Below are 72,089 nucleotides of genomic sequence, written 5' to 3'. Positions count from 1 at the left end.
GTATAATGTACAGCAGAGCATACGTTTCATAAGCATTTAAACTCGACATTCCCAGATCAAGAAACAGGGATCCAAGCACTCCAGACACCACCATCCTGCTCCCTGCCTCCACTACCGAAGTCGGCGTCTGTTTGTCGTCAGACAGCACGGGTTCAGTTTGGTCTGTTTTTGAACATCAGTGGAAACACCGTCACGTCTATGAGATTCGTATGTATTGTCACACGTATAACCGGGGGCTGTTCATTCTCTGGTTGTCTGCAGTGTCCATATGCTACACTTCTTTATCCATTCTAATGTTTCGGGCATTTGGATGGTCTCCAATCTCTGGCCATTACAAATAGCGCTGTCTTTGGGCAGACGTGGGTAAGCATTTCCACAGGGCATATTCTTAGAGGTGTCATTGCCCTGTCCTACTGGGTAGGCACATGTCCAGCTTTTATAGCTACTGCTGAGGAGTTCACCAAAGTAGTTGCACCAGTTTTCACTCCCACTAGCCCTGTAGGGTAGATAGCTGGTATTTGGTATTTTCTCTTTATAAATTTTGCTACTTATTATTTAAGGGCCTTGCTTTATATGGAATTAGTTTCCTTTTCCCCGAGAGCTAAAAATCCGCTTTAACTTTTAAGGTACATATCACCTATTTGGTTCTCCTCTTGTTAGATATATATTCAGCTACTTTGCCAATCTTTCATATGGGGTTGACTCTCCTATTGATTTGTAAGAGCTCTGTATATATCCTAAGCATGAGTTTTTGTGGAATCTGTATATTGTAAACACATTCTTCCACTCTCCAGGGTGCATTTTATTCACTTTCTTGTGGCCCTTAATGAATAAATATTCTTTATTTTAATATAATTCAGTTTGTCATGTTTTTTTGTTGGTTACACTTTGTGTTCTGTTTCAGAAGCTTTGCCTTTTCCAAAAGTCATATTTCCTCTTTCTTTAATGTTTATTTATATTACAGAAAAAGAGAGAGAGCAGCACTGGGGGTGGGGAGGGGGTAGAGGGAAAGAGAGAGAGAGAGAGAGAGAGAATGAATCTCTAGCAGACTCCATGCATAGCACAAGGACCCAACACAGGGCTTGATCCCATGACCCTGACCCGAAACAAAGAGCCAGATGCTCAAAAGACTGAGTCACCCAGGCACCCCAAAGATCGTATTTCTAAACAAACTATCTTGTAGCGATAACATTCAGTCCTGTTTTTGGCTGATGACTCCGGCACGGATCCCCTTCATCAGGTTGGTCCGAAACTTCACCGATTTCCTGCACAACAATGTATACCCATTTGACTCATCTCAAAAAGAAATCTACCAAAGAATGGTGACAATTTTAGCAAGCGGAGAAAAGACAGAAGGGAGAAAGTGGGCTTCCGTTTTTACTTCTGCACCAGCTTCACTCCAAACCACAGAGTTAAATTTGTAGGCATATATGGAGCCCATTAATCTTCAACTCTCTCACTTCTGAAAGGGGAATAATAATAGCAATGACCCCACTGAGCCATTATAGGAATTAAATGAGAAAATGCATAGCACTCGTCACACCCTCCAGTTCAGGTAAACCCAGTAACTTTGGGGGTGTTATAATCAGCATTAATAATAATGATATATGTAACTTTTAATTTGCAAAGTAAGCTGATTTAATTGGAAACTCAGACCAATCATGTGAAATGGGTAGTTATTTTGTTTAGTCTCTTCTGCACTTTATGGAGTATATTAAACCTGTATTTACTTCTCTTCTAAGAACTGGAGAAGAACAGTTACAGGAGGAAAAAAAAATCACATCTGCAGGCAAATTCAGCAGGTGAAAATGAAGAGGAAGAGTGCTTCAGGCAGAGAAATGGATGTGTGAACATTTAAAATAATGGTGGGTAGCTCGAGATGAAGCAAACTTTGAGAGTTAGGAGTGCTAATTATTAAGCTGTTTTCTCTTTGTTTCAAATTCACCTTCCTATATTCTGCTCTGTGTAGATGGGGTGGACAGTGGGTGTCTCCTTTGTCAGCTGACTTCCTGTTAGGTTTTGATAAGGTGGTACTAGGGGAAGACAGGAGGCAAGAGAAGCAGAGAAGAAAATCCGCACTTCCTATTCTTATCAGGGCTCCCCCAGCAACAACCCTTCACCACGACAGCACCATGTGATTTGAGACCCAGCTCTTTTCTGAACCCCCAGAACCAGACATGCTGTAGGGGCCCCAGCCACAAACAAGGAGCACCATCTTCTCAGAACACTAAATACCAGTTCTGTGGCATCTCCTCTGTTCCCAGGTTATGACAGCCCCATCCTTTTCCCTTTCTTCCCCAGCCCTATGGGTGGTAGTATCATTGTGTGGTTAGTATCCTTCTGCTGTTTTATGATTCCTTTATGTCCTTTAGTCCCTCAATATCTAGGGAACCAATATTAAACTCCATTGAAATATCTAGCATAGCTGTCACTTTCCTGAATGGATCCCGAGCCGTATAAGAGTGTGCCTCAAGCATCTGAAGTATCAGTTCCACCATGAAGGAGAGGCAAAGGGTGACAGTTGAGAAATCTTGAGTAGGAGTGTGTATGATTAAGAAAGGACACATGATGAAATTGGATAGAACTGAATACTCATACTCTCTCTCTCACACACAAATGAATACAAGTAAAATGGAAAATCTGATTAAGATCAGTAGACGGAATCAATGGCAATATTCTGGATGTGGTATTATCCTAAATGTTGTGCAAAAATGTTACCATTAGTGGAAAGTGAATAGAGTACCCGAGATCTCTCCAAATTATTTCTCACAAATGTATGCGATTCTACAATTATCTCATTAACACTTCCAATTAAAAAAAATAATTGTTTAAATAAACCAAAAAATTAAAAAAAAAAAAAAAAGAAAGAACGGAGATGGTGGGACCAGAAGCTCTCCATTTGGGATTTATGACTTGGGTGAAAAGTCAGCTGAATTCAGTTTCATAAGAACAAATACAAACACAGGAAATGGAGAAAAGAGAAGCAAAGTGAAGTGTAGACTAACTTGATCAAGTTGGCATTGTGTGAGAAGGGATGCCTGGTTTCAGGTAGTAGGCATCATCTTTAAGTGGATCTTTGTTTCTCCTGTGATGCTGTGGCTTCCAATATGGTCCCCAGAGGAGGGAACAATGGCCAACAAGAGAAAAGGGAGTCAGTGAAGGGACAGGGATAGAGCACAGAATCACTCAAGGCCAATTTATCATTAGGAGACCATTAAAAGGACAAGTTGGCCAATGCCTATATAGGGCTCTGCTACAAGCCTGGGATAATGAATGGCTGAGGATGACTCCATGGGACTTCTGAAAATTAATTCAGCTGTCAAGGAAGAGGCAGGATGATGTAAGCCATAGGAGTGAGGTAATTTATGAGATTTTGGAGAATTTTTAGCTTGATTTTTCAGTAATATCTGTAAGAAGGTCAAGGACAAAAACTCTATACATGTAATTTTTTAAATTAAATTGTTTCTTAAAAAGGCAGATGGCTATGGTTGTTATAAATCAGCCAAATAGCCTATCGGCGTGATCCAGGCCGTCATTGTTCAGGGCATATAAATACATTTACTGAAATCCATGCTTAAATTCTGACCAGATTCTATGGTGTATGACTATATTATAGTTAAAACACTGCTCAACAAGAAGCCTTTTTAAAATTCTATCATTGACTCCCCCCTCCTTTTATGGAATATCTGCCCATCATCATTGCCCAAGGTATTATGATCAGTTTGTGCACATTGTGTTCTAACAGGGATAGAAGGAAAAAATTGGCCAAGTTGATACATTTTCAAACATTTGATAAAGTAAATGTTATAAACTGCAAAGTCCAAAGGCATATGACAAACCTAGAAAAATATACTCAATCTGAGAAATTGTGAACAATGGTTACATCTTGGAATCAGGGAGTTAAGTGAAGGAAGAGAAAGAGACATCTATTTCAATCCTCTGTATGGTTTTGATTTTCAGCATAAACCTGTCTTACGTTTCTAAGTTAAAATTTTCATAGGTAGTTTGAAAGAAATGGTAGCAAATATATGTAAGAAAATGTATCATGGGATTCCCAAGAAGGCATACTGCCTTTTTGCTTTGAGAGCTAGGAACACTTTTACGGAATAGACAGCATTCAGTCTGTATTTTGCAGAATGGATAAAGCTAGATAGCCAAGTATATAGCAAATAAATGTCTCTTTTAAGTATATGGCAAATAAAAGTGCAGAGAGTGGTAACATCACAATAAGCAAGGTTCATGAGACAGACAGATATATAGCATTTAGAAGAAATGGGTTGTGAGTGGTAGAAATAGCTCCAGTGGGGCCAGAAGAGCCTATTACGGAATCCAGACTGTGCAGGTCCTGACTCCCAGAACATATCAGTTAGGGGGGAATTTTCATTTTCCAGGTGAGGGCTGATGATGGTGTAACTAGGGTATAATAGTGGATAAGTTTCAAAGGATTCAGGATGTATACTTGCTGAGAGAGTGAATATGGGCTATAAAGGAAGAAAGGAGTCAAGAACGACTCCAAATTATTTGGTTCAAAACAACTGGATAAAGGTTGATGTTATTTATTAAAAAGAGGATTGTTGAGTGTGGAGCATAGTACCTGGTGGATAGCAAAGGGTCAATATCGGACATGTTAAATTTGAAGCAACTGTTGGATTGGCAAGTGAAGATGCCCCATAGACATTTGGCTTCCACTGGCATTAAACAAAGTCAAGACTGGAAGAAGAATTTGGAAATTCTCAGTTTTTACATAGTATTAAAGACTTGGAAATGGCTGTGATCATCTAAGGAGAGAGAATTTATGGTCTTTCTGGGGCCATATGAAGAATTGGAACTTATAGACCCATACCGAGGTATAGATGACCTCAGAGAAGAATCAGATTGGAGAAGACTATGTTTGAAAGGAGAAAAATGTCATAAACCAGTAACACTTAAAATTGCCTTGTATTAGATGGGACACTAATGTAAAAGTTGAGTGTCTTAGGGATTCAGTAACTGGACCAAAGTCTGACAACCTGGCCTTAAACCCAGATCGTTCTGATTCCAAATCTTGGGTCCTTTTTACTATAAGCACTACACTGATTGAAACTTTCTTACAGATATAAGCAAACAACCAGAAAAGGGAAGATGAATGGGACCAATGAAGAGACAAATATAAAAGGAAGACTAGGATAGAAATTTGACCCAAACTCATGACTCCAATGGCATAAAGCAAAGGAATCCTCGATGAGTCCTTTATTGAGAGGGCCCTGGGGATTAAAGGGAATGATACTTGTAATACTGTAGATTTGTGTAAGGTAACTTTTAGAAAGCTTCTTTCTAGATTGCTCCAAATAGTAATGCATAGGCCCCATGCGGTCTTTGCTTTCAGCGTTCCAAGTATCTCCTTTGGTTCACCATCTTAAAAGTGAAATCACTCAATTGCCAAGGGATAGGGCAATTTCAAACTCTTTATCTTTCCTTATGACATACAAAAATAAATATGAAAGTACAAGAGTATAAATATAAATAAGAAATCTAAAATTAGTTGGAGAGACAAGAATCGGCCCCAGATGGATTAAACATTCAAACGCCAAAAACAGAGAATTCTAATTTCAGCTTGGACAAGTAGAGAGCTAGAAACAGAAGCACTGATCCTTGCCACAGGAAAAGCTGGTAGAGAGCAAATTACCAACTTTTTGAGTATCCATCTGATCACAAAGTTCACAAGACAAATGGCCATTCCAAAACCTGGAAAGAAACACTTTTATAGAGACAAGCAAGTGCCAGGGATTTCAATAAGAATCCCTTAAAGTGAAGCAAAGGGGAAAAACAAAACAAAACAAAAACAAAAAGCAAAACAGAAAAACACTGAAAAAATCTGAGGGGGAGTATTTTTTTATAAAAAGGGATAATTGAACATTTTTAAAAAGTCTCCCCCAGATAATAGCAAGGGAAAAATCATTACTTTACAGTCTGGGAATCTGATACCATCTTGACTGAGTGATGGATATTATCTATATACAGATTTGATGTGTTGAGAACACATCTCTTATGTAATATTCTAAATTGAAATCCATAACCTAAACCTGACCATGAGAAAGCAACATACAAACCCCAAGTGCAAAATATTCTACTCAACAAAACGCCATTGTTCTATTAGCATAAGGTGAATTAAATTGCAATTTTCAGTAATTTTATTATGTATACTTTTGTCCTTTAGCATAGATAAGATAAAGTTAAATTTAATTCAGTCGCTGCTCATATTAGGGAAAAGAAAGTAGATTCATAAAATCTGAATTCTTAAAATTATACAAAAAATTTCTTGGTACTGTGTAATGTAACAAATCCAACCAACTTAAATATAGTAAAAAGAAACAATTAAATTGCGACCATCTGATTTAGTAGCATCCCTTTATTTCCATCTTGTGAGTGTTGATCCATTAACAATAGCGTCTATGTTTTTTGTCCATTATCTTGTGCTTTGTTTTTTGTTTTTTTGTCTTTTTTTCAAATGCAGCATGGGTACACTTGGGAGAGCTGGGGTTAAAAAAAAAATCACATGGCAATTCCTCATTTCAACTAGCAGAAGGAAAGAAGATAGGCACAGCACAAATCACTATGTACAATTTATGGAAGAGGTAAAGGTAATTTAATATTATTATGAAAAATACCTGTATAATGGAATCATTTGGGCTATTACATCAGGTCTAGAAATATAAAATAATGTGAAGAGAAAGTGATCTATTGTTGCAACCTTACATTACAGAGATATTACTGTGCCCCAGCCAATCATTTTTGGTCCAGCTAAATTTTAATAATGAATCAGAGATAATAGAGTTATTAATCGCAATATAGAAATAACCATAACAAAAATTACCAAAAAACTAAGAAGGGACACCAAAGTGGATTTATTAAAAATGGGACAGCTCTAAGTATTTGCCTGTGTTACTTTGTAACTCAGTGGTGTCTCATATGAATTTCGAACTTTATTCTAAACATGTTTGCTTTATGGTCTGTACCAGCAGAGTTATGCACCTAATGTACAGTTACAAAGAAGCTGATTTCCCTAAATTCTGTTGATATCATTTTTCCCCCTAAACCAATACTCTGGAAAATTTAAGGGACTAATGTTTCCTAAGGACTATACAAGTACTTAAGTATATATGCAAATATTTTCATGCACATATAGACATACAATGTATTTAAGGTATAAACTATTTATCAACACCAGGCTTCAATTTCCCTGAGATGTACATCCATTTTTCAGACTTTGAGAATATTTTACAATAGTTCCTTCTTTCAGTCAGTAGTTGATATATTTAAAAATAGAGTTTTGCCATCTGAAATGCTGCATAATATAGAGTAACCCGGGGGAAGAGCAGAATTGCCCTTGGTGGTGTTGACTGGCACACTTCCAAATATACGTGCCCATCAACAAGGAACCCCAGGCAGGATTGCTGGCATTCTCCTCCCTTCGTCTGAGGCAAAGAAGATTCCAGAGCTCCACAGGAGATCCCCAAGAGGTCTGGCTTCTCATGTTGTTATGGGAACTGTTTCTTACAAAGGAAACCCAGAAGTGACAGTCTCTGAATTCAAAGGAAGGCAGATACGCTGTTTGCCAGCCGGATACAGAAATTTGCTTACTGCCTTCCTTGCAATTGGAGAATGTTAGCAGAGGTGAAAAGTACTTATTTTCCATGAAGAAAAGCAGAAGTACCAGTTGGAAGTCAAAATAGTGCCATTTCTTTCCTACTTACACAGAACTCTGAATGAATTATTGATTGCAATGCAGGGGAGTAATGGGTCATGAATTGCTCAAAGGGTATGATGATCTTGGAGACGTTCAATAGAGATGTACAAGTTTCTCTCACCAACTCAGCTTCAGACTGACTTTCTTGAGACTCTAGAATACCTCTCTTGACCCCCTTCTCCCCCCTGTTTTCCAGGTTTCTCTTTACATGTGGAAAATCTCTCTCAACCCATTCATTGTGTTCATTTTATTTCTTCCTTCACTTCTGTCCTCAAAACCAACTCTTTTTTTCCCCCAGTTTTAATGAGTTATAATTTATATATAGCATTGACTAAGTTTATGGCATATGGCATAATGATTTGACTTAACATATATCATGCAATGATCACCACGATAAGTTTAGTTAACATCCATATCTCTGATAGAAATAATTTTTTTTTGCTTCGTGATGAGAAGTCTTAGGATCTACAACTTCTCTAAATACCATAGAGCAGTGTTAACTATAATAGACATTGTTGTACTTGACATCCCTGGTGCTTATTTATCTTTGAACCAGAATTTGTTTCCTTTTTATCACCTTTATTCACACTCTGTCTCTTGCAACCACAAATCTGATGCCCCTTTCTGTGAGTTGGAAACCCTGTTTTGTTTTGTTTTGTTTTGTTTTTATAGAGCTTTGGACAGCAGAAAGCAAACAAGATTCATTTATTTTTTATTATTTGTTTGTTACTGTTATTGTTGTTGTTATTATTATTATTTTTACCATAGGCCAGCTCAAATGACAACCTGCCCTTCTGTAACTCTCTTCTAATCAACTTCTTTATCTTATTTGGATGAAAATTTTTCTGATGTGACCAATTTTGCATCATGGTTTTGCTTCTTTCCAAGTCTAATGTTTACAGTTTTGAAAAGGATAGATTTACTTTGTCAGGTCCGGCAATAATGTTTAGTTCAGGGAATGTGTAGTGAGAAATTGAATTCATTAATAAGCAATGACTACCTCTGAAACAATAGAAAGTTACAGCAGACTTCAAATAGTAGTAGAGGATCAGCAAGCTGTTCATATTTATTTGATGCCATCCATTCATACTTCTTCCATAATAAAACTGACAATTAGAATTCATACCATAAAATACTAAAATCTGACACTTTTCAACCAAGTCCAGGTGAACGAATGTTCTTCATCTATAACACTTACCGTGTGTACTTCCTCATGCCTTCCCTGCTGTCATTAGTCTAACCCTTCTTTAGAGTCAGAACTATTGAAGGGTTCTATCCATAGGCCTGGCCCCAGTTTACTACTGTGCTAATAGTAATTCCCACACTTATTCATCCCTTTTTTTTTTTTTTTTTTTTTACAGAGAGAGAGTAAGGTGGGAGGAGAAGAGGAGAAGGGACAGAGCGATCAGGGGGCTCGATCTCACAACTCTGAGATCACAACCCAACCCAAAACCAAGAGTTGGACGTTTAACCAACTGAGCCACCCAGGCGCCCCTACTCAAAACTTTTTAAAAATAAGCTTCTACTATATTCCAGACACTGCATTAGTCACTGCAAATACAACAGTAAACAACTCTGTTTCTCTTGGAGTTGCCTTGTGATGGGGAAAACCTAAAAGTCATAAAACAAACAAGGAAAGATATATTTAGGAGTTTCCAGAAATGATCACTGCATGTGCTGTGAAGGAAATAAGACAGCCAAGGTGAGCCAAAGAAAATGCAGTAGCTCCTTGAGATGTGGAAGCCGGGAAAAGTCTCCAAGGATTGCTTTGGCCTCCATGTGGGGGATTATAAATGAGAACATCTAGAAGCAGAACTGGCAGAGCTACAGCAATCATCCAAGTGAGAGATCTTGGTGGCACGATCAGGATAGCAGAGGGGGCAAGAAGAAGTAGTCAGATTCTTGACGAATATCTATCAAAGGGTCAGTAGGATTTTCTCACTAGTTGAATGTTGGGGGAGAAAGAAGTCAAGGAAAAAGGTGAGTTGGTTTTTGTTGTTGTTGTTGTTGTTGTTTTTTCCAGAGAAACTTTAGTATAATGGGGTAGAGACAGTTGTGAGAGAAGGAAGTTGGGAAGTTGGGGGTGCAAATCAAGAGCTCTTAGTTGAGGGTGCCTGGGTGGCTCAGCTTAAGTGCCGGACTCTTGATTTTGCCTCGGGTTGCGATATTAGGGTCATGGGTTCAAGCGTTGCGTGGGGCTCTATGTTCAGTGGAGGTTCTCTCTCTCACCTCCCTCTGCCCCTAACTGACTGCACCCCTCATGTTGACTTCTTAGAACATTTTATACTTTTTTTTGAGCATTTTATACTCTTTTCTTTAAAAGATTTTATTTATTTATTTGAGAGAGAGAATGATGGAGGGGAAGGGCAGAGGGAGAAGCAGACACCCTGCTGATCAGGGAGTCCAATGGGGGGCTCCATCCTCGAACTCCAGGATCATGACCTGAGCTAAAGGCTGTCACTCAACCAATTGACCCACCCAGGTGCCCTGAGCATTTTATACTCTTAATAGCTCCTTCCTCTTCCTTTGATTTTTATGACACAACATTCTTCCAATTCTTCTCCTATTTCTCTTCCTGTACCTTCATGGTGTCTTCTGCAGCCAGTCCAAATAATCTTTTCAAAGGATAAATCTGACTCAATTATATCTGCTGAGCACTATGGAAAGGTTTCCCATTAATCTTAGAGGAAGAATAAAACCATCATGGTAGCACCGCAGGGTCTGGTCACTGGTTGTTTTTCCAGATGAGTCCCACAACTCCCTTCTCTTCATTCTCTTTCCTCCAACCCCACTGGCTCCTTCTGGAGCTCAAATAAGCCACTCTTCTTCCCACCATCAGGATTTTACACACTCTCATTCTTCTTTCTTTAAACTCCGCTCCCATCCTATCTTTCTCTCTTACCCATCTTCTAGATCTTAACAGCTCAAGCTTCATGTGTTTCAGAATGACCTTTCTGAGTTAGTGAGAAATTAGTGATAAAACTAATTTTTGAGAATGAGATGTTAATACCAATTGCTAGAAGCTTACGTGATATCTTTGGGCTTCTCTAATTTGAGAACTGACACCTGCTCTATGAGATCTATAAAGTCAGCTCAAACAGCAGCAAAGTATTCAACAACACCTGACCCAATTACCTCTTTCCTGACCTTCTAGGTCATATCTACTTAGCCTAATTGTCTCTGTAATGGTTCACTTTAGATCTACTCATAATACGTTGGCTACCGCCAGTAAGGCCTTAAAAGGCTACATCCCTGGCCTCAGGGTCTCCACAGGGTGACCCACATGGGCTTCAGGAGTGGGAGGCTAGACAGAAAGATTCTGTTCCCGTCTAACTATCTGAAAAAATATAGTAATGTAGTGCACCAGAATCACAATTACGAAATCTCCTACTTCAGGTCTCGTTCTTCGAAAGGCACTCAATGAACATTTTTTTTTTTAAATCAAGATCTGATGAATCATAGGAAATAGTATGTGGGCACACAAAGAATGAACTGCTTTGTCATATAAAGAACCCATGTAAACCTCCACAGAAGTGGAGTGTGTTATTCACTGAGAACATACCCGCAGCCCTTTTCCTGCATTATTTTGTCCTTGGGAAAGTTTTGTTGAATAAGTCCTTTTATTCCCATTTTTACCTGTGGAAGCCAAGACTAGGGAGGTTAAATACCTCATCCCAGGAGCACACAGAGTTAGCAAGGGGAAACCAAACCCAGTGTTCCTGACCGCCACACCGTTAATGGCACTTGAGAGAAAGGGAATTGAGAGGGTAAGAAGCCAGACTCCTTGTAAGCATGACTTTACTTCCAGAAAAGGCAGAGTAAATAATTGCCACTGAATTTAGAGTTAGAAAAAAAAAATGGGTGTGAGTCTTCACTCTAATCCTCATTAGCTTTGAACTAATCACTTAGGCTTGGAAGGTCACTTTCCTCAAATTTAAAGTGGGGCTAATAGGGTCCTTATTTCAAGATTGTAGGACGGATTATCACAAGACGTAATGACATCACACGACGTCTGTGACATCACCAATCTGGTCTTTGTCACTTTGTGAATCACACAAGCATGGCTTAAGGAGACAATGTTTTTAAATATTATGTAGGGATATATACCCGTATATGCCTATAACATATGCATCCTTAGACTTAGAGAAGAAAATGCTACATTAAATTCCAATATCATTATTCGATATGGCAGTTCTCTCCTTGCCCAAAGAGAAAGCGAATTCCCCAGCCATTTGACCATCTGTGAAATTTTAAAGCTTCCACAACACACTTCACAAGTCCGATCTTTTTGTCCCCAAAGCCCACTCTCTTCGCCTGAAGTGGGCAGGCAGGCTGCACACACAGCTCCACAGAACGAAGGGTTCAGCGTGGCTCTGGGGAAGCAGCCGCAGAAACACTTAGGGAAGAAGTATTCCGTCCGATCTCGAAAATTAATGTTAACTTCAGATCTTCAGATGTGAGTGGGGAAGGCCCTGATCTACTTCAGACAGGATCCAGTTATCTTCCTTAATAACACAGTTGTAAATCTGAATAAAATTAAAAAGAGATCAAACCCTGTAGACAAATGCTTCCACTAAATGCCCTCTCTTGTGATCTGAATACCAACTACTGTGTTGTATAGTCATTTATAAAGGGGCTTGGAGGTAGGCAATAGTGGGGGGAAAGGGTCATTAATTTCAGCCCACCCAGAAAGGTGTTAACTATGCCCCATCCTTCTGGCTAGATGATAATTAAGCCGCCTCTTTTGTGCCTCCCCAGAGGAGGCATAGATACGGTATGACTCTATCACATAGTTAGTGTGATGCGATTGCAGTGAATCAAATCTTGTTTATCATGAGGACGGGGCGGGCTCACCCAGCTAGGGGTTTTATTTTTAATTGGGGCTCACAGCAGAGTGAACACCCTCTTAGCTGAAAATTCTGGATGGCTCTGGGGCACGTTCAGTTAACTCCCTCCCTGCCGACACCCACCACCCCTCTCAGGGATTGCTGAGGAACCTCCCTTAAAACTGTTCCTGCCACGAAAGGTCTAGTATTCTTCTCCTGTGAGGAATTTTCAAGTCTTTCTGAGAACGTTTATGGGGCCCACAGGAGGCTGAGTTGTCCTCGAGTCTTACTTTTATAATTTTGGATCATACGTCATTTGTTAAGAGTCTCCATCTATGTTATGTATTTTCATGTTTGTTTTGCACACTCTGGTCCCGGAGCCTAGAGATGCTTCAGTGACTTGTCCAGGAAAGATGTCAGTTAATTAGGAAGCAAAGTGTAGGCTCCTTCTATGCACGTGGTCAGGAGACCATGAACCCTGCCCTGGTTTTGGGCAGAAAGAGAAAGCGTGACACAGATTTCACTGAATTTTGAATGAAGGCCCTTTGGAAGTTGCCAGGTGATTATAATTTGGAAAGGGTGGGTGCTGTTTACTTTGAGCCCAAGAACGACGATGTGTGGGAGAAGGATCCAAGCAGTTGCGGGTGAGGGAGACCCCTGCTCTGTAGTCATCTCGGATGTGACCTAGGACATTGAGGGTCCTGATGCTCCTCAGTGGGTGGCCCTACGTGACGTGCTGGAGAGGGAAAAGCATGGGCTTTGAGAGCAGATCTGATTCAGTTAACCTTTCTGAAACTCCATTTCATCATATGACACAAGCGAAGGTAAAATATAGAATTTTCTGGCTTACAGCACATTTCCAAATGGATACTTAATGGAAAATGCCAGACACCTAGAAGGCACTTGGTTCATATCATTATTTTCTCATAGTCCTTTTTCCATACACGAATATATGCATCTCACCTGTCAGCAAGTATCTTGAGAGGAGGGGTATAACAGAATCACGTCTGGTAGACCCCCAGAGAGGAACTCAATGAACGGGTTTGTTGAATTGATGGTGGCATGCTAAGTGAGGTCTAACTAGTCTTCCACTGGGATCAAGAAATGGCCGGAATGCATCTGTCTACTTTGAGCAGTGGTCCAACTCCAAGGCAGGGTGGCTACTCATTATCAAATTAGGGTATAACGGATTTGCCTCTGACTTTAAAGGGTTAAGTGAGCAGCTAGGAGAGGAATGTGCATGACTTCTCAGGATGGAAAGGAGCCTGGGGCTGGGAATCTCAGAATTTGGTTGTGGCCAAAACGGATGAGTTGTCCGGAAGAAAAATGTAAAGAAAATTATGGAGGCTTAAGGCCTTCATTGTATTCAAAATGAAGTTCACATGAGCCACGGAGGGAAATGGGCACATTAAGTACATGCAGTATCTCCAAGATAACGTGTTACATCTGCAAGAGAAGATGATGGTGGGGTGCCCAAGAAAGAGTGAATTGACTGGTGAGAGACTCAATTCCTTGACATTTCAGACCAGGTTCCGTGGGGATGTTTTCATAAATGGCCGAGACATATCCCTAGAGAGGGCAGTCAACCAGGCTGAAGTGGATGGGCTCTAAAACCCTCCCCCACCCCCCGACACTGACCTTTTTTCAATCAGCCCAATACATGTCCCATTGTGTCCCCTTCCAAACTGCCACTCGAAATCAATTTGCATGAGGGCGAAAAGAAAGATTTTGTAGAAAACGGAGCTTCGAAATGACTGGAAATGAATAAAGAATGTGCCTGTCTGCTGCAAAGATGATGAGGTTTAAATTCACAGCTTGGCACTTTTAGAAATTAAATTCTTGAACGCACCTCGCAGATTTCAAAATACGTACATTTGAGCAAAACATCCGCAACCACAAAACCTCCTAGGGAAGACGAGTGAGAACACTAATTCAAATCTCTGGGCTGGTGCTTCTTTGGGTAATACGCTACCTGACACTGGGCATTAATATTTCAGACACTGGAGAAGAGCCTGTGTATCCCACAGCGAAACAGCAACTCAACATCTCCCGGCCCTATGCTCAGAGAAAGGGCACACCAGGAGAAGGGAAAGGGAGAGACTGCCCTATGGCAAGATCCCTATTTAATTGACAGAAAACCAAAGGAAAACTACTTGGAGATCAAAGCAGAATTTAAGAGACATTAACAGAGATAAATGTAAAGGCAATGCAGTATTGTTTTTACAAATGATATGCAATCAGCCTGCTTCGCTGACAGAAGATACTTATATGTCTTAACAACAATGTTGTGACTTGTGACTTAAATTTTACATGAGAACAACTTCTTCAGTTGTAATAAACTGAAACAAGAACAAAACAAAAGGACAATGGAAACCCAGAATAACAATTAGAACACATTTGAAGACATTGAAATCTCTCTACTTTATTCTGTGTTACGATCTCTGCAAGTTCTGCCCATATAACTAAATATAATTAAAATTGAGTCTTACACCATCTTTGGATAAGCAGGAAAAAAATAAATAAATGTATTTTATGTGTTCATCCTCTCTAACCTAGACAGTGAATGCCATCTTGTCAACTCAGACACAGCCTGTTTGCTCTATAAGTCTGGGCTAAATGTGGGCCATAAAGGGGGAAAAAAATGCCTTCATTAAAAAAAAATAATAATAATAATCATAAAAATGGTCTTTATGTTCAGTCCCCACATTCTCTGGAACTAGTGCCATATATAAAATATAATATTTTGCACACCATATTTTTAATTATAATATATATATATACCATAAAATCTACCATTTTAATAATAAGTTAAGTGACATTAGGTACATTCATGATATTACACCATCCATCTCCAGAACTCTTTTCATCGAGGAGAACTAAAACTCTGGACCTATGTAAACTTTAGCTTCCCATCCCCCTGCCCCCGGGCCTGCCAGTTGCCATTCTGTTTCCCATCTCTGTGAATCTGACGACTCTAGGACCTCACATCAGTGGAATCATACCGTATCTGCCCTTTTGTGTCTGGCTTATTTCCCTTAGCAGAAAATTCTGGGGATTTGCCCACATTGTATCCTCTGTCTGAATTCTCTTCCTTTTTAAGGTTAAATTATATCCCATTGTATATACACACCACATTTTGATTATCTATTCATTGGTCTGTGGGCATTTGGTTGTCAGACATGTTTTGAATTAATGAAGGAACAGATGGACGTGAGCCTGAAGAAATTAATAAACAAGTGAATGAGTAAAGTGGTAAAAACTTACACCTTGGAGGGAGACAGAGCCAGGTGAGGACCCGTGTTAGCACTCCCGGCTTTGCAAACTTGGGTAACGACACCCGTCTCCATCTCAATTCCTCATCTGTAAGGGAGGGGATTCAGTTAGAAAGCTAGTCAGCATGTAGCCCTCGGAAAATGGAGTCACCCTCCCCGTGCCAGACACTGGGGGGCCAGTGTGGGGTGGTCTTTCTCCCCTCAGCCACTCGCACTAAGAGGAAGGCAGAGCAGGCCATGTGGGTCTCATGCTCCTCCACAGTGATCGAAGCAACCATAAATCTCAGATTATACGATGCCCTCTTTTAAACTTCTTTCACACCACCCAGAGAAGAAAAGTCACCTATGAACCATTTGCATGAAAATAAAATTTCATTCATCAAAACCACGTGCACCAGTCTTCATCTGTTACTTGACAATGTAGTGTTTACGGAAGGATGACCTCAGGTAAACACACCAAAAACTCCTAGACTTATACTTTCAAGGCAACCCTTGCAACCTCCTGTCTCAACACCACAGAAGACAAGGAGATCACTCAAAGCTTATGGATCAAACTTACCTCATGCAGGAAGTTTTTAACACCGCCTGTTCCTTAGGATGTACCTTTGTCCGGCCTTGAGGGAATTATGTATCAGGCAAGATGCTCTTTGTGAAACCTACGTCTGTGCCTGTCTCAATAACCGTATCTGCTTGGCTCTCCCTCTTGGCCCTCAAGGACACCTCTGCAGCTGAGGAGAGGCCAAAGCCGGTGCCATCTTCCTGTGAATCAAGATGGGCCCTCTCTCCCAAGTGGGGTGGACAAGTCAAGTGCTTTGGGTCCGCTTTCTAGTCAGCCTGGGCGCCTCTGGGAAAGGCAAAGGGGCCAGCTACCTCAGTTTCCAAATATGTCAAACAGAGTACCCGCCTTTTGTGCAACAAGTACCCCACTGTACATGGATGAAAGATGCTCTAAGAGCGGCCATATTTCTTTTTATTATTACTTTGTCATCAGTGATTACCAAAGCCCTCAAGTGCTTGATGTGGTTGCCTAGAAGCAGCAGTTCTCAGTCCCTGCTTGAAAGGGGTCGACAGTATGTAAGTAGTTAACCCTTGCCCTGCTGAGCAACCCAATGCGATCACACACGTATCAACATTTTCTCCGAGCCAGCGAGCAAAGAGGAGCAGCTATTTCTGCTCACGGGTGCTGCTCGAGAGGTCAGCTCCACCTAAAAATCAAAGCCTACCAGGTATTATAGGTGAAAACCCTGCAGAGAAAATAAAACAGGAGCTACAAAGCGGATCTTGGTTCACAGACAGTTTTAAACACCAGCCCCCTCTTTTGAAAGGCCCGTTAATGGTGCTTTTTTGCAAATTATCTCTCATTTGGGTAGTGATCAAACCCACCACGCTCCTTGTGACCCCCTTATACTGGGGCAGTACAGTCCTTGAGAGTCAGCCTCATTCATTCTTGCTGCTGCGTGCGGGAGCCCCAGCACTTGGGTTTTCTTTCGTCAAAATGTCCAGCCGTCCTTTAAGGCCAAATAGATCCTAAGCTGAATTTTTTGGTTTATTTACATGTTTAAATCTAGGTAATACCCAAAATACAAAAATCACGAACTACCCCCACTACACACACACCGTACCCGGTTGTTACATTCACTTCCCCTCTGATTAGCTAATGTTGATGAAATTGACCATGAGCTTTATTTTCTCTAGCCATTAACAATTAAAGAAATAAGGAGTATCATAAATTATAAAGAAATAAGGAGTATTATAAAGAGGTTGTGGAAGAATGATCAAACCAGAGAGCAAATTTGCTTTGCTTGAGCCAGATGACAACTAGAGCTTTATAGCTTTGAGGGCAAAAGATATATATAGGTATAAGTATAGATATAGATATAGATATAGATATATGAAATATACACACACACATATACACATGCATATGTACCTTATACACACACACACATATATGCAAACGCATATATATATATATATATATATATATATATATATATATATTTTTTTTTTTTGCATTTGGCAGCCTAATGTTAAAAATGAAATATTCAGCTGTTTGGGGGTGGATGATTCTCAGCAAAAGGGTTTATAATTTAGTAATTGGAGAAATAAAAGATGCCTTTCCAACATGGCATTAAAACTCTCTAATAAAATAGGGAAAATGAAGGTCTAAGATGACAGTCTTTATCAAAGTGTTTATAGAGACATTATATGTTCCCGTAATTGTTCAGGCCAGTGAATTAATGAATCCTCTCTGTAAGTCTCCATTGGAAATGATTTCGATGGTGTCTGCTGCTCGGCTGCTTTGGAAAAGCCTGTTGTCTGCAGCTCGGGAGAAGGGCCTTGAACCCTGCCATTCAAACCCTTTCAGCCCATCAGCTGAGTCTAATTGCCAGAAAGCACACGAGACCCCTGAGCCTGATTGTTCCCCCACCTCCTTTGAGGTTTGGAGGCATGAAAAGCAAAAGGGAAAAAAAGCTCCCTTTTGATCTTCTGTTCCTTTCTCTCTCTCTCTCCCTCTCCCTCTCTCTTCCTTTTTTTGTCTGCCCACTCCTACTCTGAGAATGACACATTTCTTTATAAGGCTGCTTCTCCTTCTTATAAGGACAATAATTAATAAGGCCTTTATAAAATGAGGCTTGAATTGGTGTCACCTCGGGGGTGGTCTGGGGCTCTGAAGTGAAACCTCGGTGGGCCCCGGCCTTGTCTGGCCTCTGCACAGGTCAGGTTTAAATACTCTGACCCCAATTTTGAGTCTCTTTCCCTAATGAGGCGATTCGCAGAAGGATACAAAATTATACGAGCAGGGAAAGAAGACAAAAGAGCTAAGGTGTAGTTGACACCACACTAGCCACATTTTATTATTATCTTCACAGCTGTGGATGTCCTTAAAGCCCAGAGCTCTCCCTCGGTTCCCATGGTGAGCTTTCTGGAATGACTTCACAGACCCCCGCGAGCTGCCTGCCGCTTGACAAGCTCTGAGAGGAGTGGCCCGTTGGAGCTAGTGACCAGTCGTCACTGCCTCATCTGGCTACACGAGCATTACGAGAGGGCCTTTCTGAGTTTCTGCACCACCGGTTTCCGTCAATTGCTTAGATAAAACCGCATTATTTGTATCCATATAATTTTACAGGCTTATCATGTCGACATCAAGAGCTTGCAACGTTCTCTTGGGCATGTCCTCTGTCCCCAGTCTGGCTAAAAGCAGGCTGGCTTTGAATGAACGGGTTGGGAATAGAGTCTCTTGCCAAAACATTTAAGAGGATTGTGCAATAGCAGAGTAGCTCCAGTAAATCATATGCGTATTTTGTCCCAGAGTTGCTAATAATAGGGTAGATGACCTGTATGAACTGTGGTTTTTGTTTTTTAGTTTTTTGGGGTTTTTTTGTCTCCTAACACTTTTTTTTTTTTTTTAACAAATAAAATGATGTGATTAAGAGAAAAGAAGAGACACAGAAAATTGGGAGTTAGAGTAGGAAACAAAGATAAGTCTTCTTCTCCTTTGCAATATGACCTCTTACCACATTGGATACATTTTGATCAATCTGGGGGTGCTGGATGCTATCCAGAAAAAGAATAGAAAGAAACCTACATTGAGACAATCTGATGGAATGCTGATGTACAACTGGGTTGAATGTTGAGCCCAGAAAAAAAAAAAAAGTGTTGCAAAATGAATATTATAAATCCATTTATACAGATTGAAATGAAACAAGATGTTTTCATTTTAAAACAATGTCTTTCTTCTTTGTTAAATGGGTAGATCTCTTTCATTTCTGCTCATGAAGGATGGTACCAGACACTTTCAGATGTATTACAGCAAATAATAACTATCCCCAAAGAATCACCACACATTGACTGTCTACAAAATGGGTAATTAAATAAGACCACTCTCTTTGAGTAATGAAGGAAAGAAAATAGTATCATAATAGTAGACTTTCTTATGACATAGCTGATCTATAATAGTCTTCATCTAATAGGAAGTGTAGTGTACTTTGGTTAAATTGCTTTCATTTTAGAATTTTGTTCCTTGGTGCCACAATGGTCTAGGGATTGTTTGGAGGTTCAGGCAAAAAGACGTGTCAGTGAATTTAAGGGAAAAAAAATACTTTCAGAAAAAGGAATATAAAATGGTAAAAGAGAGAGGTACCCAGGAGAGGCAGAGGTCTCTCCCTCTTGGACCTTGTGAGTAAGTGGGTCAGGTGAAAAGTTCTAGCCAATGAGCTGTGAGCAAAGTGATGGGCGTGATGTCCGGATCAAGCATTTCCCTGAGGGAGCCAGACCCGGCAGAGAGACTTTTCCTCCCATGTGATGACCGACCACGGTTGAAGTGGTAATGCTCAGTCAATATGAGTCTTCTAAGTGCCATGTCTCATCTTGAGAGGGAGCAAAAAAAAGATGTGAATGATGCCATGTGTCGTGTAGCTTTTCTACAGTTTGAAATTGGTGACCATCCTCGAAAGCTATTTAAGCATGTGAAGGGTATATGATTACAATTACAAGGTGGAGAAATATGAAGGAACAGGAAATGAAAGCAAATGAATATCGATAGTATTTTTTGAGAAATTCTTTTATTCTTTTTGTTTGTTTTGTTTGGCTTTTGGGAAATACCGCATTTGAAGTTGTAAGAGAACATAGCTGAGAACATAGCTGAGAAAGAGTATGGTGCTTCAGTTAGTAAAATAGAAATCAGCAGTGAAAAATTTAAATATCTGGGTGGGATCAACCAGGTGACAGAGAGCTATGAATTATGAACCAGGAAAGTATGAAACAGTAAAGAGAGGTGATGCCTGAGGCAGCCAGAAAAACCTGCCATACCTAAAGGTATTCAAAATAAAAGAATAACAATAGCAATTACAATAATAATGTATAATGACAACAACAATGGGCTTTAACAATGGACCAACCAAACCTGTGGTTCACATTCAGCCCTAAGGACAGGAATTTGCTACCCCAGGGGAGATGGTGTCTTTCAACTGATAGCACTTTCCAGAGGCTCCCAAGAGCTTCAAATACACATCACAGAATCCTTCATCAAAATAACTTTTTATTACGATATTCTTTTCTAGTAGGAAGATTCTCCTGATCTGATCGGTGATTGGTTCTGGCCGCTGATGAGATCTGAAATGATAGCTCCAAATTGTTAAATGGACCTTGACTTTGATTCCAACTCTGTGACTTTGGTTTCTGAGCCTGTCTGAGTCTGATTTTTTCTCCTTGAGGAAGGGGTACCAAGGCTCTGCAGAGCAAAATACCAACACAGCTCAAGACTGGGTATAAATAGGATACAGGTCAGTGATTCAAGCATTTCACCAGAATCCTTAAGTGCAGGGCTTACAGATTGCCTGATTGGGAATCAGAGTCAAAGAGGTACAGATGTGGGGTGCCTGGGTGGCTCAGTGGGTTAAGCCTCTGCCTTCAGCTCAGGTCATGATCTCAGGGTCCTGAAATCAAACCCCACATCAGGCTCTCTGCTCATCTGGGAGCCTGTTTCCTCCTCTCTCTCTCTGCCTCCCTCTCTGCCTACTTGTGATCTCTGTCTGTCAAAGAAATAAATAAACTCTTTAAAAAAAAAAAAAAAAAGAGGCACAGATGCACGTGGAAGAGAGAGCGCATAAGGCCAGAGGGGGTGCTGGCCATGCACAGAGGCTACCAGAGCCTTCTGGAACTGGGCAGCTGAGGACAACACTTTCTTCTGTGCTGCTCCCGGACCTTACAGATTGGAAAAAAGCAATCTTCTGATTGATAAGTCAAGTCTCCAGGATCACAGCTGGTTTGCATCCTCCTCCTTAGATGATCTAGAGAAAGAGGAATTTTTAAGGATCAAGCCCCTTGTTCCGTGTCTTTCATCACGTGCAGACCAACTGGAAGGGAGCCTGACCTTTGACCTTATTAGCCAGGCACCAACCCAGTGAGCCACCAGCTGTACTCTAAGAGCCCAGGGCAGTCAGGCCAGATATTTTACGTCATCATTATTAACCATCGTATTCTTTGCTAGTCATTTATCAATGTTGTTGCAGTGTTAGTTGTTGTTTTAAGCTGCAGAAGGGATCATTGAAACAATTAGGAGTCTGAAAATTGTATTTTTAGGATAACTGTTCACGCGGAATGTCTTCGTAAGTCTTATTTATTTTTATGATGTTTTTGTCAAAACGTCAGTTGTCACTGAGCACTTCCTCATTCGAGACCTGGGTTCTTGAGCGTACACACGAATCACCCAGGGATGTGGTTAAATGCAGCATCTGATTCAGCAGGCCTAGGATGGGGGCTGCGGGTCTGCATTTCTGCCAAGTGCCCGGTGATGGTGATACTGCTGGTCCCCAAACCGAACTCCGAACAGCAGGAATTTAGATACGTTTCTTTAGTGTCTGTGAGTTTTATTCACTAAATTTGTAAATGGGTTTAGGAATACCCACCCTACAAATTAGTACAAGTGAAAATTTGGCCATTTAGAAAAGGTATCAAGTGGGTAAAACACGAAACCCAAGAGTATAGATAGGACTGAGGGGTACTTTGCTATGATAATCTAGGAAAGTTCTCTGCAAAAAAATTCGAATAATCAGAGGGACTTTGGAAGAATCGTTCTCAAACTACCAAAAGGCAGAGCTCACTCTACGTCCCTTTAATCTTTCTTTTTGCACAAGAATAGCAGAGAAAGAACAACCATTCTAAGAAACAGGAGGCTACCATCTCCACAACAAACGGAAGGACTGGCCTCCTCATCAGCCGACCTCTCAAAGGCCTCCCAACATGGAACTAACTCACAGAGATCTGTGATCTGTCTTAACTCACAGTGATGAAGGAGAGACTGAAAATCCTAGAAGGGACTATCACCATGAGGTTAGGAAAGTGGTCTGGCTCGGGTGAATCACTTGAGACAAGGCCTGGCTCAAAAATCAGAAAAGCAGACCAAGAATTTGACAGATCAAATCAAGGACTATTTATAATATAACTGAATATAACTGAGAAGCGTTGCCCTCATAAGAAAGAAGTGCATGGGACACAGGAGCGGAACCCTGAAAGGAATGCCCCCTGCGGTCTCTCTGGGAGCCTCCTCTGTCCTTTGCAAACTATCGCAATGCCCTGTGGGTGGGAGAGGTTCCTTCCAAACAGCGTGCCCTCCCTTCCACTGCCACAGACGGCGCGTTTCCTGATCTACCACCAGCATAAGGGGACACTTTCACTTCTCTATATACGTAACTCTACTGAGGCATATTCTACATCTTCTATGATAGGGAAGGATATATTTTTTTAAAAGATGACTTACTCCACTACCACAGACTCACAACGTGAAAACGGCACTTCAATCTCTTGTGCCTGACTGGGATTTACGAATTTTATCTGAATATTCCCCAAACTCTTTGGGTGCATTTTATAGCTTTCTCTGGTCTGTTTAAAATCACATCCTTGTGTTTTATGTATGGGGTAATACATGCTGTTTTCCAATTTTGAGGACATTTATGGTGGTCTCCTTTTGGTACATTGCTGCCTGAGTGTGTGTGTGTGTGTGTGTGTGTGTGTGTGTGTGTCTGTGTGTATGTCTTTTTAAATATTTGTTTTTGATGCAAAAAGTCAGGGAATGGATTGCAATGAGAATGTGTACAAAAGATCAGAGAGGTGTGAAGAACTAAGATTTTAAACAAACTTCTCTTGGTTCTATGCAAATGAATTCCCTAATGTAAGGTTACAACTTTTATATATATATTTTTTTAACAAAAAGAAATCTCCCTGGTGTCAAAGTACTAACTTTATAATTCTCTTTTCACCCTTGCCAACTCCCAGCAATGGTGTCAAACTTAATTAACTTGTGGCTTAACCACATTTACAGTGTTCCTGAGCCAGTTTCTATTAAGCAAGTGACTCAAAGCGAGGGTCAAGGCTATTTTTCCCCCAAGTGAGTCACAAAAAGTACTTTGCTGTGTAGGTGGACATAAAATTAGTGAAAATATGCAAAGTCACTGAGTTCATAATGGATTCACTTATTTTTAAAAAAAGGGTTTCGAATGAGTTTTCTGTTTTTAATTTCCCAAATGAATGTAGAAGAAATGGCAATGCAGTCACAAATTGGAAGGAAGTCCAACATTTTGAGCTTCTTTTTTTTTCTTCCTCTGATCGTGCTTGTTACCAGCACAGCAGAGATGATCCTGAACTCTAGTTCCTGATTCTAATCCAGTTTTAAGTGGTTACATGAACAGTGTACTTCAATGAAAAGTGTCATCATTATTTCATTCCTTATGAAATCACATAAAAACAGGGAATGTTGAATTGTGTAGCATTTGCTTTTGCTTAGAAAAATTGACATGATGAGAGTTAAGGTAAGATTCAGAGCTATTGCCAAAGTGTGTGTGTGTGTGTGTGTGTGTGTGTGTGTGTGTATAGAGAGAGAGAGACACTCAAGTTTTACAGAAAAAAGAAAAAAATTCCATTATTGTCACCTTCACAAAAATCAAACATTACGGCAAAGAAAGGCAGGTCAACTTCTCAATTTCTGCCACTTGATACAGGATACATTTAACATTTTCATTACAGTCCAGAGCAATGCTGTTGGGATTCCCTTCATATAACCTAAATTATGGCATATAATATAATATATATATAATATATATGGCATATAATATATAACACACATATATATATGGCATATAATATATAACCTAAATTATACCTATAAAGGCTAGAGCTCAAGGCAGACAATTGCTTTTTAGAGGGACAATTGCAGTAATTTAAAACAAGACAAAACAAAACAAAACTTCCTAACTTCATTTTTTTTCACAATAGACACACGAATTGAAATTCACAACTTGAAAAACTCTGTGCTGTTCAGACAGCAGTTTTGCCCAGAAAAGTGCTTAAGTGAAAACCAGAATAATTGCAAATCAAAATGCCACATATGGAAATGGCCTTCTAATTATTTTCCTGACATGGAAACTGCAGGTTGAAGAGAGGTTCAGTGGACGTGTTCTCATGATCTGTGTGTGAACAATAGCACGTCTTCAGGGTGGGGATCTGGAAGCCCACAGGCTTACCCCTAGAGCAAACACAGGGCCTAAGAACGAGAAAAATCGCAATACCACGTCCCTCCTTGTGAGGTCACCCACTGCTAATGAGCATTGTAATGAGCACAGACATTCGCACAGATTAGACATCAGCCTGTTTTAATACTTACCCGCCAGGGTCCCCTCGAGGGAAGCTACTTAGACTAGAGTCTAATAAAGACATCTGTGCTTGTCTCCACTCAGATGCAGCTCCTAAAGAAACAAGCATTTGTAAGGTTGTTTTTCAGAGACTATCACATGTTTACACGTTTAAAAAAAAAAAAAAAAAGGTCAAAATGTGTGTAGGCTAAAATGTTTGGACATTATATTCTCTGGGATGAGCCACTATTTCTTTGATGATATAGTTCTTTATTCAATCGCCTATGGATTCTTTAGAAAAATATGAAACACATGCTTCTTCCCACTAAATGGTATTGGAGTAGAGAGTAATGTTCCCAGTCTTTGATTACACCCATGAGTAAAAAACAAGATGGGACCTTGGTACCACTGAGATATCCAGCCTTTGTAATACTGGCTGCTGACGTCAAACTCACCTTTGGACACTCAGGAAGCACTGCCTTAATTCTTTTGTAAAATCAAAGACCAAATTTGTTGGTATTCTGATGTGTAGAAAAAGACAAAGAACACATGTTAGTCTTATTTCAAAGGAGGGCTCTCTAAGAGTCTCCTCATAAAACATATAAACTATGGCTATGCAGATATGCAAGGTTATGTGTGAATACATGGAGAGTTTGTTCCAAAGGCATCCCATGCTCATTTTACTGGGATTAATAGATCCCAGATGCTAAGGCCATCACTGTGTGAAATGGTGCACTTCCAGTTTAGATCCAAGTGGTCACGATCAGGAGCAGGGAAGAGGGCAAGCGAATACTACAATTCACCAGTTCTGATCTCTGCTCTGCTGGGAAACAGGCATGTAAAAAAATTGAAAAATATGAAACCTGAGCAAAACAGGTTCCCGCTTCCTCTTTAAGGCTCTGCCCAGCAGTGTTAGGTACAAAATGAACATGGCGTCCAATTCTAAAACCCTTGATGAGGGAAGGTAGATTTTTACTAAAGGTTTCTTTGCAAGCAGAATGCTGAAAAAGAGCTCATTCAGCTGCGCACGGTAACACTTCCTAAAAATGTTCAATACTCATCCTCTCCCCAGAGTTACTGCTTGTGACTCTGCTTACATCTCTTTGTCTCTTCAGAAATTCCCTCGTCCTCTGGTGCATCACCTCACTGCGTCTCACGTCTTCTCTTCCTACCTTTTGCTTCCACGTCACCCCTTGCTCTCTTTCCGCTGTGCCTCTCATGCTCCAATTGGAGCAATTCTCCCTGGTCTTTCCTCCCATTACTTACCCCAACCAATAACCATGACAGATTCAGTAAAGACCAACAGCAGAACAACTGAGGAATGGTTGCAAACCATGTGAAAATCAGGCTTGTTGAGGTATAATTTACACAGAGTAAGAGTCACCCTCTTAAGTCCTAGAGTATGATGAGTTTTGACAGATATGTATAAATAAATATTCATTATCCAGGAAAACACCTTCTTCCCTTTGTGCTGTAAGTCCCCTCCTTCCCCTCATCTCTGGAAACCATTTGTCTGATTTCTGTCCCTATAGTTTTGCCTTTTCTGGAAGTCATCTGCATTCATTTCCTAGGGCTGCTGAAACAAAGCTTAACAACAGTAATTTATTGTCTCATTGTCTCATTGTCTCATTGTCTCACAAGTCTCACAGTCCTGGGGCTACAAGTCTGAGATTGAGGTGTTGGTAGGGTGGGTTCCTTCTGAGCCGTGAGGGAACAATCTGACCCAGGCCTTTCTTCTTCACTTGAAGATGGTCATCTTCTCGTCATGACTTCACATAATCTTTATGCATGAATGTCTAGGCCCAGATTATTCCTTTTTAATAAACACACTAGTCCTATTGTACTGGAATTCAACCTCATGACCTCCTTTAACTTGATTACCTCTTTAAAGACTCTTATCTCCAAATAAGATTATATTCAGAAATACTAGGGATTAGGGCTTCGACACACAAATTTTGTGGGAACACAGTTCATACATGTGTTCATATATATATATATATATATATATACACACACACACACATATGTGTGTGTTCATATATGTGGTAACACAGAACATATATGATGTAAATGAAAAAGAACAGTTTCAGTGACCCTATATCAACTGTTTATATTATTGGTAAGGCTTCTAGTCAATGGTAGGTTATTAGTAGTTATGTTTTTGGGGAGTCATATGGTATACATGGATTTTTGACTGTATGGGGTATTAGTGCCCCTAACCTCCAAGTTGCTTAGGGGTCAATTGTATAGCTCTTGCCTTTGGTTTTCTTTCATGTGACATACTACTTTCAGATTCACCTATTTTGTTATATCTATAGCAACTTTGTTCCCTTTTTATTGCTAAGTAGTATTCCATTTTATGGACTTACCGCCTATCTTATGAATATAAAATATTCACTCACTAATTGATAGATGGTTAAATTATCTCCAGGTTTGGGTTATTATTAATAAAGTTGCTCTAAATATTTGCATATAGGTCTTTGTGTGTCCTTACCCCTTCACTAGTTAACACCTAAGAGCAGAACTTCTGGGTCACATAAATGAGTGTTTAATTTTGTAAAACTATCCAACTATTTTCTAAAGTGTCTGCCTCAGTTTGCTTTCTTATGATCAGTGTAAGTGTTTTCAATGCCTTCACATCTTTACAACCCTTTGTATTATCCATTTCCTTTATTCTCAATATTTTAGTTCATATATTGTGGTATCTCTTGGTGGTTTGATTTTCTTAAGCACCTTTAGATATGCTTATTATTTTGTCTTGTTTTTATTGGATTATTGGATTGTTACCCCTTTTCTTGAATTGTAAGTTTTGTTATAGAATCTGAATAAGAGACCTTTATAAAGGCATACTTACCAAATACTTCTCCATGGTCTATGGTTTTTCTTTTCATTTTCTTGATGATGTCTTTCTAAGAAATCAAGCAGTTCTATTTTAATACTTTGTGCTTGTCACAGAGACAACTAGAAAAGGGATTTAAAGTCTGAATAATTGTTCACAGATGAAGTTTACTAACTCCACATATTAAAGGGAGATTTAATGAAAAGATAGGGATTTTGTTGTGGCAGCAGTTCCTTCCTTCTAGTAGGGTCTGTTATATGGTCTACTACAAAAATCCTTGCATTCTGGACTAGGGTGACCCAAGGAATGTTCAAACTTTACTTGATAAGCTTAATTGCTTTTGCTGCCTGGAAATTACATGAATAATAAGGAAGAGATTGGGGAGTCATATTTTTTATAAGTAGTATTAAATTAAAATGAGTAACTGCTTTTCCCTGGGGAATGGGACAAAATGGAAGAGTCACATAACTGAGCCAGGAGCTTTTTTAGTTCATGAGTCAAGGAGACATGGAGGGTTTGGAACAAGTTTTGAGAAGGTGAAGCCAGTGGAATAAAAGAAAAGCAGAAAAAAAGAAGTAAGTTATACCAACTCAGCCATCAACTACATAAATACTGAAATCATCAAGAAATATGGCATGAGTAGTAGTAACATAACAGACAACAGTCTGGGAGTAAAATCCTTAAGGAATTGGGGAAATCCCCATGAAGAAGAAGGAGCTGCTTGGGCACAGATGTGAATATCCAGCTGGACTCATTAATAATTCCCCAATTAACAATAATGATACTAATAAAAATCAGAGATGACACTAGAATATCACGGTGAGGAAATTTCAAACTGCAGGCTGGTATTGATTTCATTGGGGGGCATAACAATGTTCTAGATATATGTATCTTTCAATAGCACATCTTCTCTCTAAAGATCAGATCAATACATGTGATTGCACACATATGACAACCATAATGTCACCCTTCCTTTTACAACAGCAATATAATAATTCTGAATGTTGCTGTCATGTCCCTATTCAAGAGTAAGACTGTTCATTTCAGCTTTGTTGCCTCTGACTGTAGGTATATATGAGAGTATATGATCCACATCCACCAAAGTAACATAAATTCAACATGACAACCTATAAAAAGAACTTCAAAGTACTGTGAAATTAATAAACGCAGTGAATATCTAAATTCCAGCAGAACAAATCCAAAATAATCTACCAAAAGGAAAGTATGAAATGAGGCCATGTGCGTTGATAACCAGTGATCCAGGGTAGGCATCCAGAAACCTGAGATTCTCCTTTGAGTTCTGTATACTTGCTGCATCACTTTCCCCTTGTCACTTAACAACTCTGGGACATCTCTCCCTCACCTGGAAAACTCGATCTTAACTCTAGATATTCCCAAGTCAACCAATGGATTCCATCTAAATATTTTTACAATATCTTGTACCTATTGTTTACAAGACAGGTTTTCTCTATAAATGAACACCACACAGCCAGGGATGGGAACCTGTCACTGCTCTCGTGTTGGTTTTTCTATCTTTGGCCAAAGCTGATCTCAGAAGCCTGCCTTGCAGAGAAAGCAGGATCCCATTAGACTCTCTTGTCTCCCAGAGACTGGGTAACACCCCATTTGGTCCTACTGTTCACATGAATCGCAGAGGAAAAAGAATCCTTAATGTTTTTTAGCTACTGTGGAACTCTCAATTGAATTTCTCCCCCATCTCTTGGCAGAATGTGGATTGGTTCAGAAACAGAATAATGTCTGTGAGAGTTAATTGGATAGGTTAACTACACTCTATTTCTGTTAAAGTCAGTATTGAGATTTAAGCCATCCTAACTCTGATATCAGATATATATATATATATATATATATATATATATATATTAATTCATTTAGTGACATATATTTACCAATTAACTTCTATTTAGTTCTAGTAATCATGTTAGGTCCATGATCAAATCCACACTTCTGATAGAAAAAAACACAATCAGCATCAATGATTAAGACACTGAAGAGGAACAAAATAGAGTGCACAAAAAGTATTCTAAATTTATCTACATAGAGAAAGACAATGAAGAATGCTTCAAATGACAAATATAAATGTTTTTACAAACAATTATGGAAAATATCATTTAAAATGTTTGCTAACAATGAGACTCAATTACTAAATATATTGAAGAATTCTCTAAGATGTGTTAACATGTATGATCTAGAGTTCATTGTTATGAATATCTTTATTTCAGACTCATATTAATTAGATTTTCCTATACTTCTTAGTTATAAAATATATTTAATCAATACACTTCTGAGATCAAATTAGCAAAACATTCATTTTTATTATGAAATGTTACATATTTTAAACTTGAATCAGTATATATTATGTTTCTCATGTGTAAATCTCACTATTGCTTTGTTTAATATAGCCAAAGGTCAAAATGAAAGAACCATGAAATTATTCATGCAGAATATGTGCACCATGGAAGATTTTCATAGAATTAGACTTAGGGTCTGAAGATAATGAGTTGGATTTTATTCCTTACCATGGTGCCAATTTTAATAGAGTGAATGAAATATTTTTTGGAAAAATTTGCTCACATTAATAAATTGTTGGGTGTTTTATTCTTCTGCACAGTGGAGCTATGACAGTGAAGAAAAGGAGAGCAGGTTTCTGAAATATGGTAACATGAATAAAGATGGCCTCTTTTCCTTTCACTTTTCCTATCTTCCTTAAAACAAATGACTCCTGAGGAACATACAAAACTGGGCTCAAATGAAGTATTAGGCTGTGCTATAGCTTCTGAGGAAAGAATCTGTGTAGGAAACTTCTTTCTCCCATAAGATCTCCAAGACAGCTTGGAAAGACCAGTTTTAAAAAGCTCTGATAGATGGACTTCTGGCATGACAGCCTGAGGAATAAAGTAGACCAACTTCCAAATGAAGTTGGTGAAATTTATAAAGAATGACATTTGAAAGTCCCCCCCCAAATGGTCCTAGGGACACACAACAAATGAAGAAATATTTAGTTGGGAAAACCTACTAAAACTTCACAAGAGCCACAAGTCTGTGGTGCTGGAACTATGGCCCACTCCCTCCTTCCCACATTTCAGCTTAGGGTGATGAGGATTCCACTCCAGGGGGGTGCAGTCAAGAACAAAGGGCTCCCTCTTCAACAGCTCCTGTTGAAGGGCTATGGTATCTTTCCAGGAGAGGCAGGACATCAACAATTTTCATCATGCTCCAGTTACATGTTGCAGAGACAATATTCCAGGCAAGTACAGTCAAAAGTTGGGGGTTCAGTTTTTCTGCTCTGTTTCTACTTGTGGGATGGAGAGTCTACCCAAAGTGCTTGGGTGAAGCACATTGAAGATACTGGGTCCCAGACCATCTTAACCCCAGTTGGTATTTTGGAGCAATTTGGAGCAATTGGAGAAGATCAAAGGCTGTAATCCAGTCTGTATCTCTCCACCCCACATCAAATGCCTACCTTATTAGGGGTATCAGTCAGAGAAAAGTACTTCATTGATTCCCACTTCCGGCTCCAGAGCTTGGACTCATATATTTTACCCCATGGTAGAGGCAGGCCATGAAACAAAGAGCTCTGAATCTCTTCTCAAGAAACTAGTTTAATTGCAACAGAATGTGGGGCTTTAAACCCAGAAGAATTTTCAAAACAATGAGAGGTGTGATAAAAAGCAATTAAAAGGAAACCAAATAATTCTTAAGAAATATAAGCTAAACCATTATCTGACTAATTTCCTAGGGGGGGAAATAAAGGAACAGACAACTAAGGAGAACCTTTCTGTGGTTGAAACAGTCTTAAAGGAAGACCTCAAAAACTGTCTTTGTAGAGCAGACAGAATTTTATTGGACAAACCTGTGAATAAATTTATGACCCAGGTCATTGTTGAAAATTACAGAGAAGTCAGAAATGAGTGAAACTTAGCAGCATGATGTTGAGAGAGAGAGAGAGAGAGAGAGAACATGCCAGAATCATCATCCCAGGATGATAGTGCTCATGCTCAAGGCTTCACCTTTACGGGGCAACACCGAAGTCTCACACTGAAAGGTTTACTTTCAAAATAAGCCAACTAATCATTAAGAACACTGATGAACACATAACAATAACAAGTCCCAGAGGGATGGTACTGGGGACAATATCCAAACTTGCTACAATGTATGGTTTAAATGCTTAGTCCCCCTTGTAAATAGATGGATATATATTGAATTGGGAGGGGAGGCTGGACATTTTAAAAACATTTTATAATAACTGTATCAACATGGTATTGCCCCCATTGTATCAATATGATATATATCTATTTCATGCAAAGAAAAAGGAAGTTTTGACACATTCTCAGAAAAAGTAACTAGGCAACAGAAAAACAAATGCCTATGAGAGGGTCCACATGTCAGGTTTAACAGAGACATCAAAGGAACCATTATAAACATGTTCAAAAACTAAAGGCAAACATGCTGAAAGAAGTGAAAAATATATGATGATAATGTTGCAACAGATGAGAAATATCAAAAAGAGATGGGAATAATATTTTAAAAAATAGAAATCTTAAAGCTGAAAAGTATAATAATTGAAAGAAAAATCTGCTAAAAAGATTCAACAGTAGATTTGAACCAGCAGAAGAAAGAATTAATGAACTTGGATTTAAATCAATAGATATTTTGCAACCTAAGCAATACGAAAAAAAATGAAAACAGATAGAGGGGCTCAGAGAAATGTGGGACACCATTAAGCTCACTATTGTATGCATAATGAAAATTCCAAAATGACAAGAAGAAGAAATGCAGGAGAAAAATATTTGAAGAAATAATAGTTGAGGATTTCCAAAATTTGATGAAAAATTATCATCTATACATCCAAGGAGCTAAAAAAAAATCCAAGTAGAATAAATACAAAGAGATCCACACATAGACACATCAGAGTAGGAAATCAACATGGAAATAGAGAACTTGAGCAATGCTATAAAGCAAGCAGACCTCACAGATCTCAGTAAAACACTCCATCCAGAACAGTGCAATGTATACTTTCACAAATGCACAAAGAGCATTATCCAGGGTAGACACCAAGTCATATAATTAAAAGGATTAAAAGAATAGAGATATTTATGTGCTCCAACCACAGCAGAATGAAATTAGAAGTCAAAAATAGAAAAGAAATGGGAAAAATCAAAATATGCGACCATTAACTAGCACGTTCTTAAAAATCTAATGGGAAAAAAAAAGAGTAAGAGAAAATAAAATTATTTTTAATGGAGTTACAGGAAGACAGAGCATACTAAAATTTATGGAATTCAGTGAAATGTCCTTAAAAGAACATTTATTAAAAAAAGAAGATCATTTATAGATATAAATGCCTACATTGAAAAGAGATATAATTGACATATAACATTGTATTAGTTTAAAGTGTATAAAATAATTACATATACATATATACAATTTGTATATGTAAATGATTACCATAATAAGTTTAGTTAGTATCCATCACCTCATATAGTTACAATTTTTTTCTTGGAGTAAGAACTTTTAAGATCTATACTCTTCATAACTTACAAAGATATAGTATTATTAACTACAGTTACCATGCTGTACATTACATCCCTAGAACTTATTTATCTTAAAAGTGTACGTTTGTACTGTTAGACTACCTTCATCCATTTCCCCCATCTCCCACCTCCCATCCATAGCAACCAACAGTCTGTTGTTTCTAAGAGTTAAGAGATTTGTTTTTGTTGTTGTTTTGTTTTGTTTCATTTTTTAATTCCACATATAAAGAGATCATATGGTATTTGTCTTCATCTTTCAGAGCTATTTCATTTAGCATACTGACATCAGGTACATCCATGTCACAAATGGCAGGACTTCCTTCTTTTTCTTTATGACCGAGTAATATTTTTGTATATATTATCACATTTTCTTTACCCATTCTTCTGTCAATGGGCACTCAAGTTGTTTCCATGTCTTGGCTATTGTATTTAATGTTGCAATGAACAAGCAGGTGCAGATTTCTTTGAAATAGTGGTTTCTTTCCCGGAAGTAGAACTGTTGAATCATATGGTAGTTCTAATTTAATTTTGTGAGGAACCTCCATACTGTTTTCCTAGTGGTTGCTCCAATTCACATTCTTACCAGCAGTCCCAGGGGCTTCTTTTCTCCACATCATCACCGACACTTGTTATCTCTTGTCTTTTTGATGATAGTCATTTTATCATTTTCTGTTGAAGAGACTATCTTTTCTCCACTGTACATTCTGTTTTATTTTGTCATAAATTAATAAACCTTTTACATGTAGGTTTACTTCTATGCTCTCTGTTATGTTCTGTTGATCTATATGTCAGTTTTTACGCCACTACCATTCTGTTTTGATTACCACAGTTTTGTGGTACAATCTGAAATCAGGAAGTGTAATGTCTCTAGCTTTGTTCTTCTCTCTCAAGACTACTTTGGCTAATTTGGGTCTTCCGTGGTTTCATATAATTTTTAAAATTGTTTTTTCTATTTCTGTGAAAAAAATTCACTGGAATTCTGATAAGGGTTGCATTGAATCTATAGATTGCTTAATTAGTATGGCATTTCACAATATTAATTCTTCTAATCCATGAGCATGGGATATCTTTCCATTTATTTGTGACTTTTTCAATTTCTTTCAACAGTACCTTATAGTTTTCAGTGAATAGATCTTTTACTTCCTTTGTTTAAATTTGTTTGTAGGAATTTTATTCTTTTTGATGCAACTATAAGTGAGATTGCTTTCTTAATTTCTAGCTCTGGTAGTTTGTTGCTAGTGTATAGAAACAAAACAGATTCTTGTAGATTGATTTTACATGCTGCAAATTTACTGAATTTGTTTGTTGTAACAATGAAGTCTTTAGGCTTTTCTATATATAATACCCTGTCTTCTACAAATATTGATAGGTTTTCTGTCTTCCTGTTTTATATGTCTCTTATTTCTTTTTCTTACTTAATTGCTCTGGCTAGGACTTCCAGTGTTATATTGAATAAAAATGGTGAGAGTGGGCATCATTTTCTTGTTCCTGATTTTGAAGGAGAACATTTTAGCTTTCCACTCTTGTGTATGATAGGCTAGCCACGGGCTTATATGTGATTTTTACTTTGTTGAGTACATTTTCTCTGCACTCAGTTTGTTGAGAATTTTAATCATGAATGGATGTTTAATTTTGTCATTTTTTTCTGCATTTATTGAGTTGATCATAAGATTTACATCCTTCATTTTGTTAATGTATTGTAGCGCATTGATTGATTTGTAGATGTTGAACTATCCTTGCATTCCAGTGATAAATCCCACTTGATCATACTGTATGATCCTTTTAATGTACCACTGAATTCAGTTTGATAATAATATGGTGAGGACTTTTAGATCTATGTTCACCAGGGATATTGGCTTGTAATTTTCTTTTCTTATAATGGCCATGTCTAGTTTTAGTATTGAGAGGTTTCCCAATTTTAATGAAGTGCAACTATTCCATTTCTTCTTTCATGGATTAAATTGTTTTTCCCAGCTGAAAACTTAACACCAATTCAAAGTCACTAAGTTTTTCTCCTTTATTTTCTTCTAGAAATTCTATGATTTTAACCCTTACATTTAAGTCTTTGATCCATTTTGACATCCCTTATATTTGTGACACTAGGTAAGGATGTAAATTCATCTTCTTACATATGAATGTCAAATTATCTCAAAATTATTTGTTAAAAAGACTACAACTTTCCCATTGAACTTTCTTGATATCTTTGTCAAAAATTATTTGACCATACATATAAGGTTAAATGTTCATATTTGCAATTCTGTTGTACTGATCTATATTTATACACTTATTTTGGAACTACTTCATGTTTTCTAATACATTTTGAAATTAGAAAAAATAAATCTTCCAATTTTTTCCCAAAACTTATTTTATTTATTTTGGATTCTTCATGTTTTTATTAAATTTTAGAAAAGGCTTTTCTATTTCTATAAAATAATTGCTGGAATTTTGATTGGAAATGTATTCAGTCCATAGATCAATTTGGAGAAAATTGGCATTTTCTAACTCCAAAATCTTAATATCTTAATACAACAAATGTGTCTTTCTCTCTTACCTTACATTTTATTTGGGGAAAACTACAGGGTGGTGACATTGTCTCTGCTCCAGAGAGCTCATGGCCTATTGAAAAACATCAGGAATATAAAGTAGGGGCACCTGACTAGCTCAGTATAGCATGCAACTCTTGATCTCAAAGCTGTGAGTTCAAGTCCCACACTGAGTGTGGAGCCTACTTAAAACAACAACAACAACAATAACACAAACAAACAAAAAAACCCAAAAGATATGTACTCTGAGTGCCCTGTCTATAGATTTAAAGAAATATAAAGTATAAATTAAATCTTAATACTTTTTTTTTTTACCATATTGATTTAATAAAAGCATGTACCACCCTATTTTGGCACAAGAGGCTATAATTTTCAGTTCCATCTTGACTTAGAGAAAAGGGAGAAGATAATCAGGAGTGATGACCAAGTTAGATATTGAAGGATCTCTGGGAATTTAAAAAGAAGTGATGCATGGCAGAGATACTTGTAGGGGTTGGGAACAGTATGAAGTTTGGTAAAATGGCCAAATTAAGGTAGAATTTGTAGTCTATACAAAGAAGTTATAGGCCTTGTTTATAAAACACAGGGGGCTATTGAAACAGGTCAAGGCAGGTGACCAGATTTGGAAGAGGTGCTAAAAGACATATTCAACATGGAGAAGGAGGAATGGACCAGATATAAATAAAGTAGGCTAAAAAAGGGAGGACTAGATAAGGTATCAAAAGAATGTCTTATCAAGTAGTTGAAATCTACCCAGTATGGTGTAATTCTTTAACAATTATAATAATTGCTTCCAGAATTCTCCTGAGCTATAACCCCAAACCAAATATTTTAGACTTTGCAGATCCTCCCTCTTCATATTTTTATGTTTTTTTACATTGGGATGTTTGCTCATATCAAATCTTTTATCCTGCTTCTCCGGAAGGCCAGTGTTCTCAAATCTGATAAGTAAGTTCTCTTAGCAATCTTTATTGTTATGTATCTGTACCAGAGACAAATTTTTGAAAATATTTTGTTTGAAATGTTGTTTTTCAATGACGATTTTCTTAAAATTATCTTACAAGAATGAGACTTAATTTTCTTTACCTATGTTTTTGTCTGCTGTTATGATCAAATACTTTGTCTCTCTTAAAATCATTTCAGAGGAAAAGAAGCTATTGGGGGAAAAAAAACCTAGTGACAACTGCTTTGTAATTATTGACCTATTTGTTCTTGGCATTTTTTCATGGAGAGTTCAAATGACATTTCCCAAATTGTCATCTATTAGACACAGTAGCTATTTGAGCAAGTTTGCATATGAACAATTGTCAAAATGGATTTACCTAAATTGAAACGATTGCAATGTCTTAATATTCTCAAATTGTCCTTTTGATTCAGTTTTGGGTGTCAGGGAGGATTTCATGTTATGTTTAGAAAATTCAGATGGAAAACTGCCTTGTGTATTAGAAGGAAACAAAGATCCTGCTTTTTCTCTCTCAAAAAAGTCTAAATGTAACCTTCTCCAATACTCTGATGTGTCTGTCTTTGCTCTCTTTATTTAGGGATTTCAATTAGCTTCCACAGTAGAGTCCAGAAAGAACTCCTGTTGGATTATCTTCAGAGAGGGGTTAACATATTGATAAATACACTTGAGCACAGCTGAAGGAATTTGTGATTGATGTAGTCCCAGAAGAAAATAAGGGACCTGGAGACAGGTTCAAGCATACCAATATGCCAATCACAGCAAATGGATGTAAAGGGTGGTAAATGTGGGTTACTCACACAGCAGTGGGCGTCTCGAGTTACCCAACTGCCATAACTGGATATAATAATCACACACTTGTCTTAATGTGTCACAATCTGAACAGGAGAAACCACTGTCCACCTCAAATGGAGACAGTCTGGCAAACCTGATCAGATTATTGCTGTCATTATTTCCAGCAAATTAACAGGTTGCAAGACTGTTCACCTTGCCTGACACCACTGTGGAGTATGACAGCCCAGGCTTCAAATGAGAAAACACATCAGGGTGATTTGCAAAAAGCTCACCTGAGATGACTCATTCATTCCAAAGGGTGTCTACTTAGATGCACTGTTAACAAGGAGACACTTTCCTGGGGACAGCTTAGCAGGTCAGCACGACATGTGGTTACCACTTGTTCCAGAGGTCTCCAGAGGAGTTGGGTTTCTAGGAGGGCTTTGGAAAGTGCAGCCTGCCCATTCAAACCAGGTACAGTTACACCTCTGTACCAGGGCTTTGTCCCTGGAAGCCATGGCTTCCCAAGCATCACCAGGGAATCATACATGTTTCTACCGGGGGGGGGGGTGTATTTCAGTGTCATCTATTATTATTGTCTTAACTAAAGGGCTTAACTAAAGGGGAAAGCTCAGTCAGAGCTGGGAAAGCAGGAACCCTCTTCAGTACACCATTATTTCTTCCAGAACACAATTATTGTAGCTCTGCAGTGTCCTGGTTTTCTCATTGCCTTTGAACTGTCCCTCAGCTCTCTATTTCTGCCCACACTGGTACCATGCTTTCTTAACTTTCAGCTACTCCCAACATCTGTTTCCTGTCCATCCCACCTCATAACCCTGTACGTCTCAGTCTCTGTCATGTCACTCAGGATGCACAAAGGAGGAGTGGGTAGCTCTAACCCCTGTCCCTTTGTGAAGTCTGGGGTAATTGACTTCTCCCTGGCATTGTCTCTAAGTGCTAAGGGAGTTCTGCTTTCTCTTAATTTTGTATCTCTTAAAACTCCCAAATTCCATCTTTTTAAAAAATCCCCAATGTGAACAAATTTTCTTCACTCTGTGGTCAAAGCTGCTGAATACCACATGTCTCTAATTCTGAAACAAAAGTAAATATATATATATACACACACATATATATGTGTATATATATGTAATCATAAATATATATGTATATATCATATATACATATATATAAAAAATTATGCAGCAGAATTTCTAAAGATTCACTCAAAATCCTCATTACCTGAGCCTAAGAAAACCTTAATGAAAGACTTTATTATTAAAATATTTTGAAATCTTTCCAAGACCTGTATGTTTGTCCGGCTGCCCACATTATGCATTCTCATTCATTGGACATTTAGAAGCAGGACAATGTGTGTAAAGGATCACAGGTTTTGAAGGTATATCCTCATGTGTTTGAAAACTGTCTTGGCTAGTTAATTGCTTTGTGACATTATGTCATCACCTTGGCTGAGTTGACACCGGCATTGGCACCTATATCAATCGGGCTTCCAGAGGAAGCATATGGTAAATTCAGCTTGGGTCATCTGAGGACATTTAATGAAACGACTATTTAAAAAGATGTTTTTAGTGATTGTTTTATCATTTGCTACTCTATTAAATTCTGAAATATATATGTGGCAAATCCTGCTTTAATTCTTCTTAATAAGAAAATCTACCGATAAGCTAATTTTAAGAGCACAGCTAAAACACAATGCATTGACCAAAAGAAAGGTGGCATCTCAATATTAAACAGACTTTAAGCAAAAGTCTTAACCCTGTATACTTAGCATTTATTAAGTAGTGATAAAAGAGCCAATGTTCTGAAATGATATAACTTAAGTCTGTGTGCATCTATCAAAATAGCTTTAGAGATCATCATAAAGAATTGACAGAATTTCAAGGAGAAATGGACAAGTAAACCATGTTATAAGATTTCTAATGTCTCACTTTTCACAACTGAAAGTCAAGTGGACAAAAATTATTAACAACATAGAAGAGTTGAGAAATAAAATGAACAGGAATGGATGCCCAGAAAGCCGGGACAAATATTTTTAAAATTCTGTTATTATCAGACTGTATTTTCAGACTATAATTAATTGGTCTATCAAGAAATAACGATTAATATTTAAAACTATATAGAACTAGGGGTGCCTGCATGGCACAGTTGGTTAAGCGTCCAACTCTTGGTTTTGGCTCAGTTTGTGATCTCACTCACGGTCAAGAGGTGGAGCCCTGCCTTGGACTCTGAATTGAGCTCAGAGTCTGTTTGAGATTCTCTCTCCCTCTCCCTTTGTCCCTCCTGCTCCTGCTCTCTGCCTCAATTTTTCTCTCTCTCTCTCTCAAATGAATAAATACATATTTGGGAAAAAACTATATAGAACTCAATGCACAAGGAAAATCCCACTTATTAAAATATGCATCATGCCACCAAAACTGGTATCTAGAGAATTTGTGGTCTAAAAAGGATATATTAGAAAATAAGAAAGAATAAGACTGTGAAGGAAACCGATGAACTCACAAAGAAGGGAACACCACAAACAACTAGCAGAGTAAATAAAGAAACATAAAAGGAAGGACATAAAAAGATAAGAGTGCAAAAACAATTTTAACAGTAATTTTCCTTTACACTTGTATATGTTAATTATCACTACTGAAATATCTGATTTTTTATTCCATCTGATATTTTTTCCTATATGTTTATGCACTTTTTTTTTTTTTTTAACTTTCTCTTTGCTCCTTTCCTTCCCTCCATGTTTGAAATGCATTTTTAATTCCCTTCTTTCCCCTCTATTGTTTTGGAAATTTTTCTCCACTTCTGCTTGGGAACTACCAGGATTTGATTCCTTGAAAAGACTAAGCTTATAATAAACTCAGGCTAGATTTATCAATCAATAAGACAGAATGTGAAAAGAAAGAATATTAAAAGTGAGAAAGGGAAAGAAAATTGCAAAGAAAGTTGTATTAGAATATGACTTAGCTCTTCAAAATGATTCTGTACTTTTAAAAATCTCAGTTAGCTCTGTAGCTTGAAATAGCAACATTGGAAGGGCTTTCTAAACAAAAAAGACCTTGTATTTTTTCTGTTGTCACTTACCAATGCTACTCTGGTAATACTATGCTTCTGCTGCTGTCCTATCTGTGTGAAGAATGTAAAGGGTTTGAGGTGTTTCTGCTATTTGCATGCTAACAAGTTAACCTGCCTCAAGTTGTGTAAATGCTGGCAGAAGACACGAGACTCCTGGGTCATAGAATAAAGACTTTATTACTCACAGCCCGGCAGGCAGTCTAAGCTTCATGTTCATGTCAATTATACTTGTCCCCCAAATCCCAAGGGGGCAATGGGAACATAGAGCCAGAAAGATGTTGTATATGCAGTGTAAAGCATCCCAGCAGAGGAATTCAGACCTTAGGAAACCCTATTAATTTATAAGAGGATGCTAGAAAACCTATCCAAACCTTGACCCAGAAGACATTATCTTTCTTATACAAACAAGTAGCAAACAAATCTTCCCTCTGCCCTCTGGAGGGAGAAACTATTTCCATCTTCTGTATAAACATCTTTGAAAAGATAGCTTGGAACAAAAACCAGTGACTCCGTTCACAAGATATGCAGAAATATGAAAGATCCAATGGAGAGCTGTCCCTCAAAATTTATGCCTGTTACTACTATTGTTACTATCGCCACGGTATCAGACATAAAACATAAATATTTAATTTACATCTCATTATAATTTACAGTTTTTCTCTGGGCCTTTTCTACATCCCCTGTGGTATCCTGAATATAAAGAACAGAACTTAGAAGACTCTCCATTTCTCTTCAAGCAATGGGGCGGGGGTGAGGGGACGGCAAAACCAAAATGATTAAATAGACAAACGCAAGCTTATGGTTCCATAGAGTTAATCACAACATGTAAACACCTGGGTAAACGTTTACTATTTTTAACCTGAAATCTCCCGAATAGTTTCACTCTATACCTTTACATAATAGAATGTTCTTGACTAACATTTCTGTGATAGAAAAATAGTATGGATACATTCACATTTCCATCTGAGGTCTACCTTTGCAAATCATCATGCAGCTGATGATATATGAATAAGAAACATTGTTACAGTATATAAAGAAGAAAAAAAAAGTCCATTACTGATCTAATGTGCTGATACATTTTTGCAATGTTCATATTGTCTATAAATGCTGATGTTGGACTTACTTCTTGCTAGCTTCAACCCCTACCCTCTTGAACATTTTTGGCTACAAACTATACATTCCTTAACTCTATATTTCCTTGTATTTCCTGACATATAAAAGTCAAAGTTAGAAATGAAAGTATCATGAAATGTCATAATTGCTGTGACTTTTGCTTCAAAAGAATACTAGACTTACCTGTGTTTCTAAAAATATGACACAGAAGAATAAATTTGAGAAGCTATAATTTCTTGTCTATGAACTCACTAACCTGATAACATTATGCACTTGAATGGCTTCATGCTTTTAACTCCTTTTTTACCCAAATTAACAGCAATTTAATATATTTTGAATATATCATGGGTAGCAATTTTGCTGATATGCCCCACAGTTTCCTGAAATGTATCCCAAAGTGCTGATTTCTTTTGAAATATCTGTTGCGACTATTCATATCTCTCATCTTCAAATTGAAATTAAATAAACTGAGGTCTGATAATCTGCAGTTTTAATACACAGTCTATTTTATGGTAAAAGTAGTAAAAACCGTGACTATCCTTCATATAGATATAACATTGAAGATGTTACCACGATAACTGACATTTGACCTAGTTAATTTCATCATAGGCAATATGTAGCAACTGTTCTATTCATTGGGTAGATTACCTCTTTCACTGACCAGTGATATACTTTCCTCAACACCAGCTACCAAGTATGTCATTTCTATGGAGCATGCTAAAAAAACATGTCCATACTCCACCCCAGAAAAAGACATTTTCTTTATTATAGGCGATAATTAACAGACAAAATTTAATCAAGTAAATGAACTATATTTTTTAAAAAGTTACAAGTGATTCTACACATACATAAATGAACCATAAGTTTATGTGGCTTCATTTAACCTTAATTACCTCCTTAAAGGCCCTATTTTTCAAATAGCATCACATCGTGAGTAGGGTTTCAACATATGAATTTCAAGGGATAAAATTCAGTCCATCACATCGAAGTGAGTTTGGAATTCCAGGAAGAATTTCCACCAAGGATACACACTCTAAGACAAAGGACCATCCACCTACCCTCAAGGCACACCCCCTAATACAGAGTTACAGCTTTTTGCAGATTCAATGAAGGACACACTCTCCCATTTTCTGAAAGGAAAGACATTGACCCAAATAGTCCACAACATTTTCTCTGTAGGTAGCTTTCAGTCTTTTATTTTGAGGAATGTTTTCGGAAACCAGAATTTTTGTAGCCTCTTTGAACGCGAGTACTCACAATGACTCCCTCGTTCACCAATAACGGCAAAGCCCTCCCTAGGACTGTGACATGTGCCTCAGAGGGTCTATAAAGGGGTCGGTCCCCAGTTAAGATGTTCTTCACTTACCAGATGTCACCTCAGTACTCTGCTGATGCCTGAAAAGAAATATTTTCTTTCCCCAGAACACTATATTTTATATTATCAAAAAATAAAGTGTTGTTTTTTTTTTTTTCCTTGACCACTATACACATAATTTTTCTAAGGTAACTCTTCAAGATCTCTGTAATAAGGACCCTGTTCTACGCAGAATTGGAAAATCCATGACCCCCTTCAGCTAAATGTTGAGAAAGCCTTACCAGGGTCTGAAGTACTCTCAGAGCTCTCTCTCCTGTGTGAGCTTGAGCACACAGAGGTGCCTTAGTCATCCACACTAAATACCACTTCTGGAAGGGCAACATGGCCCCAGGCAGAAATCTGTTTTTTGTTGTATTTATTTATTTATTTATTTGACAGAGAGAGAGAGAGAGAGAGAGAGAGCACAAACAGGCAGAGAGGCAGGCAGAGACAGAGAGAGGGGAAAGCAGTCTCCCCACTGAGGAGAGATCCCGATGTGGGGCTCAATCCCAGGACTCTGGGATCATGACCTGAGCTGAAGGCCGAAGCTTTAACCCACTGAGCCACCCAGGCGCCCCAGAAATCTGTATTTTGAAAGACATTTTTGTGAGGTAAGAAATAGGATAATGGAGTGTGGACAAGCCTCTTGAATGGTAATCTCTGAAGCTTGCAGTTGTTCATTCACTCTCTCTGGCAAAGAAGAACTCTGCATTGCTTTCACCTTTCAAGAAATAAATCTCAACTTTCAGAGCTGGATAACCAGGCAGTCTCCTCCACTGGACAATAGATTCACACGAACACATGACTGCTGAACAACAAATCGTGGGCCAGGGGATTGCTCAATAGTCAAGTTGAAACTTCTGACTGAAGAAGATTTCAAAAGAGCCCATGTGGGAAATAAGGGACTAAGAAGGCAATTCGTACACTCGGTTAAGAGGCAAATTCCAAGTCTGGGTGAGCCTCTACTCATTCAACAGAACAAACCTGCCTAGGAGTCTACAAGTACTTGACAGCAATAACAACAATTAAGAGAAGATTGTAGTATTCGATATGCAGGGAAAGAGCTTCATGTGGGGGAAAATTAGTTAGATTACGTACATATGCCCATTTGTGTACATGTATATTGTGTGTGTGTGTATGTGTGTGTGTCTGTGCATTTAGACTATGTCTACATTAAAGCACAACAACAATGGAGTGACAAACTCTTTGATATTAGAGGTAATAATATAAAAATTATCTAACAGAAACAAAAGAGTTGATGGAAGAAAGATGGATAAGGTGATTTATAAAGAAAAATACTGAAAAGCAGAATCCACAAGGCAGGAAACAATGATACAGTTGAAAACATTGAAGATTTTCACAGAAAAAGAACACAAAAATTTTATCCCATCGGACCCTTTACAGTAACAGTAAAGTTATAGTAAATTATCCCTATAGTAAAGTTATAGTTCTAGTAAAATATCCTTAATTAGTTTAATAATATAAAACATCAGAAGTGGGGCAGTTCTAAGACTGCTAAATTCAGTGGCTCAATAATATCTTCCGAGACCCAGATTCTTTCCACATTTTTGCTGGGTCATCATCAGAGCATTCTATTGTAGTACACGTGATTTAAAATATTTACGTAGTTCATTACAAAACTCGAAGCTTCAGGGTCAGTTGAAGAGTGAGAACAGTTTTAAACCCATTAACCACAAAATGCAACTTTGAAGATCTCTGCTGGGAATTTTATGAAAAAAAAAACAACAACAACAACAACAACAACAACATAAAATCATATCGCAAAATGTACTCTTTATAAAATACTAATGGCATGCTATTAGACACAGATATAAGTAAGAAATCCATTAGCACAAACGGACAATTATTTGGCTTATGTTATTAAATTAGTTCTGTTCACAATTATATGCATATGGATTTATGTTATTTTCATTTTTGAGAAATAATTTTATTTCTGAAAATAGTTTTTGAGTAGAAGCCTTGTATATGCCTATTCATACAATAGAACATTTCTGCATATGGATAAATAATAAATATTCCAAAATCGTATAGTTTTAATTACTTTTAGGGCCCCCCTTTACACTCAAAAATTTCTCCATCTCAGGGCACCTGAGCAGTTCAGTCAGTTAAGCATCTGCCTTCGGCTCAGATCATGATCTCAGGGTCCTGGGACCACGTCCCACATCAGGATCCTTGCTCAGCAAGAAGCCTGCTTCTCCCTCTCCATCTGCCTGCCGCTCTGCCTGCTTGTGCACTCTCATTCATCCTCTCTTTCTGTCAAATAAATAAATAATTTTTAAAATGTCTCCATCTAAATAATAAATTGTATATTAACCCTATAACTAGAAATTTGAAATTAAAGCAAGATACTCTATAGTCTATAGTCTATACAGAGTCTGTACTCTATGGAGAATGAGTATAGATGGAAAAAGGTAGAGGAGCAAGCAATTAACCTGCAAAGAATTTCAATTTTAGGAAGTCAAGGAGATGAGAAAGAATCAACAAAAGGAGCCCAAGACAACTGAGAATAAAAAGAAGAAGAAAGCAAACAAGTAGGAGAGTGTGATGTTTGGGGAGCCAAGTGAAGACACTGTTTTAAGAGAATGAAGTGGTGAGCGGTGTCGAATGTTGGTCTTAGATCAAGAAGGGTAAGAGCTGGAGGATTTAATATTGGATTAGCAACAAAGAGATCATTGGTGACGTCCAAGGGAGCAGTTTCGCAGGGTGCAGGCTGAGGGAAGAGTGAAGCCAAATTGGGGTGAATCCAGGAAAGAATGGGATCAAAAGAATGGGAGAGAGTGCCTATGGACAGCACTTTCAAAGTGTCCTTCTAGAAAAAGGAGCAGAACGGTGGTAATTGCTGGAGGGGAGAGTTGGTGGCAGAGAATCTGTAGACTTCATTACCATTATAACAATTACTATTTTTTTTTCAAAAATGAGAGAAGTAGCAGCATGTTTGGATGTTAACGGGAATGAACCAGCAGAAATGAAAAATAGTTGAGGATGAAAGGAAAGGAGGAGAAACCTGGAGCAACGGGCTTAGTTAGTGAAAGAGAATGGGATTCAGTGCCCCGGGACAAGTGCTGCGACAGATCGCACAGTCAGGCCATCCCTGATATGGAGGGGAAACCAGAGCATGTGGGCCTGCATGTCGTAGAGCAAATAGATACATTATTTTGAAAGCCCTGGTGGCTTCTAATTTTTCAGTATAAGAAGCGAACTATCAGCTATTTGTGAATGGAGGAGGGGATGGAGGCTCCAGGAAGCAGGTATGACATAGTGACGTCAAGTTGTGCTATTTGTCATGTGGTCCACGGATCAGCAACTATAGCAGGTCTCAGGAGCCTCTTCGGAATACAGAATTTCAGTCGCCTCCCCCAGACATACTAAACCAGAACTTGTATTTTAAGAAGATGCCCAGGCAATACATATGTGCACTAAACTTTGAGAAGCATGATAAATGGACCGGAGAAATGGAGAATAGCGACCATAAAGTTATATCACAGCCAGCCAGCTTGGCTGACTATTTCTCTAGTTAATGAAGATATGCAAGTGTGCTTATGGAATTAAAAGACAAATGGGCCTAATGTATTAGGATTTTTTGCCAGTTAGCCTCCTGAAGCAGGAGAGAGGCAGAGGAATTGAGTAGTAGAAGAAAGTTACGATCATGATACACCATGAAATTGAAGGTGTATGGTCTGGAAAGTGTAGGCAAGAGAGAGAACAGTAAAAAGTATGTGGGTCAAGGGATTGTAGTTTCCAGGTGGGGAAGGCTAGCTGGCACTGGGCAACTGGGAGTAAGCCTGAAGACAAGAATTGCTTGAAAGGGGTGGCTCAAAATTGAGGAAATAGGTATGTTATAGATATCGATAATGACAAGATCCAAGTGTGGACCCTGCAAAGGATGGGTGGACACAGGGCGGAGAATAAGGTTTCCTGAAGAAGAGGAGGTCAAGTGTGTGAGAGGTCAGGATAGTAGGAAGTTCATCGAAGTGGATAATGAAATCATCAAGAACTATAACAATGGCGTTGGAAAGAAGGATGGTAAGCCAGGAGCTAAAAATTTCAAAGAGACACATGGGGGGACTCAGGAGTCTATAGATGATTGCAGATAAGAGAATAATGGGTTGTACACATTTGATGACAAGAGATTTCCCACATGGTGTGGTGGTGGTGGGAGGGAAATGCAGAGCAAGAAAGATATCTGTGCCACACCCCGATTGAATGATAAATTGTGTGTGGGAGAGAAAATATTTACCCCTGAAGACAGTGGGTATGGATCGAAAAGGAAACCACAGCAAGCCAAGAGAGTGGAAATAGATAACTAGCCCTGCATCTGTCAAGGAAGGTACTGGTGTGAATCCATACAGATACTCTTAGAAAGGTGCGGAAGATTCGGGGTCTTCTCAAGGGATATGTGTGGGGGTTTCTTTTCACTCCAGCTGATGACACCGTAAGGACTGCATAGGGAAGTCTTACTCAGACACTCAAAGCTCTAGAGGTCCTTTATTTCCCCCTTTTAATTGAATAATAATAAACCAAGAGAACCTGGCATAAGAAGTGTATGACTTTTCATACACATCAGAAATGACGAATTTTCCTGTTTATAACACTCATGTCACCAGAACCAAAATCAAAGATCAGAGCATCACCATCCTTCTTGGCTCTCCCCTTCAGTCACGGTCAGCCTCCAAAGGGAACCACTACCCTGCTTCTCACACCACAGATGAATTTTCTGGGTTCCTTTTGGACATCTGTTGGTAGAGGCAAGAGGGGAAGGAAAGTGTAGTCTCACCATGAAGAGACAGTGCTCTGTGGTTCCCTTTTGACACGCTGATTGTCAGCATAAGGATCATGGAAGGAGCAGAGTGAGCCATAGAACACGGATGCATTTGGAAAATTGATTGCTTCTTTCCTGCGCTGTTATAGTATTTTGTACCCTCCTCAATAATACCATGTTTAGTGAATTCCTATAATTATGTCTTGATCTCCTTGCTGCCTCCAAACACACATACACACACACATGGGCCAACACACACACACACACACCTGATTTCTTTGAGACAGCAGTTCTTATTACTATTTTTTCATTCACATGGCTTTGTATCCTGCCTCTTAGATGGTAGATTTAAAAAAAAATGTGTATAGATATGCATATATATAGCTGCCATTACTCTTAAAACCAAGAGAAAATCAAAGAATTTCCCCCACAAAACCTTGTGATTACATTGATCCTTGCTTATGGTTTCATATGACACACTTTCCAGTGGTATAGCTCGATCATCTTGGAGAAGTCTTAAAAATCAGCGGATTCTAAATATGTCTTATCACTAGGTAAATTCCATGAACTGATTTTGTAAAGTATCTAATTGTAGGAATAACATTCTTCAATGAATTAGGACCATTTTTACCTGATCTCTCACCTGAAATACTTCAATAGGTGTCGCAGAAGTACTAATTAAGGTCCTGCCTTGCACAGAGAGCTACTTTATAAGGTTCTAGAAATAAAATGAGAGCTTGAAGACATGATTGCTACATCGATATTTTATTTTGGCAGCATCCCACTGAAAAGAAAAGCAAGGAAGCCACAATTCATAATATTTGCAGATGAAGGAACAAAGTCATGACAAGGTTAAATGGCCTTCCCATGACAATGTGAATTAAATCCAAAAGCCTTTGATTCTAGTCTTCACGTGACCCTGTTTATAGCGAGCATGCTTGAAATTTCACTATTAGCCATTCGTCCCTTCAAATAGTTTGTCCTCTGTGAAAATGAAACCATCTTACTCTCAAGATTAGTAAATACCTCTTAGCTGAATGCAATGGCTTAAGTAGAAGTGTGAGGGAGAACTCTTTCTGGGAGCACCAAGGGAGACCCCAAGAGACTGGAAGAAAAATTTGAAGAGTCTAATGTCCTAAGAAAAAGACCTCAGGCTTCATACACCTTGAGGAAAGTTGCTTCTTCAGTCTGCAGGAAACTCAATCCATTCATTTCATAATGTTAAAACAAAACAAAACAAAACAACAACAACAACAACAAAAACAATACTGCGGCTGACACTGTTGGGGTGACCAACATTTTGACATAGATGGGGGCACTTGGGTGGCTCAGTTGGTGAAGCATCTGTCTGCCTGCCGTTTAGGTCATAATCCCAGGGTCCTGGAATTGAGCCCCACATTGGGCTCCCTGCCCAGTGGAAGTCTTCTCTGTACCTCCCCTGCTCATCCTTTCTCTCCCTCTTTCTCTCTATCTCAAATAAATAAATAAAATCTTCAAACATTTTGACATAGATGTATCTTTCTCCCTCCTTCATTTATTTAGTTCCTTCAGTGGATACTCACTGGAGACCTACTATGTGCCAGGCAATTGTCTATGCACCAGGGATACAGCTATGAAGAAAACAGAGTCTTGCTCTCAAATTTAACTTTTAATGCCAGGCAGCATTGTGTTCTGAAAAACACCTAATCTCAGCTACACGGTGAATTTCACCTCCTTAGTCCTAAGCTACGTGTCAAATATACCTACAATTCCACCTACCTCAATGTCCAAATGCAAGTTTACCACCTCCCTTTCTCATAGCTCACATTCCCAAAGCTGACACCATTCTCCAGGCTATCACTCCCACTGGAAACCTAGGAATTCCTCTTGGTCACTGTCCCTGTCCCAACACTGTCAGTGGTCAGTCTGCCGCTCTCAGTGACTCTCACACATGATGAATCACTCCCCGCCCTCCACCTTCATCAGCTTTTCCTCTTGCTTAGACGACTGTCACGTCCTCCAAAGAGGGGCCTTGTCTTCTCATCCCTCTGCCCTTCAACTGGAGGGTTCACAGATTTTGAAGGCATCTTTTAGAACCTAAAATCTTGTTCTGACAAGCTTCTGAATAAAAACTTTCCAGTTAAAGTTCATAATTCATAGACTCAACCTCCCTTTCTAAACTGAACTTCCCCCTCACCCCACAACCAGTCGATCGCTTGCTTGTTACTTGCCTCTCTGTTTTTCAAACACAGACCTTTGCTTTCGTTGTCTGCTTCCAGACTCTTCTGCTACGTCCTTCATCTACCCAGCACCTGCTCAAATATCACCTCTTCAGAGAGGTCTCTGGCTATCTGATAAAATGTGTTTCCTCTGCACGCCTCTGTCCCAACCAGATCACTCATTGTCTTCAGAAGTTAACACCATAGCCAATCATTTGAGGATTTTGTTTGCTTAGAGTCTATTTTCTCTCCATGTCTCCCCTAGATCAAAGAGTAGACCCTGGCATCCCAGAACTGAAATCAAGGCCGGGCAAGAGTAGTCCTTGAAGGATTACTTGCAGAGGGGATATCACCATCTGCCTAGACTGTCCTTACTCCCTTCAAGATCTTAGCCCTCTCAGACCATTAATTATTTATTTTTATGTGCTCCTACAAAACCTCCTGCATATCTATTTCATAATACTTTTCACATTGGAATTATTAGAGTAGATAAAAAATAATAAATATATTATATATATGAGATATTATATATAGATATATATATGCAATGACATAAAATATATATTTTATATATATGTGAAATACATATATATGTATTATAACATACATATATGTATATTTCATATATATGTGTGTGTATCTATCTATCTATCTATATATAATATGAAATGACATCATACATCCACCTTCTAAGGAAGGTGAATTCTATTAATGTCAGTGCCTTTTCTGGTTTGGCAATAGTTGCTAATTTCATAGCCCTAAAAAACAGAAGAGAAAATGTTAGGAAATGAAGAAATGTGTGTGGGAGAGGAAATGAGGGAGAAAACAAGTTGAGAGCAGTTGATAGTATTTATCAACGATGCAATATATCCCTTTTCAGAACAACCTAGAAGTTTTTTTGGTTTTTTGTTTTTTTTGGTGATTTTTTTTTAATTTAATTTCTTTTCAGTGTAACAGAATTCATTGTTTATACACCACACCCAGTGCTCCATGCAATCCCTGCCCTCCTTAATACCCACCAACTGGCTCCCCCAACCTCCCACCCCCCGCCCCTTCAAAACCCTCAGGTTGTTTTTCAGAGTCCATAGTCTCTCATGGTTCATCTCCCCGTCCAATTTCCCTCAACTCCCTTCTCCTCTCCATCTCCCCATGTCCTCCGTGTTATTTGTTATGCTCCACAAATAAGTGAAACCATATGATAATTGGCTCTCTCTGCTTGACTTATTTCACGCAGCATAATCTCTTCCAGTCCCATCCATGTTGTTACAAAAGTTGGGTATTCATCCTTTCTGATGGAGGCATAATACTCCATAGTGTATATGGACCACATCTTCCTTATCCATTCGTCCATTGAAGGGAATCTTGGTTCTTTCCACAGTTTGGCGACCGTGGCCATTGCTGCTATGAACACTGGGGTACAGATGGCCCTTCTTTTCACTACATCTGTATCTTTGGGGTAAATACCCAGTAGTGCAATTGCAGGGTCATAGGGAAGCTCTATTTTTAATTTCTTAAGGAATCTCCACACTGCTCTCCAAACTGGCTGCACCAACTTAGAAGTTTAGTAAAAATCTACTATACTTAAAAGCCTCAGAGGGATAGAAGGTCTGTCTCAGAGAATGTGCATTTCCTGGAAAATTATACAAATCATTGGAAGGGTTTATGCTTTCATGATTATGGAACCCAAGCAATTAGAGATCTCGAGTGTCACAGCAATCACAGGTGACATCTGGGTGACCTTGATTTATGTAGTTTTATGCACACACATACACATATGAAATTATCTACATAATACTATTCATCGTGGTAACAGAGGTAACTACGTGCTGTAAATAACATTCCACAGACCTCCTTGAATCTCCAAACAAACTTGTGAACAAGGCAAATGTGATTAAGTTCATTTTGCATAAGAGGACAATGATTCTCAGAAAACTTTGCTGTGGACCAGCAGCTTGGGGCTCTTCCAGACTATCTCATGCACACATGGAAACTACATCTTCTAGAAACAGTGGAAGTCATGTTAAGAAATCCTGTGGGGGCTCTAAAATGATTCTATTATTCATACACAGGCCATTTTTAGTTCCTAATTGAATGTGGCCAGCCAAGGTTGAACTACTGGAAAGTTTCTTCCACTAAGTCTTAGAAGTCTTCATAACCATGGGCTTCTTTATTCTCCAATTACATAGGCTTTCTGACTTGCTTTGATGGCTTTAAGTTACATAATAGAAGGCCTAAAGACAACAGTTTGGTCTCTGAGATGCAGTTTGCCATCAGCTTTTCTGGGTTGCAAATACCATGTAAATAGGTCAAAGCAATAATACCCATTCCCTGGAATATTCTGGGCAGAAATTGCACACCTAATTGTAGATCATGTGTTAATGTCTTGTCAACAGGAATCTTCCATTAGTAGAGCAGGGAGTCCTTTTGGGCTCTGATGAGTAAACAAATGACAGAAATTTTAAAAGGCATGTGTTCCTAACTTTAGAATACCTTTGTTTTACTCTGCATTCTGTAACCAGCCAGCCACAGCATGGTAGACTCTGAATAAGGGAGAGCTTCAAAAACCACGCTCCCTGAAAATTTGTCATCTGTGGAAGTAGTGCTGTATCTTTTATTTCTGAAAGGTGACTTGATGAATGGATTCATCCGTAAGAAGAAACCTATACAGTTAAATAATCCAGCACAAAATCTTATATATAATTTAGCAGATAATAATAATAATAATAATAACGATGATAGATATTGTTTTCAAAATAACCAAGAAGAGTGAGACATGTCTAGGTGGAAAATTAAGTTGTTATTAATAAGCAGAGTTAGGATGTGTCTAGCTGTCCCTTTTCTAAATAACAGAAACAAAGAATTCTTTGTGTATAATTCATTGTGTATAAGTTCTAAACTTTCATCTCCATCATACATCTGCAGGGATTTGAGGGGTGCACTGTATCTGCTATGTAGACATTCACTCATTCCACAAATACTATTGAGGTCCTACCACATTTTAAGTACCCAACATATATCAAGGAATATAACAGGAATACTTGCCTTCTTGAAGCTTACATTCCAGTGAGGTGCAGTAGTGGTGGTGGAAAAAGTTGTCTGGGAGGATAGACGGGCAAGAAAAAAAAAATCATTGTAAATAAATTCTGTGATATGGTAGAAGGGGAGGAGTACTATGGACAAAAGGAAAAGGAGAGTAGGGTATGGAAACCAGAAGTTACAAAGTCAGCTAAAGGATCTGTTTTTAGAGATGTCTGAAGAAGTATCTTTTTGACTGGCTTGCCAAGCATCCCTGCTATGGAAGGATGCTCCAGATGCTTCCGTCTCCAGAAAGCATCTATTAAAGTGTGGCTGGTCAGCAGAGTGACCATGGTGAAAAGCAGGCTAGATGGTCTTGGGGCCCCAGGCTCCTCACTCCTCCCAATAGATTATTGCCTTCTCAGTTGATGCCTGGCATCCTTTTGTCCCTTCCATCCTCCTTCCTAAATCCTGCTTTCTGAGTGTTCTTTCAGGGTCAGGGATAATTTATTCTTTAGATGGTGTATGCGACCACATCTGCAGAAGAAGGAGATATCTTACACACATGGAGAAGTCTAGATGAGATGTCAGGGAAGAAAATGTGGTGGTGGAGTTCCAGGTGTTGACAGGTAGGAGGACACAGAAGGGCTCGAGGTGTCAGAAGGTCATGACAAACCCATCCAACAGAGAGTTCCCTACACCTCACTTCTTACCTCATTGTACATGGTGGGTTTCACCACATTCCCACCAAAGTCATTTTGTAATACACACCATAACACTGAAGCAGACTGGTCTGATTTTAAAACTTGTTGTCCTTGAAGGATGCTCTCATTTCCTCTTCTAATAAAGTGTATGTTTTGGCATACAGATTGAGTTAGTTTTTTTTTTTTTTTTTTTTTTTGGTAACTATTTGAACAAAAACTCATTCTCTGAAGGAATACAGTCACAACTATGGAGATTTTTCTGTTGTTGTTGGTACCTTGGTGTGTTTGTTTGAAATGAGCCTTGTTCATTGTAACATCTGTATTTCCACGAGAAGGCTCAGAGAGTTAAGGGCTAAATAAAGGATTTCTGTTCCAACTGATTCTAAATCACAGCTTTCTTCCTTGTGAGAGATATAGAACAATACTCCCTAAAGAATACATTCCAAATATAGTTGCTCATAATTATTGCTGAACATATGAAGCCATATGTGAAAATTAAACAGAATTATAATAATATTTCACATAATTTTTAAAAAAGTCCATGACTTTGAAACTCAGAGTTAAACAAACAAGGGCTACCTGGGTAGTTCAGTTTGTCAAGCATCTGACTCTTGATTTTGGGCTCAGTTCATGATATCAGGGTCATGAGTTCAAGCCCCGCATCAGGCTCCACGCTCAGGGAGGAGTCTACTTCTGTCCTTCTCCCCTAGTGCTCCCCCTGCTCATTCTTTCTCTCTCTCAAATAAATCTTCTTTAAAAAGTTAAACAAGTAAATATAAAGGAGTGAAGAAACCTCTTTTTTTCTTCTTTTTTTTTGAAAAAACTTTTTTTCTATAGTAAAATACTAAGTGACAAATACAGAAGGAATAATAGCACTAGAAAATCACCACTTTGCCACCACCATGGTAATAATACAGGCAAGAATAATCAACAGATACTAAAACTACTGTATACATTTTTCTTAATAGCCTATCTACATAGTCTCTAAATATCTTCACATAGGTCTCGTATTAATCACAAAGGTAATAAAGAGACTTTTACAGTAGAAACGTGGTGTGAAAACAACCTAAATGCAGGTACCATGAGCTTCCTGATGTGGTTTCCCGACAAGGACCCAACAAAACTCATATAGTATCCCTGCCAGCAAATACATACCCTGAATCACATCATGAGGAAACAATTAGACAACCCCAAACTGGGTGAACTTTTTAAATAAAACACCTGGTCTATACTTTTCCCAACTGTCAATGTCACTAGAGAAAAAGGATAAAATTTAAAGAACTGTTTCTGTTTAAAGAAAGTAATGAGACATAACAACAAAGTACAATGTGTGATTCTATACTAAATCTGCATTGGAAGAGAAAAAAAAAATGGGGCAACTATAGAAAACCGAATTTGGACTATATATTACATAATACTATTATATTTATACATACATACATACATACGGAAACACTTAGGAGTTTATATCTTGTTATGTTGTGTGGTTCAGCAAAATAATAATAGTCCATATAATAAAGAATTTGACTGGCCTTCGTCCCTGGAACTTCAGAAGTATGTGCTAAACACGTGAAATTTTCTGCCTTTGGGAATGCCTCTTTTTTGTCTCGGATGTATCTGTCTTTGTTATTCACAGTGGGCCCCGTGGACCACATCTGAGAGTTTATCCTAGCTAGTGACAAAGGATGGACCCCTCAATTGGTTACACTAGCAACATTATTCAAGATGGAAGATGGTGATTCCAGAAAGACCAACTGTATGATTACAGGGCTGGGCCTTTGGGCCATTTGGTATGTGCCAAAACTTTGAGGAGATGAACGGGACTAGATATTGAGTAATATGGCCAATGAGTCAACCAATCATGCCTACTCAACAAAGCCCCGTTAGAAATGATGGACACTAAAGCTTTCATGAGCTTTCCTGGTTAGCAATAATCTGTGTATTATCACACACTGATGAGCCAGAGGGTGACATAACCTCAGAGACAATGACAGCTTCACATTTAGGACTCTCTCAGACCTTTCTCTCTGAGCCTTGCCCATGGCTGTTTCTGATTTGTATCTCTTTGCTATAATAAAACTATAATCATCAATATAGCACTCTCCTGAGTTCTGTGAGTCACTCTAGTGGATTATTAAACCTGAGTGGTTAGTAGAAACCTCTGAATTTGAGGATAGTTGATTAGGAGTGAGGATGGCCCAGGGACCCCTCAATTTATGACCAGTACCCAAAGTGAGACACTTTTGTGAAGGTTTGCACCCTTAGCCTGTGAATCTGACCTGACTATGGCTGGCTGGGAGAAGTCATTTGTAGATGCATTACACTATTGTTCTACACATTTCTGTAAGTTTCATTTTTTTGGAAACAAAAATTTGGTTGAAGAAAAGAAAGTGTATGATTCTTATGTAACTTAGGAAGTATGAAAAATATTCTAAACCCAACATTCAATAGAAATGCCTGTGTGTCTTTCTTGTCTGGCTGGGTGGACATTTAGAATGTTAGATTAAGTTTTCTTCAAAAGTTAGGTTGTTTGCCTTGAAAAAGCCTGTATTAGCCCACTGTGATTTTATGGGCTTAAAAATGCCAAACACAGCTCTATTGGAATTAAAATTATAACTGAACAAATAGACAAAAAAAAATAAAAATAAAAATGCCGGGTCTCCTAGGTGGCTCAGTTGGTTAAGTGTCTGACTGTTGGTTCCATCTCAGGTCATGATCTCACAGTTGCCGTTATCAAGCCCCACATCAGGTAGCGAGCTCAGTGCAGAGTCTGCTTCAGAATCTTCTTTCTCCCCCTGTGCCCCTACCCACTCATGCTCTCTCTAAAATAAATTAATAAAATCTATAACCAATTAATTTAAAAATGCCAAACACTAAATATTAAGTACATGTTGCTCCTAGCATGAAAATCAGTAAACTTCCCCTGGTAGACTTGGAAAAAAATTAAAATGATGGTATTAAGACCATGCTGAAAACAGGATTCTAAACAATGTAGTACAATAGATCCAAAAGTGTTTTTAAAAACCTGGGTCTGGCACATAGTGAATGCTCAGTGTATAGTAATAAATAGCAGCCAAGAAATACGAGAGACTTGAGGAAATGATACTATCAATCATTCCTCTCCTTTGGTGTGCAGTACATTTCATCCTTCAAGTTGAAAGGAGTTGGAGCAACACCTCCTCACCGAGCTAGAGTAGGTTATGGTTAGACAGTTCCAATTATCACTGCGATACCAAAGAGAAAATTATCGTAAAACTGAGTAGATGCCCAAGGTCAAGTACGAGTCAGTTCAGTGCCTTTTCCTATAGTGTCATATAGGTGCCCAGACTGAGGAGTTTGATAACTCTTCTTAATAGAATTCAAGAGAGAAACAGAGAGAGAGAGGGTGAGGAGTGGAGGGACAGGAATGGAGGGAGGAAAGAAACTAGGATGTTGCTTAGAAAGTTAGGAAAGAGGGAAGGAAGGAAGACAGGAAGGAAAAAGGAAGGGAGAAAGGAAAGGAATATATTTTCTTCCAAATATATCTTCCTTTCCCTTGTTCAAAATTTATATTATCAATTCAAAATGGAACATCAATTTTCTTTCAACTTTCGACACTGCTGTGGTACCACTGTTCTTCAGCGACCTGTTTTTTCCTATATAATGAGTTTTGTCCTTTATGCTTGCATTGTCTACACCGATATCTCAGACAAATGCTGTTAAAATAAATTTTATAAAATCACATACCTGTTGCTTGTAACATCTATGGTTAGAAGGCAATATACTTGAGAATGCGTATTAATTCAACTGCAATCAACTTCACGTGAATGTAGTGGAAATAATTTACTCTGTTGCATTCTCTCTCCCTTTCTCTCTCTCTCATCTCTACACATTATATGTTACACGTTGTATTTTCAAGTATTATCCTGTCACGTGGCTGTCATTCTGAGTTTTAGCGAGTAAAACCAATTCTTTATTTTTCCCCCTAAAGACAGCCAAGTCTGACAAGTTGATTTCTTTTCTCAGCTATACGGAACAGCTTAAAACATCAGAATATTTTCATTGGGCTTTTTAATTATATATCTTCGCAGGCCAACATATTCAGGAGCTGTACTTGAATATTCAACCTGAAATGGACTGAGCGTTAAATTAAAGTAAACGACTAACTAAAGCAACTCTGCCTGGTGTATCTGCCATCAGAATTGACAATTCATCTAATTAGTTTGTATTACTAGAGGCATTCTGAATTATTTCTTTTTAGTTAGTTTTTTTTTTTTTTTTTTTTTTACATAGTCACAACGCAGGTATGGCCCACAGGACATACTTGGTTTCTATTAAAGGGTGAATTCCACCAGCCAGCACATTAATATGTATTTGCTTTGTACCTAATGATATGGATAAGGCTTAGAAGTGATGTTGTGGAGGACCGAGCAGATAAAATGACCCATTTGGGAATATGATACCTCACGTTTTAGATACCTAATATCACGCAGCGGTTGGCATAAGTGACCTATGAACCCTGTAAAACAAGCTTGAAGAAAGGAGCAGTTAAGAGGTTTGTGGGATTACCCCTTCCTATCATTCTTTAAACAGATACCTGTGTGCCATGAGAGAATAAGATTATTAAGGATAACCTTGAACTCTCATGATCATATTTGTCAGTCTTATTATCATTTTAGAAAAACAAATCCTTTGCCCATGTTGGAAGTTCAGCTGTTTGGGGCTGCAAATGTGCTCTAATCCAACTCATCACCAATGTATTGAAGGTTCCATTTTGACGCACTGGTTGGACCATTTCCCAAGGTCCAGAAGGGCTAAGATTGGCATGGGACCTTGAGGAGCTGGGGGATTTAGGAAGACTAAAAGGCCAAGTGTTATACGTATCTGAGGGGACGAGCAAGGGAAACAGTATGGAAAGGACCCTAGACAACAAAAGGGCCTAGGGAGGGCAGGACCCAGGGCAGGGAAATATCCGGGAGGCAGGGCCAAAGAGATCGTTTTGAAGTCAATTGAATGAGACTGAATGGCTTGCTTTTATCCCTTAAGCCAAGTAGTGGGTTTTCATTTAAACCTTTCTATATTTGGGTGCCTGGGTGGCTCAGTTGGTTAAGCAACTGCCTTCTGCTCAGGTCATGATCCTGGAGTCCCAGGATCGAGTCCCGTGTCAGGGTCCTTGCTCAGTGGGGAGCTTGCTTCTCCCTCTGAGCTTCCCCCAGCCCTCGTGCTCTCTCTCTCTCCCTCCCTCTCTCAAATAAATAAATAAAATCTTAAAAAAAAGAAAAATAACCTTTTCTATGTTTAATATTATCAGACAATATACATATTTAAGATCTATTTTACTTGTCTGGGGCTTGGTTGGTTGGTTGGTTGGTTTTTGGTGCAGGACGAGAATGACAAGAAGATACGTGTTATGACAAAGCTTCAGACCATATTGATAACTTTGCTTGGCAGGGAACAACAACAATAACAACAACAAACATGAATTGGAAAAACGAGATGTGCTGAGCCTTTGGGTCATTTACCACTTCCCGGAACGCCGGCTGCAAATAGTCGAATATTTCATTTTACGCAGCATCACTTAAAAAGTCAGTAAGACACAGAGCCCTTCCAAGACAATTGCTGTGGTAGTATGGGGTAGATATAACGGGCTTCAAGCCACATAAAGTTTAAGCTAATATTCTTGGGCTTCGGAGTTTATGTCTTCCTGTCTCCCCAAACAGTCCCCTCTACGATTCCCACAGGTAAAATCATCTCAGTAGGTTTCGCCACGCAGCGTCAATAAGCGCAGGTTCGCACTCAAGCTCCGACGAGGTACGGAAGCCAAATCGACACCTTTTACTAATAGAGACGTTCAAAAGAGATAACACACCTCAAAGGCTGGGCGCTGGGTCTGTGCCGCTATTTCATGTCTGGGCAATTACAGTGATGGTATTAAGGCAAGATGAGGGCAGGAGCGGTGTTGTCATCGGGGGAAGGGGACGCAGGCCTTTAAGCAATCATGTAAAGCATGCCCGACATCTCAGAGCTGGGGAGGGAACAAAGCTTTGTGCTGTTAGAGTATTGATCTGCTCTAGAAGGTGCAGGGAGCGCCACTCTGGTGATTGCCTTCCCCGCTGGGTTTAGAGAGGTCTGAAAGAATACAGTATTGATCTGGCCCCGTTCCTGAGAAGTAACTTACAGATAAACCCTGACTGGAGGCCACCAACCTTGAGAACAAACTGTTGCAAAGACGCCCTCTTTGCCAGGCGTCCAACATCAGAGCTAATGCTGTCGCAGTGATGATGAGAACACACTTGAGCCCAAGCCCAGCGAAGAGCTGAGGACAGGTTTTCTGCCCTGCTGAAGTCACTTCATCTCCCAGATCTGAAACGGTTAAAGCAAAGTCCCGAGTGGAGACAGGGAGAGGGAGCACCTCAAACCCCATTTGTGAAGCTGTATTTTTTATCAAGGAAGAAAGCAGTGGGTTTGGGAAGTTTTACGTGTGTGTGTGTGTGTGTGTGTGTGTGTGTGTGTGTGTGTGTGTGTTTGAAACTACTGGGGACCTCATTTACCTTTTAAACAGGGGTAATAATGCCAGTTTCACAGACTGTGGACTGGATTCAGTGTGATCAAGGAACCTACTTGGAAAAGGGTAGCTTTTAATAGTCAGGGTAATGTTTGAGAGGAACATCATCTCAAAGGAAGACTCTCTCCCAGTCACTAAATTCCACAAATCAAATTTAAAAAATAAAAGACCAGTTTGCAGAGAAAGAGATACTTCCAAAATTTCCAGTTCCAAAATTGTGCATAGAATACGTTTGCTACTTTCATCCTTGTATATTACCAAACCTCAAGTTCCAACTTGAAAATTAAAAAAATAATAGTAATAATAATCCCTACTGGAAATTACTCATTTGTATACCACTCAGCGTCTCACGGTTTCCTGATAGAAATTACTGTAACCACAGGATTTCGCATGGTTTCAACCTCCAGCCACAAGTTAAAATTGGCCAGATGCTACTGAGAAGTTGGGGAACCAGGCTGTTACCCGGGAATTGATGCTGGTGTGTAAACAGATCCAAAAACAAATGGATGTGGACTGGGATTTTAGGGCACAACGGCATTATTGTCATCATGTTAAGGATATTTCATTTGCTGGGGAAGATGGCACCATGTTTATCGTTCCTCTGGGCAAGCTCGTACAACAATTCTGTAACAATACCATAAATCGGAGATCCCCTCCTCAGCCCGTGAGGGACATCATCTTCTTGGATTATGTGGTGTGTAAAATAGGGTACCTGCAACATCCCAGGTGCCAAAGATTTTATGAGTCGTGGACAAAAGAGACTCCGAGTGTTTTTTTGTTTTGTTTTGTTTTTTTTCCCTTTCAAAATCGTTACGAGTTCATCACAGCCATCATATAATCGTTTTGTCAATTTCTGAATCGAGTGTGTTGTATCAACAGCAACTTCTCTCAGACTATTTAAACAAAAACGGGTTTGGTAATTTTGTCATATTTGAGTGCAGCTCAAAAGAAGATACAGGTGGATGAGAGACACGTCCCACCTCTGATTACTTTCTCCAGCAGCGAGGGGAACCAAAGCAAACTCACCACGATCGCATCTTCCTTGCTTAAAGATCATAATTGCAGCAGCAAGAACATCTCCCTGTTTTCAAAGTACTTTGCCGTGCATTGTCTATTTTTTTTTTTTTTTTATCATCCTTGAGGCCCCTGGAGGTCAGCATGCACATTCATGCCTGCTTCATTTGATCCACTCCTGCTTGACCACTGCCCGACTTTTTCCCAAGCAAAAGGAGAACACCCGGGAGAGAGCACAAACTGGACAAAGGGGGCTGCATAGGTGGTTTGATTTCACCACAATCATTTCATCTCGCTTAGCAGAAATCCCCTGGGCCCGCCCTCCAGGACACAAACTTGCCTTTGTTCGCGCAGCTCAAATAGAAAGCTTCCCCTTCAAAATTTAACTCGTCTCTCTGAAACATTTTAAAGGAAATGTGGCCGGTAATTGTCCAATGTGAAATGCGAGATATTCGATCCTTTGTCCGAGGGCTAATATTTAATCCTTCTAAAGCCCCGAGGAGAGGTCTTTGAAGCTCTGATAGAATTTGTAAAGCCAAATAAAAATGGCCCTAAATATGTATTTGCTTTATTAAAAACTTCATGGATTCGTCTCCGTGTTAAACACACTCTCTGCCGGCCGCACATCCTTCGCTATCGCCACACAAAGGGCACTGAGATCATGGATTTTTCTGAGACATAACCATAACTGAAAAGTCCTTTTGGTCATTCCTCCTCTTGAGAAGACCCAGCTTTCAGGAATAACATGTGGACCAGGATTCCTGACCTGCAAAGGGAGAGCCGTGTACCCCAACTGCCAATGTTCGTGCACAGAGCAAGTTCAGGTGCACGGTAAACAGCCACCCCTCCCTCGGCGCGCGGCCGCCTCCCAGACCCATCCGTGTGTGTGAGCACAGTAATTACCCATGCGATCGGAGCACCGGGGGCCTTTGTTGTCTCTCTCGGCTCTTCTTTTTTCTTCCTTCCCTACTTTTGCCGTTCTAAGAGAAGTCAAGGTGAAGGGTTTAATGCCTCTGAAGCCGAGGCCAGAAAACAATCGCCTCTTCCAGTGGTTAGTCAAGAAGACGAGGGAACAGTTAAAACAGAGCCACTGAAGTGAACAACCTTGATGTGACCAACGGGAGAAACACCCCCTTCAGGTACTCCCCACAGGGCTCCCTTTGGGTTGCTGGGCCAGGAAGGCCAGCCCATCGCTACGGCACTCCCTTTCAAGTGCCGCGCTCAATGCCAGCAAACAGGTTCCGCGTGACTGCTGGTGCGCAGGGAAGCTCCTCAGAGAGAGACCCCTGACCCACCAGAGGGGCGAGAACCAAAGCAGGGATCAGGCACTTTATTTCAAGGGTGTGCGTGTGTGTGTGTGTGTGTGTGTGTGTGTGTGAAGCCTTTCAAATCCAGAAACGCTACACATGTACTCACGTTCGGTGGAAGAGAAATAGGAAATCGAAATAAGAGAGACCCGTCTTTTCAGAAGTAAACAACTTATAAGACACGGAGGACAGCAGTGACTTGGGAATTCGAAATTGCTATTTTCACTGAACTCTGTCGCTTTGAAGAAACGGAGTGAATATGGTAAATATCCTTTTGCCTAACAGAGAAATTCTGTCGCTGAGGTTTTCTGCTGACGCCGGTCTCTTTCCATCATAGCTTGGTTGGAAAGCAGAGCATAAGTGCTCCTAGAAAATTTCCCTCTTGTTAGCCTAGAGGGTTCTCTCTGCCACAGATCCCCAGGGCTGTGGTGTTTTGGTCCATGGCAAATGTTTGGATGCTTACATATTAATGAAGGAGCGGAGTTAGCAAAATAAACATGCTACCTTGGGGTCACAGGTGAATTCTGGAAGAAGCCAGAGACTCCTTGGCCTAAACCTTTCACATTGGCAAATGAGAGGCAACTGCGTTTCCTCACGAGCAATCTTGTTCATAAGCTGATGGTCAATGAACATCTTTACACTATCAAGCAGCTCTTGGAAGTTCTTCTAAGATACCATAGCTGCTAAGTGTAGTCCTCAGCACTTTTGTTTTATTTCATTTCTATGTCTCCTGACAGTTTCAGGGTTGGAGGAAACGAGTTTTGTATGTTCCAGCAAGTCATGGGCTAGAACAAGAATTGAGGTGATTGGACACAGGCTGGAGATTGGTTGGGATGGCAATATTGATAATTCCCACACTGAGCTTCTACATCATCTTGGGCCCTGGAGACACTTGAATCCAATGGACACAGCCCAGTCCTCATGGAATCCACACCCTTAAACGGGTAGAAAGGTGGGGCAGGTGAGCCTACTTGTGTTTAGCCACGTGAAGGAGGAGTGATAGATGCTCATGGAACACAGAAGACAAGCAAATAGGGTGAAGAATAAGGAAAGCTTTATGGAGAACAGAATGAACATGAAAAAGGAAAAAAAATGATGTATGGGTGACTTATGGACCTGAATTTATTGATTTTCTGCTATGATTAACACATGTATTTACAGAAAACTTCGGACTCATTCTCTCTTTTCCAACCCCACTCTGACTTATCTCCCTTTAGCTATCACAACACAGTAGTTGGATTTGAAAACTCTCTTTCAATTCAATTTCAATTAAATTTGAAAATCCCAGCAGGGAAACATTCTCAGTAGCCTGTCTGATTAAGAACAGAATAATTATATTTTGACATCTATAACCAAACCCCACAAAATAGCCTAAACCAATTTTAAAACTCATATCTCATCTACTAAATTTTTATTTCCAAAAGTGCTCGTGCTGGAGAATCTTAGGTCTTGCTATCGTTTCTTACTTTGCTGTCCTTACAAAATTCTGTGGCTACTAGGAAATCTAAGACGCAGGTTTTAAACAGAAACACAGCCCCTTTTTTCCACAAAATTTGGGATATTCAATTATCCCTTTAACAAACCAACAACAACAAAAAAGATATCCAATTTTGTGTAGGTATGGCTTAAGGTGTTTGCAGGTATAGTCTTTTTTGGAAGAGGAAAATAAGACTTTTAAAATGTGGAATTTGAAGATAAACTATCAAGCGTTGACTTGCCAACTTGCAGCATATCAAAATGTCAGCTCAGCACCTTAAGGAGTCTGAAGGGATTATTCAGCCCAATTTTCTCTGTGCTTAATGCCATATCCTGGCTTAGAGTCAGGCTCTTCTGGAAGAACATTTAACTCTTACTGCACATCCTGGCCCCATTTCATGCGATAAAGTTGCCATTTCCGAAATAAGATTCTAATAGTCTGAAATATTTCCTTCACCTTTGAAAGGATCCTTGCTTTGGGGATATAGCTTACATACTGTGATAACCTCAGTCATCCCTGGCAAAAATATACCAAAATCACACGTACACTTCCGTTAGTAGAGCCCGACAAAAATGGTAATAAGAATATTCTTAGCACCATCTCAAGAAGGGACAGTGGCGTGAAACTGACGACAACTCTCTCTAAGCCCGTAGGCGATGCCTAACGGATTTCACGAAACAGCATAAATCTTCAACCGGGACATTCAACCTCTGAGAGAATAGGTACATTACATAACATTCAGAAGGGGCTTCTGAAGGGATCAGACCTATTTTCTGCTTCCATTGTTTTTCTGATGGACGGATGCAAGAACTGAGTCCTTTGCTCTCAAAGGACTCCCACCTCTGAAAGCAGCCTGGTAGTGAACTCAATGGGTCTCAAACGTGCTCCTTTCTTACGTTTTGCCGTAATCAACCTCCCAAAACTTTAACCACTAGAGCTATTTCTCTGCTAGCAGGCTTCTGAAAGTAGAAACGATTGTTTTCCCACAGGACATCCCTACTAAAATCGTTAATAAACCATCCCTTGACTCAACCACTTTGCAGGCACCCACTCTGAGTCAAGGACCTATTCAGTTGCTGGGGATACAGCAGTAAACAAAACTAACAAAGTCATTCCCCTCATGAAACTCACCGGGTGGACTGAGTGGAGAGGGAGAAGGTATGCAAACAGATGAGTGAAAATGTGAGGTGTGGGGTGATGCGACGTTAGGCTGAGGAGAAGGCTGGAATGTGCAGGGTGAGTAGAGGAGCTGGGGATTGGGGGGTCAGGGAAGGCTCCCCTTATGAGGTTCTATGTGAGCAGGGAAGCAGGGAGCTGAAGGAGGGAGCCAGGAGGGGACATATCGAGGATCCTGGTTCCTCCCATTCTGGGCTGGTAAAGAGATTTCCCCTCTCTTCTTGATTCTGATCAGTCAGTAATGCTGTCTAGATCTCCATGTGGAAGGCTGGGACATCAGTTTCATCTTGTCTCGTGTCAAAGGCGGTTTCATTTGATTCACATAATCTGCCATGGATGCCACACGCGGAAGGGCAGTAAATGTTTAACTGATACATATTGTAGACCTGCAATATACTTGCTGTGATTCATTCATTGCCTACTCTTCTCTAACTTGTAGATAGCAGTCCCCCCTCAACTGCTTCCAGACTGTGATTGAAAATGCATAATTATAACCATGGAAGGGACACTTGGGTGGCACAATCAGTTAAGCATCCGACTCCTGGTTTGGGCTCAGGTCGTGATCTCAGGGTCGTGAGATCGAACCCTGCATCAGGCTGGCCCGGTGCTCAGCATGGAGTCAGCTTGAGACTCTCTCTCCCTTTCCCTCTGCCCCTCCCTGCTTTTCCTGCTCACTCTCTCTCTCTCTCTAAAATAAGTAAAAAAATCTTAAAAAAATAAAACCGTTTAAAGTGACGTGCTTAACCAGAGGTAAGCGGGAGGGGAACCACTGTACCTTCATTTTTCTAAATGAATCTCTTGTTTAACTTTTTTTTTTTTTTTTTTCCAGTCGTTGCCATGCTTTCCCTTTTTCCAGAGTAGAGGTTAATACCTCTCACAGAGGGTAAAAGTCAGGGCTTAGCACAGTAATTGAGGTGTGTGATCTGGGGAGCACAGAGAAGACCTAGACTCTCAGTACCCTTGTTCTGGCCTCCACACTGAGACACGTTCAGGATCGGGCCATATTAATTTGGTTTGGGAGGGACTTTTCATCTCATCCATGTGTTGAGCGCTAAGTGGCTGCCAGTGTGACAGGCACAAGGCAAGTATTTGCTTCTTTCCTCCCTTCCTTGGCTACAAACTGAGCATGATATTTAAAGGAAGCTGGGCACCTGGGAGGAGCACCGTTTGTCAAAGTTTTGCAGGTTCTAGCACATGGAGTCTAACCGTGATTTGGCGGAGCCCATTCTTAACTAAAGGTTAATGCTTTAAGCTTAAAAAAAAAAAAAAATGGGATCTGTTGGTTGGTAATTGGAATAAACATTCAAATTTGAGCATCAAATTTCTCATTAGTTTCACATCAATACCTGGGCTTCAATGATGGATCAGTGATCTGGACTCCTCGCTGCCCAAGTGAGTTCATTAATCACGCTCCCCTAAGATGGCTGTGTAAGTCGACAGCTGTTCTAAGCAGCTGTCTCCCGGCACAATTCCTCTACATGCAGACGGTGGGAAACTTTTTGCCGGAGTCGGCTGTTGTTTTACCTGGAAGTCCCGCTTGCAGTGACAGGTCCAGAAGCGACTGGGTCTGAGGTCAGTAAAGCTTTCCAATTTGTAAATGGTCACTTTATGGTCACTGGTAGAAAGGTTGAAAACCATTAAGGGTAAGTTTCCATATCTTATCTGATGAATCACCAGGAAGAAGAAATCCGAAGCTATGCATTTCAAGTTTACACTGTGTTTGGTGAAAAGCCACAAACCTAAATTGAACTCTTAAAAACCTTTTTTTTTCCCCCTTGCACAAAATGATATGGCCTGGCTCCTTCGCTCTTCTGATCTCCCAACTATAGATAGTTAACTTTATTTTCATATTTTCAGATACACTTGGCTGCTTAGAGAGATCAGAATCCACACACAGCTCCAATTCTCCATTATATTGAAGCGAGCACTCCTGTAATTGGAGCTTATCCTGTTTTAATATATGCAATCAGGAAATTTGAAGCGGCCTTGATGGCCCCTATAATATTTCCCTTAGATGCTCTCTGATATGTCAGTGTCTACAAGTTCATCCACACAGCAATGACCTCATGTGGCAACCTTTTTCCATCCGCTAGAACACTTAGTAGTAACATGAGAACCTGATTATCTTCTCTTAGGAAAAAAAAAAAAAAGGAGGAGGAGGAGGAAAGACTAAGAAAAACAACACACATAAACATGAACTAAAAAGGTACCTCTGTCATAAACAGAACCAACAAGAAAAATAAAAATCACGCAATCCCAACAATTGCTTTGTGGAAAGGAGGTGGGTGGGAGCTTGTTGGAAATCAAGGACTTCTAGGCATATCTATTTCCTGGAGATGTACTTAGTGTTTTCATAATAAGGAAAAGAGAAGAGGATGTCAAAAGTTCAACTCATGAAAACTTTGGTTTCTCTCATTAATTGCAATCAGGAAATATACAGAGGAATGGGGAAAGGGCTGCCTTCAGCTCAAGTCATAATCTCAGGGTCCTGGGATCAAACCCCACATAGGGCTTTCTGCTCGGCAGGGAGCCTGCATCCCCCCTCTCTCTCTGCCTGCCTCTCTGCCTACTTGTGATCTCTGTCAGTCAAATAAATAAATAAATAGAATGTATATTTCCTGGGTACTTCTCAGGCAAACCATTTAAAATTGAACTCCCCTAGTGTGTGATCAGGATAGGTTTTAAGTAGCCATTGCCACCCTCAAGTGAGCTGAGGCAACTAAAGATCATTCATTCATTCATTCATTCGTTCATTCATTCTATATATCTGTATCAGATTTGTTCTGAGAATGTACCATGTGCCAGCTACTGTTCTGGGTCTTAGGAATAGAGGTAAACAAAGCAGAGAAGAGACTTCCTTTCACAAAATTTACATTTCAGTGGGCAAGGGCAGGAAATAAATATGAAAATAACAACTAGCAATAATGTCAGGGATAAAAATAAATAGAAGAATGTTATACAGAGAGACTGGAAGTTATTGAAGGTTAAACAATGTTAGAAGGGCTCCCTGGGCTGGGATGGGGATATTTAACTTGAGGTCTGTAAAACAAAAGATAGCGCTAGAGAAACTGGGAAAGGTACTTCCCTCAAACGTCACAGCTGGTCCAAAGACCCACTTCTACAGAAGTGCAAAGCCCAGATCTTTTTCTCCCAATCTCCACTTTATAGGGTCCACATGAAATACATGAACAATTTTTTAAACTATAACATCAACAATATAGTTGGACATTATAGGAAAAATAGAAATTGTGTGACAACATAATCAAATAATTAAATGACAAATTTTCTGACTCTCCAAATCGGTTACCTATCCAACCTCATTTCTCTGGATAATTGTCCACGTTAAACTTTTGGAAATAGCTTTACCTCGAGACCGCTGTTTGTAAACATTTGTCCTTCATCCTTCAAATTAATGTATTTTTCCATTTAAGGAAGATCTTACTGTGTTTTTGTCCTCAGTGATTCTGTCTCTTCTCTTAAAATCCAGTTTTGTCCAGCACATCTTAAAGCTGCGTTAGCGCTAGCGTCGAGTACGTTGGAACTGGACCTTTGCATTCAAGCCATGGAGGGGAAGCAGTGAAAAAATAAGATGTAAAAAAGATTTATAAAACATTGAAAAATAGGGGCACTTAGGTGGCTCCTTGGTTAAATGTCTGCCTGTAGCCCAGGTCATGACCCCAATATTCTGAGGTCCAGCCCCAGGTCAGGCTCCCTGCTCTATGGGGAGTCTGCTTCTCCCTCTGCCTTTGACCTTGTTCCTATTCTCTTTCTCCTCTCTCCTGCACACACACACTCTCTCTCTCTCAAATAAATAAATAAAATCTTTCAAAAAATTGAAAAATACTATATGGAAAGACACACCCAGGAAACCTTGGAGAGTTGAACCATCTATGCCCAGTGGGGTCTATTAATGGAAATTGTTTAATGAGTGTCTTTTAAAGTAATTACCTATTAAAATAGTAAACACTTGAATGGAAACTTTAGTCTCTAAGAATCTTGGAACATATTCTACAGTCTTGACCCTAGGGATGATTTCGCTCACTACTGAACTGCAAGTCTTTCTGAGGTTGATTGTTTCAAGTCCAACATACCCATCAGTGGTTTGTTCTTTTATAAATCTCGTTGGCTGAGGAATAATGCAAGAGTCAAACTAGAGTTGATAACCTTTAACCTTTGTGATTTTTACAGGCCTGTTGTTGTAAAATCCAATATTTATACTTCTCCCTTTTTTCTGTTTATGTCCTTACCAGCTTGTTTATATAATTGGTACAAGGAGCTCATCAAACAAAACTGTCTTTGTTTTATGGCATATATGGAGGAAATGGCGAGGCAATAAATATTAATACAAAAATTAATAATAAGGCTCAGGTTTTGAAATATGTTTGCTAATACTCTACTCATAAAAATGAATTATATTATTTTACTGGAATGTTCCTCCTGGTTCCTGTTTTTGCTGAAATTCCAAATATGGATCCAATTTCTCCTTTAAATTTGAGTTGTATTTCATTCCATTTGCTTCCAACTTCCAGGGTTGAATTAAAGAGAATTCAGTGTAGTTTATTCTTGGAATATAACAATAACCCAGAGTGATTTGTATAAATGAAACTGATGGAAAAATAAGTACACAGGTGTAGATTATCTGTACATGCAATTTTTATAACTTTGAATTCTGTAAAATATGTTATCTACCATGTTATAATTTCTGACAGTTGTATCACAGGTGTGAGAACACTGAGCTACAAGAAACAGTCACAGATGCATGAAATTTAGAGCTAAAAGAAACTTGAGAAGACATCTGGTTTAAACCCCTCTCTTTAAAGATGTAGAAATCAAGAGCCACAAAGGTTACAGGCCTTGTTTCCGGTTGAATAGCTAGTTAAGCAAGAGAGTCCAGACCCTCCAACTGCCTGTGTGAAAGGCAACAAGAGAACTTTCCTTGAGCTGTTGGTGTGAAGTTTCTTTGGCCTAATTATACAATCTTATGTGAGACTCAGTGAAATATTTATCTAGAGAATGTCTTATTAAGAAAAACTTCCACTGACTAGGAAATTGTGTATTATAAACCGAAAGCTTGTGTGCCCCCCAAATCATATACTGAAGCCCTCACCCCCAGTGTGATTGCATTTGGACCAGGGGCTCTAAGGAGCTAGTTAAGATTAAATGAGGTCAAAAGGGTGGAGGACCCTAATCTGATAGCATTAGTGTCCTTAAAAGGTCACCAAAGAAATCTCTCTCTTCCTCTCTCTCTACCTCAGATTTTCTTTCCCTGTCCCTCTTTCTCTCCCCTCTATGCCCTCCTCTCCTCTCCCTACATGCCCATAAAGAAGAGATGGTCAGTACACAGCAAGATGGCGGCCACCTACTAGTCAAGTCAAGAGGCCTCAGACTAGAAACGATGTTGCCAGCACCTTGATCTCCAGACCTGTGAGAAAAGATTCTGTTAAAAATACCCACTCTGTGGTATTTTGTTATGGGCCGTCCAGGCAGACTAATACTCTATAATAATTAAAGCAAGATTTACCTAAATTTCTTATTTTTACTCAAGAAGAATTGGCTTGCTTAGCAAATACATAGCATTAAGTAAAAGGGGGGAAAAAAGAAACTTTGCAAGACTGTGATTGTCTAACATGGGTAGAGAGATAATTAGTTGGGAAAAGCATATTTTTACTATTGCTGCTGCGATAAGCTTTCTCATAGGTAAAGTTGTACCTAAATCCCCAACTATTCTCTTAGGAAAAAAAATAATCATTGTATTTGAAATTGCTGGATCAAAGTATGCATGTCTTAAGGCTTTGAAGGAGGAAGTTTTCATAGAAACATTAATTACATATTATATTCCTCTCCATAACTAGTTTTACACAACGGGCTGACATGTTGATGGGCCAGAGTCAGTGAAGGCAGCGGCCTGATACCAGTCCTTCTTAGAGATAGGCTGCCTTCTACATCTAAGGATCCCTGCTTGGACTGAGGTGCCCAAGGAACATTTGGAAATCTGGGAGATCCTGAGATACCAGGAGAAGACATGGCTTGCTTTCAGTTTTATTTATCGCAGCCAGATTACCTTGATTGGCAGATACACTGTTGGCTGAAAATTAGCACCAACAAAACAAAACAAAACAAAACAAAAAACAAAAAAACAAAAAAAAGTAAGCCGATCCAAACAGAAGTCTTCTGGAAGAATATAGGTAAGCAGGATTCAGGGGTGAATCTAAACTAAACAAGTTTCCTGAACTGGGGCATTGATTAGAATCATTTTTTTTTTTCCCTTTATCCATCCATCCTTCTGCCCTCCCTCCCTCCTTTTTACTTTCCTTTCTCCCTCTCTTTCTCTCCCCCTCTCTCTATTCTTTTGCTTATTCCAAGAAACTGGGACCCATTTTCTCCGAAGGCAAATTCGCATTCCCCTCAGTGACCTTCAAGAGTTCCCCCTCCCAGAGCACACTCCAATCCTGGTCATTACTGACTGACAAGAATTTTATATTTTACATCCCTTCATATCAAGAAATTCTTCAAAACGATAAAGTTAAGCTTCCTAGAAAACGAGCAGTTTGGAGGATCTGGCTAAGAAACCCAGTCACCTTTTGAAAATCTCTGGCTAGTGGCCACATGGGGATTTTTCAAACTAAAAAAGGCGAGTTTTGCCTGCTCGCCCCTTGACCCCGCCTCAGTCTAAGGCGGGGAAGTTGAAGGCAGGATGATTGC

This window comes from Martes martes (genome assembly GCF_963455335.1).
Source record: "Martes martes genome assembly, chromosome: 7".
Taxonomy (NCBI): Eukaryota; Metazoa; Chordata; class Mammalia; order Carnivora; family Mustelidae; genus Martes; species Martes martes.
The sequence above is the reverse complement of the archived record's forward strand: the minus strand, read 5'-3'. Positions refer to the sequence as shown.